At 31.6% G+C, this 72,089-nt stretch overlaps 4 protein-coding genes, 3 non-coding genes and 1 pseudogene across 10 annotated transcripts; 2 read left to right on the top strand and 6 right to left on the bottom strand.

Annotated features, from left to right (window-relative positions):
• Positions 1-19,850: 19,850 nt before the first annotated feature.
• On the bottom strand, positions 19,851-22,714 carry LOC107926820 (trihelix transcription factor GTL2). Of its 2 annotated transcripts, none has more exons than XM_016857748.2 (2): positions 22,024-22,714; positions 19,851-21,645 (listed from the first exon to the last, which is right to left on the bottom strand). In XM_016857748.2, exons 1-2 carry the CDS (start codon positions 22,470-22,472, stop codon positions 20,070-20,072), a joined length of 2,025 nt encoding a protein of 674 aa, XP_016713237.2. In that variant the 5' UTR covers positions 22,473-22,714; the 3' UTR covers positions 19,851-20,069. The 2 variants fall into 2 exon arrangements, with proteins under 2 accessions (XP_016713237.2, XP_016713236.2); XM_016857747.2 differs by having other exon boundaries at positions 19,851-21,660; positions 22,024-22,626.
• Positions 22,715-28,703: 5,989 nt separating this feature from the next.
• On the bottom strand, positions 28,704-29,723 carry LOC107926830 (probable ribose-5-phosphate isomerase 3, chloroplastic). Its single transcript, XM_016857765.2, has one exon. It carries the CDS (start codon positions 29,721-29,723, stop codon positions 28,878-28,880), a length of 846 nt encoding a protein of 281 aa, XP_016713254.1. The 3' UTR covers positions 28,704-28,877.
• A 278-nt stretch (positions 29,724-30,001) lies between these two features.
• LOC107926831 (PITH domain-containing protein At3g04780-like) lies at positions 30,002-32,760 on the top strand (annotated as a pseudogene).
• A 3,611-nt stretch (positions 32,761-36,371) lies between these two features.
• On the bottom strand, positions 36,372-42,757 carry LOC107926836 (peptide-N(4)-(N-acetyl-beta-glucosaminyl)asparagine amidase). Its single transcript, XM_016857777.2, has 17 exons — positions 42,612-42,757; positions 42,465-42,518; positions 42,183-42,389; positions 41,963-42,061; positions 41,513-41,599; positions 41,123-41,205; positions 40,848-40,961; positions 40,194-40,248; positions 40,004-40,090; positions 39,283-39,338; positions 39,106-39,165; positions 38,917-39,004; positions 38,027-38,779; positions 37,864-37,924; positions 37,523-37,622; positions 36,973-37,107; positions 36,372-36,882 (listed from the first exon to the last, which is right to left on the bottom strand). Exons 1-17 carry the CDS (start codon positions 42,687-42,689, stop codon positions 36,777-36,779), a joined length of 2,223 nt encoding a protein of 740 aa, XP_016713266.1. The 5' UTR covers positions 42,690-42,757; the 3' UTR covers positions 36,372-36,776.
• A 2,155-nt stretch (positions 42,758-44,912) lies between these two features.
• On the bottom strand, positions 44,913-44,997 carry LOC121224022 (small nucleolar RNA snoR114). The gene has a single exon (XR_005921485.1). It is a non-coding gene; the product is annotated as a small nucleolar RNA snoR114 (small nucleolar RNA).
• A 1,557-nt stretch (positions 44,998-46,554) lies between these two features.
• LOC121224020 (small nucleolar RNA snoR114) lies at positions 46,555-46,639 on the bottom strand. Its single transcript, XR_005921483.1, has one exon. It is a non-coding gene; the product is annotated as a small nucleolar RNA snoR114 (small nucleolar RNA).
• Positions 46,640-46,647: 8 nt separating this feature from the next.
• Positions 46,648-46,718, bottom strand: TRNAG-GCC (transfer RNA glycine (anticodon GCC)). Its single transcript has one exon. It is a non-coding gene; the product is annotated as a tRNA-Gly (tRNA).
• Positions 46,719-61,346: 14,628 nt separating this feature from the next.
• On the top strand, positions 61,347-67,060 carry LOC107926835 (putative lysine-specific demethylase JMJ16). Of its 3 annotated transcripts, none has more exons than XM_041104593.1 (10): positions 61,347-61,657; positions 62,031-62,087; positions 62,328-62,650; positions 62,913-63,056; positions 63,198-63,946; positions 64,094-64,172; positions 64,336-64,487; positions 64,571-64,677; positions 65,101-65,796; positions 65,917-65,996. In XM_041104593.1, the coding sequence occupies exons 1-5, from the start codon at positions 61,612-61,614 to the stop codon at positions 63,360-63,362; spliced, it is 735 nt and encodes a 244-aa protein (XP_040960527.1). In that variant the 5' UTR covers positions 61,347-61,611; the 3' UTR covers positions 63,363-63,946; positions 64,094-64,172; positions 64,336-64,487; positions 64,571-64,677; positions 65,101-65,796; positions 65,917-65,996. The 3 variants fall into 3 exon arrangements, with proteins under 3 accessions (XP_040960527.1, XP_040960528.1, XP_016713257.1); XM_041104594.1 differs by having other exon boundaries at positions 65,101-65,801; XM_016857768.2 differs by lacking the exons at positions 65,101-65,796; positions 65,917-65,996 and adding an exon at positions 66,815-67,060.
• The last annotated feature ends 5,029 nt before the right edge of the window (positions 67,061-72,089 follow it).

Below are 72,089 nucleotides of genomic sequence, written 5' to 3'. Positions count from 1 at the left end.
AGGAAAACAATAGAATTCCAATTTTCCTATGCCCATTAATGGGTTAAATATAATTTCTTTTTTTATTTTTTATTTAAAAAAATGTAATTTTTTCATTTTATAGATAATTTAAATAGTAATTTTTTCATTCGAAAGGAAGGTCAAGATTTTTTTGCTTGTCCTTTTCAGATTTATCTAAATATTTTATACTTCTTGCAAATAATGTTGTTTTTAAGTTTCGAACATATATATATATATATATTCTTGTAATTATCAGTGTCAGAGCTAAGAGAGGCTGTAAGGGGCCCCGACCCCTCCTAAAATAAAATATTTTTCATTCAGGCCTTTCATAATTTATAAAATTTTAAATTAATAATGGTAAAATTACATTTTGACTCTCCCAAAAATGATAAAAAATTGATTTAATCCTTTAAAAATTATAAATATATAGACAATTAAAATGATGAATTTACATTTTTACAATCGTAAAAAATATACAATTTAATTTCTGGCTCCGCTACTAGTAAGTATAATGTGTTTTATCATTGCATTCAAGGTTGAGTGAGTTATATTAGTTGAATATATCAATATTACAACCTCTTGTGTTAATAACAAAAATATGTATATTATGACGTGAGTGTGAGTTTAATCGATAGCATTGCCCCAATTATATTAAAAAAAAATTGTAATTTGCAAATAAGCAGAGGTGAGTTGGAGAATAGTTATTTATTTATAATCCCCATTAATTTTTAAAAAAAAAAATGAGTTTTACACCCACTCTCGCATCTTCCAAACTCTTTCATTTGCCCAATTAGATGTTTTCACTTCTTTCAAATCCATACATGCTAAAGAAGAAAAATAACCTAAGCACTGACTATCATTTATGGTGGGCTTTTTCCAAAGGGTAATATTGTATATTTATAAATAATACTTAACATTTTAAAATTTTAAAACTCATGTGGTATTTAACATTACATTCATCTTTTATATCAAAAGTGCCATAAATGTTTTCTCCAATGCATTCATTGTTAGAATTTTTATTTACTTCATCCTTAATTTATTACACAAAATTAAGTAGTTTTATATATTTAGGATCATCTTTTGGGTAGTTACCATATTTCTAGTGGGGGATTAAATAGGGCAGAGATCTCATAATTTTTTAACCATTTTCATGATTAAATAATTTTGTAATTAATAGATAATAGTCAAATTTTAAGTGTAAATTTTTTAAACTCCAATTATATATGTCCAATTCATCCTTCCGCTAACTCAATAAAGCTCTGGCTGGATTGCATAATGTTAGAGTTTGTGTGACTTGAATCTTGTCACTTGTTGAAGAAATAAATACAGTGGCAAAATAAGGGGATCTGTGGTGGGCTTCGACCTCAGGCCCATTAAGCATAAAACTGGACTGGGGTTGCGACCGGGGGTGTGGGGGCCTCCAAGGTACGGACAATGCCACACAAGTAGAATCTGTATAGAACTACACTTCTTCTATTTGACACTGGTTAGAATAGGGTTTTTTCAACCTTTAAATAGATGTAGTCGAAACTCCTCTTATATCATTCGTTTTTCTACATTAGTGAATTTCTTTTTCTCTACCTGTGATTTGTTCCCGAAAGGGTTTCCACGTAAAATCCATGCTCTTATTTTTCTTATTTTTGTGGTCATTCTATTACTATTATCGACGTCTATTATAACACATAATAAAAAAGTGATGGATAAGAAATAGATTGCATGAGTAACTATCCGCAATACATGCATTTTCTTGAGAAGGTAAGAGATGACTTAAAAATAATTTAATTTCTTTGGATTAAATAATTGAGTCCAAAGTGAAACTTAAATCATGTAGTCATCATAGTTTAGTTCTAATAGGATAGTTAAATAAGTTTTGCACATAAATTTTAAAATGATAAAATCGTCGTGATTTTAATAGAATTAGAATTGAGTTGTGTAAATTATGCAATTAGAAATAAATATTTTTAATTAATAATTAAATTGGAATACCGTTTAATTAATTATTGAGTTAATTAAATATATGGACTTGGTCTTTGATTTAAATGAAGAGAGATAAACTCGTAAAATTAAACCAGCCTAACTAGCCCACTAGGGCATGTTTGCCGCTAAATGTAGGGATATCCCCTCGTTAGAGTTGTCGACCATGTAGCATGGAAAGTCCTAATTAGACTTGAACTCTTCCTTTCTTCGAATGAGAATTAAACTCTTGCAAACATCCCTATATAAATACTCAATAGTAGTCAAAAATTATATACAACAATATACTAAGGAAAACTTTGTCAAAATTTAGTAAAAGTTCATTTAAGTAAATTTTTTTATATTCAATAAGATCTATTTTTCTTGAGTTTGAATTTTAAATTCAGAGTAATTATTATTGCAATAATCTAGCTATTATATTTCAAATCTAGAATTTTCTGAAGTTTGAATTCTAGATTTGGAGTAACTATAATTGCAATAATCTAGTGATTATAATTCAAATTTAAAAGTTGAATTTTTATTTTGGGATACATAATGGATTTTGACTTCCAACTCTGAGAGTCTTGGGTTTTTGTCTTGTGTTTTGTTCTTTGAGTTAGAGTCCACTCTTTAAGCATCTAAGAATTTGAGAATAGTGGAGAAGATCAATTGGTTGAAAGCTTGAAGCTATCATACTTTAGTTCAAGTTTGTAACAACTCGTTTTTCAGTGGTGTCAGAAACAGTGGTTTCGAGACCACAAATTCGACGAGTGAGTCAGATATAATATAATATAATATTAAATTTTGATTTGTCAATTTTGTTATTTGGGTGAATAGTTAAGTTCAAGTGGTTGATCTCTAAAGTCAAGTGGTTTTGAAAAATGAGGTATCAGGATCTTGATTCTGTAAACCGTTCCGTAAATATTTTTATTAAATATTTATGGAGTTATTATATAAGTATATTGGAAGTTGGTTCATAAATTTTAATGTTTAGATAGTTGATTTAATAAAAAGTACTAAATCATAAAAGCTACAAAAATTTAATTGCTATTGGTTTATTTGTGCTAAATAGTTATAAAAGCATGAATGGAGGGCTTTAAAGGATAATTAGACTTTATTTATATTATGGTGGACGGTTTGTGTAATGGATTAAGTAAATATATGTTAAATTTTTTAATTAAATAAAATGTTAATTAATAAAGTAATAATAAGTAAAACAAAAAGAAATTTAGTCATCATCTTTATCATTTTCTTTCTTCAACCGAAATAAAAACTCCATAGCCAACCTTGGAAGCTTCGGCCAAAGCTTGTAGCAACTGCATGGTGTGTATTTTTCACCCGTTTTGAATAATTTTTATGTTTTTGAGATCGTTATAGCTTAATCTAGCTAGTCTGGGGGCTAATTTGTAAAATTATTAAAAGTATAGGGAATTTACATGAATGAGTTTGAAGTGTTTTTATTTTATTTTAATTGATAGTTTATTAAAGTTGATGGTGAACAATAAGTATTTTGTTAAGTGATTTTTAGTGATTTTAATGTTTAGGGATTAAATTGTTGAAATAGTAAAATTTAATGTAAATTATGTGAAATGAGAAAATATGAGTTGTTATAAGACGAAGGGAAAATAGGATAGCATGAATTTTAATTTAAAGTGGTTAAATTGTAACTTTCGGGTTTAGGGATTAAATTGCATAAAAGGTAAAATTTTAGGGGTAATTTTATAATTTCCTATTGATAAGAGTTATAAGTTGAATTAATTATTTTAAGTTATTTTAATGGTTTAATTGAATGAAAAATTTGTTATTTAGATTAAGAAACGAACCAAACGAATCTAAATCGAGGAAAAGCAAAAGTGTCGGATTAATCGTCGGCTTCATTTTTACAACAGTTTTTGTCAAGGTAAGTTCGTATAAGGATTAAATTCATTAATTTATGTTATGAAGGTAATTGTAATAAATATTATGTTATGTATAGTTTAGATTGATATATATTCGATATTTTAGTATTATGGATTAAATCATAATGTTAATTAAATTGAATGTTAAATTTGAAAAATGTACAATTCATAGCAGTATGTTTGAAAAGGTATAATGCAATGAAATTAAAGGATTTGATTATGTACAATGGTCCCGTTTGAACCTTGTGAATACTTAGGATACAAATGACATGTCATTAGGGGTTATACAGCTTCGGGTGTTGGTCTTGGATGTCCTACCGATGGCTGAGGTCTTGCATTTGTTGCAGATTCTCCACAGCTCGTGTGAGCAGCAATATTTGCTCAGAAATTTATCCGAAAAGGTTATGATATGTTTTTAACTTATATCCTAGATTTTCGAGTATTTGAAATGAAAGTTTATCAGTTACCAACAGTTTATGAGTTTATAGATGTTTTCCTTAAGGAACTGCCGAGTTTACTACCAGAGCAAGAAGTTGAGTTTGCTATAGAATTAGTCTCAAGAACTACTCCGATCTCGATTGCTCCACACGGAATGACTTCAACCGAATTAAAAGAATTAAAAGGTTAGTTGCAAGAATTAATTGACAGAGGTTTTATTCGACTGAACGCATCACCTTAGGGCGCACCTTTTCTGTTTGTGAAAAAGAAAGATGGGTCGATGAGATGGTGTACAGTTTATCGACATTTGAATAAAGTTACGATAAAGAATAAATATATGTTGCCTCGTATTGAAGATCTATCTGATCAATTGAAAAGTGCTACAGTGTTCTCGAAGATAGATCTTCGATCTAGCTATTATTAGTTGCGAGATTAAGATATGGATGTGTTGAAAACAGTGTTCAGAACCAATTAAGGACACTGCAAGTTTTTAGTGGTGCTTTTCGGCTTAACTAATGCCCTTGCAGCGTTTATGAGTTTGATGAATCGGGTTTTTAGTCACATTCCGACAGATTCGTTGTTGTTTTTGTGGATTATATATTGATCTGTAAAACTGATATAGAGCATGCTCAGCATTTAAAAATTTGTAATATAGATGGTTTATTAAGAATTTCTTGATAATTGTATTGTCGATGATGAAGTTATTACAGGGATGCATTGAATTTGTTTAGTCAGTTAAGTGTTAGTAGAGTTTTGACTAGTTAAAAACTTTATTGACAAAAGCTCTAGTACTGAGTCAACCTAAATCCAAAAAGGAATTTATTGTTTACAGTAATACTTCAATCAGATGACCTTAAATCATACTAGTTCAATTATTACAGAGCTGAGAGTTTAATCGTTATTTCTTCAGTGTTATAATAGATATAGGCTAGGCCATCAAGCGCTAGTTAGAAACAAGGATTAATGAGATGTGGTGAATGATTGTTGTCGATGTACTAAAGTTCGGAGTTGTGTTATCTTTGGAAGTGTGTATTGCATGACATTGTGTATATAATGTTGTTGCATTGAGATTGAAAACGCATCAATGTTTAGATTTTGAAGTTTTGGAATTTTATTTTGGACAATTTGTTACTTCTTTTCTAAGTTTAATTGTTGTTGTAGAAGAAGAAATGCTACAATAGTGTTTGCAGATTAAATTGATAGATTGAGGAAAGAAAAAAAATAAGTTGCTAGGATTTGTGCCCTTAGTGCAATAATTTTGCCATAGTCTACTTGTAATTTTTTAAATGGATTGAATAAATAAAAAATTTCACATTATTTAATATTCTTTGTATGATATCTTAAATGGTTTTTGCAAGGAAGGTAAAATGTATAACCAAATATTGGTTCATTGATCATCGAAGGTTTAATTGATATTAACTTGTATTATATGATCGAATTAAAATGTGAGAAGATAACTTATGTTAAGACTTTATTATGGCCTTTATAAGTCTTACTGGGGAGGTGATTTGTCATGACTATCAAACTCGAATCAACTCCTATAAATAAAGACATAGGAGTGATTGTCTAGACTGACAAAACATCAGATTGGACTCAAGATAAATTTGTCCTAGATTTATTTTTTTGTGACATTCCTAATGTGGTTTACTTAAATCCTAAGTAAGTGAATGACAATTTATGTGCTTTTTGATATATTGGAAACTTGTGCTCTAAAGGTAATGGGCTGAAAATTGGTATGTTAGGCACATGACTTATGCATATAATGGCTTTACTCACAATAGTGGAATTATTGCTCACTAAAACGAGTAGGTGGTATTCTCTCACTAGCATTGTATGGATTATGAAAATGGAATGTGGTCACAAATGACCTGAAGTCACTTGTAGTAGTCATTTTAGGTAATTTTTGCACTTAATGAGTTTAATTTTTAGTACTTTTATAATTAAATATTACATTTTCGGTATTAGTTACTTTGGATTAACATATCAACAAAACAAGAGTTTTTACACATTTTCTACTATTTCGATGATCGTAAGGCTGATTTGGGCCTCGGGAGTGACTAATGAGTGTGTATGATAGATTTGAGGTCCAAGAGTATAAGGAAAAATGATCCGATCGTGAGACAAGGAGCCCAATATGCTAACAACGTTGTCAAAGGCTTGGAATGCAGCTGACGTTGTGACAAGGAACTACATCTTGTCACGACGACGTGATGAGGAAATGGAAAGACTTTGCACGACGTCAACGTTGGGACAAAAAACATTCCCACATCACGACGATGCGACTTAGCGTGGAAGAAAATGGTTGATTTCTTTGGATGACATAATTAGGAAATTTCCATATTTGGACCCTACCTTTAGTAGAATATATTGTTCATTGGTATCTAAGTGTATCTCGTGATGCTTGGTCACCAAGTAGGCCGTTGCCTATATAAGCAACTTTAGGGTCATTGGGATTGTAAGTAGTTTTAGACCTAGACAATTTTCTATCCAATTTTAGTTTTCTTTTCTTTTTATTTTCGTGTACTCGGAACTTTTCTATTCCGATGTGAAGACAATCGCGAGCGGAGATTACTCCCGCACCGCACTTCAATATAATTATCAATGAGCATTCTCCTGTCTCTTTCGTTATTGTTTTATTTATGCTTCGTTAACTTGATCAATTAACTATTGTATGAATAATAGAATAATTTCTTGTGTTTATTTCATATCTTGCATGACTCGTTTATTAAACTAATTAATTAATCAAATCGATTAATTAACAAAAGAATAAGGGTTCATAATTCGATTAGTTGGTATAAATTATGTGTTCTTAAACTGTTAGGCTTGATACCCTAATAAGTAATTATAGGGGAGAAGAGATCGGGAGATAAGTCAAACCGAGTAAACCATAGTTATCCAGGCAGAGAAAGTGATGCTGGAAGATAAGCGAGTATCCGCCAATTAATTAATTAGTAAAGGCCGAGAGGTATTACTAGTTAATTAATAGCTAATTCATATTAAAACCCGAATTCTAAAATTAGTTAATTGTCAATTTATTAATTAGGGATTTAATCGATCATAGGCTAGAGGCTCACATTGTCAGCACTAGGAATAGGAAATTCCATTAGGTTAGTTACTTTAATTAGTTTAAATAATGTTCAAAACATTTTTATTTTGATTTCTAATAGTTATTATGTCAGTTGTAACTTCATGTTTGATTTGAGCATAAACCGATTCAAAAATTTTCTCACCACTACATGTTTTTGGTTATATCTCCTGGTTTTTCTTGGCTAAGTTACAACTGTGTTGTAACATGTCCCCATCTCTATTAATTCAACATATTATAACAATGCAATATGATATGACCAAAAATACCATAATATTGTCTTATAAGCCTTTTATTCTTATTGAATTCCATTTCATGGTATGGTCTCTCATTCCTGTTCCATACTTATTCGTGCCTAAATTTCTTGGTAGTTACAGGTCGAGTTGCAACTGGAGAAACAATTTGATTTATTTTCTTAAGATTAGTCAAGAGTTTGTTGTATCTAGGCTTGATATTCCCTAGAACTCCATAATAATGGCACATAAATCTACCTTTGGGTCTCTGAATCTTCTCACTAGAATGAATTGATGCTCTTTCCTTGGAGCTTTGTAGCTTTTTCAAACCATTCTTTTTCTTTAACAAGCACAAAATGAGTGATACTTATAGTACTAGTTTCAACATAACCAAGGCTTTCATCTCTTAGTTCATGTCTACCAACAACAAGGATCTCATCCAATTTCCCACTTCTCGATCGTATTTTTTCAAGATAGATTAGGCTATTAGAAGCTCATTTAGAACCTCACTAAGATTAGCTTCTTTTTTTTTTTGCATTCGTAACATTGAACTTCTATTATAACATCTTTGCTTTTACCCATGGTTGCAGATCGACCAACATCATTGTACTTTCGGATGAATTTTTTTACATTTCTGTTAAGAAGATCCAGTTGTTTTACCAAGTCTTCAATATAAATTTCTCCTTCAGTTGCAATTAGAGAAACAACTTGCAGAGCAATGTTATTTTTTGCCTTAACTCTACTCTTATTTGACTCAACAAGATTCATCTAAAAAGTTTATAGAGATCCAATAAGCTCAGCAATCATTATTGTATCAATATTTTTTTGCCTCTTTTATTGCAGTCATCTTGATTGTAAAAAATTCTGGAGATCATAAAACCTTTTGGACCAACTTGGAATTCAAGTACTTTTCACCAAGAGTAAAAGCTTGGTTAGAGATGTCACGTAATTTAACATAAAAATTAGAAAATTTTTCTTCATTTGATATTTTAAAAATTCCAAACATGGATGTTAACAACTAGAGTTTGGATTATTTTGTAGAAGTGGTGTAACACCCTATACCCGACTCGACCGACGAATCTGTATACAAAAGTGTCATATCGCACTAACCGAACTAAGACAACCAACTAAGCATTTTAAAATCATACTTAACTTATTTTCAAAAATTACTTGAAACACTTTTATCAATTTTTAACTAACTGATCTGCCAAAATAAAACACTACAGTTACAAATTCCTAGTTTAAGTTATTGATATGCGAATTTATGAAAAGTTTAACAAAAATGACTTTACAACATTTAAACAATTATTCATCATAAAATATATTATACCCAGTTCATACGTAGTTACAAAAATTTAGACCCTAAGGCTCAGCCTCTAGGTCACCTCGTTATATGCATGTTACAAATAAGAACACAGGTTCACCTGAACTTGAGCGAATTCTGGCTTGATCCCTCATCAACTCCTCATATAAATCGTTATACCTGGAAAGCATAACAAAACTAAGTAAGCTCAAAGGAACTTAGTGAGTTTCTAATATTTCATATCATTTATGAAACCATAAGTTAGAATTTCATGGGTTTGATCTCTTTTCAGACATCATTTACACAATTATAGTTTACACATCTTCTTAGCATACTATTATTTTCCCTTTGCATTGGCTCCACTTAAGAATTTGTACACTTTCGGCATTGCTACAATCCTTCATTTCAATCACTCATGCTATAAGCTACAATATGGAATAACTTCGCTTACCCATTCACTCTGGTTACTTACAAATGAATCATTACCTCTCTTTCCAGCAAAACATATGCAATTTGCTTTGGTAGTTATTACCATTGCAAACTAACGTATGATGGATTAACCTCAAAGAACTTATGTATGTGGATTCACATGTGGCGAGCTTTTACATAAAGATATACACATAAAATTTTATATACGTGGACTTGAGCTTGGAAAATACATACTGGCGGACCTTTATGTGCAGAATTATCACCACAAATTCATATATGCGGGTTCCTACTTGTGAACTCAATATTAAATTATAGCTGCTACAAAACTTTTATTTGAAGGAGTCAGTACTAAATTCTTGTTTAGCAGATAGTCATTGCAGATTCTTGACTTAACACTAATCCTTGGTGGACTTCTGGATAATAGATATATTGAATCTCGTGAAAGATAGTCTTCTTGAATTCTTAAAATTGAAACATGAATATAAGATCAGCAAAATGTTAACTTGAATCATCCAGATAAGTCTATCGTGAAAGAACTCATAACACAGGTATGCTTCACATCATAGGCTCGTTCAAGCTAATATGTACAGAGGTGTCAGGTTAGCTGTTCGAACTAAACCTTTATCGACACAATAATAGTCCAGCCATGGTTGTATATACATGTAAGGTTACCAGTACAAGCTAAATCCGTGTCACATGTATCTTCGAGTCTGCAAAAAATGTTGGATCTTGGAATCATCAGGAAATAACACGTGACCATGTGTATGAGTCTTTTACTACGTTCATTGAGACACTTTCATTTATATCCTCGATCTCATTCCTTTGTATCGGTTTGTCATACATATATATATGTAGATTTATATTCGCGAACTGTTCTGTGAACTTCTGTATGGAGAATTTCCACGAGTAACCTTGTCATGAAGCTTAGAGAACAATTCCAACAGATTGTCTTATTTTGTGTATACCCATGGTTGTGGAACTTGCTTACATACATAAGGCTTAAAGCCTTAGACTCTGCATACCAATCATTTTCACTACTGACATATATCATGCATCCAACTAAACATACTATAAATAACACAACATAAATCATAACAAACCTATCACCATTAAGAAATCATTAAAATAACAACTTATAAATTTGACCAGACATGCATCTAAAATCAACACTTTGCATGCTTCATCAGTACGACAACATTCCACTATGAATCCACTATTGATCAACAATTGAACATGAAGTCGAACATACCATAACAACATAATACTAATATACATAAACAACCACTGAGGATTTAAGTTTAGAAACTCACCAAGAATATACTTGAAAGTTGGTTCCGCCTATATCTACTTAAATTTTTCTTTATTGCTTGAGCCTTCTATTTATCGATTAACTAAGCCTAACAATCATATCAAAAACAAAAAAAAAGAAGGCATACTTATGTAAGAAAACTATGATTCATTTGCATGTAGAGGAACTTTAAAGATTACTATAACTTCAACCGTCACAATACATATTCAATGAATTAAACTAAAATCCTCATTTCTTTTCTTCCCTTATCTTTGGTCAAAAGATACAGAAGAGTTAGAAAGATTACCAATTTACTGAATTTCTCAATTTCATAAGCTAATTCGCTAGTTTCTCCCCACATGCAGACCGCTCCATAATTTGTCTCTTACCAAAACAAACCATAGAAGAATATAGAAGAAAGAAAATGAATGCAAAAATGAGAGAGTGTTCCTAATAAAATGACATCGAATTCTTATATAACCCTCCCGCAGTCGTACACCAAAACCAATTTATCAGTAGCATCATTAATGTCCCCCATCGTAACGTTTCCTACTAAAAAAATACTTGGTCCTAAAGTAACGAGACTAATAATGGAAAACTAACATTTGCTAAATTAGTTAGCAAGATCCAAGTAATTACACTAGAACCTTAAAAAATATGAGGTTTTATACTTTGATACTCGAAATTACTTTTGTACTTATCCTTTAATATTTCCAAGCGTGACAAGTGGTGCTTTTATGTGCTATTTAAGTCTCGTGAGCAAAAATGCACTTGGAGATGTGCGTAAATTCTTGAAGATCTACAACACTATAGATAGCGTTCAAAGCCTTTAAGTTGTAATTGGCTGCTTTGTCTTCATTTTTAGTTTAGGTGGTTTCATGTTTGATGGTTTGACCTATTAGTTTCTTCAGTAAGTGGCTCCCAACCAGACAAAAGAACTTGCCAAGCATTCTCATCAATCAACTTTGTAAAGGTTTTCATATGTGTCTTCCAATAGGCATAATTCGATCTATAAAGCATAAGGGGTATCGATATTAATATACCCTCCACCTCAATAGAAAATCAACGATATGATCTCAACTTAGTACATCAGATGTCTAGCTCTGATACCAATTTAAATTTCATTTATTTTTCCTGTTAGATATTTGTTTAGTTGTAATTGGATGAAATTACTACTAGTTATAAAAACAAAAATAGACGCAACCGATTTGTTTATGCAATTCATCAACTTCCTATGTATGTGAGCCTTTACCGAAAGAATAATCCATTATAAACAATGAATACAAGACATGATTTAAGTCCAACTCACTCACCAAGTTACAACTTCATTCCTATACACAATTTAGATAACTCTTCAACTAATACTTTCCCTTTTGAAATTATTTTAGTTGCAAACTGAAAAACAAAAATAGTTTGCTTACAACAAATTTGCACAAAAATAAATTCTTCACACGAATATGATAAGTGCTCTCTCAATCTCATAAAAAAATGACAAGCCTTTACTTAAATAGACATTTACGCTATGTTTGGTTCACATGAATGACATAACCATTCATACCTTATTCAATATAACAAAGCCATTCAATTGTTTGGTTGGTTGTAAAGTCTATTCTATTGAATAGCCATTATAGGCTAATTTCGTAAAAATACTAAATAGCAATTCAGTGCCACCCCCAATGGATGGCTATTCAATGGTTCCAAGAATATACCAAATTATTTTTCTTCCCTTTCTACCCATCTCACATCCTCTAACTTTTTCTCTACCCATCTCATCATCTAAATTCTTTTTTCTCCTTGTCCTACTCTAATAGTGATTGAAACCATTGCATGCCTCCATGCTTTGAAGATTGGAGTAGATTTGGGTCATCAAATGTCATATTAGAAGAAGATGATTTCTTTATAATCAGTAAAATGTGCAAGAAAGAGTACAATTTTACAGGGGTTGAAACGATTTTGAATGATTGCCAAGCTTTGGGATTTTTTAAAAATCTTGTTTATTCTCTCATGGATTTCAAAGTCAAGACTACAAAGATAAAATTAGGTTTCAAAGAGAGAAAAAATTTTGGGTTTCAACACATCTTTTGGCTTTTGATAACTAAAATAACTCTAAAAATAAATTTTTGATCATGAAATTTTTTAGATCTAAAGATGAGTTTTAGAAAAAACAAAATGGAAAATATGGAAGATGACATCATGACAAAGTTCTAGTAAATTTTAGGTTGGTAGTCAATAAAAAGTGATGGCAAAAAGAAGTAGAAACAACTTTGAAAATAATGAAGAAGATGAAATTCGTTGGAGGGAGATTGTGATGTAAATAATGAAGAATATGGGAAAGTATGAATATTAATTTTTTAAAAATAAATATTATGTATACTTTTCAAAAATAAATAAATATTATGTATAAAATATTGTAAGTATTATTTTGTTAATTAATTATTTAAAATATTATTTTAAATAAAATTTTAGATTTTATTTTTAATTATAATTTTTAATTGTTTTTCATATTAAAATATTTATTATTTTATTTTAAATTTTTACTATATATAATTGATTTATTTTTTTAATATATAAGAAAGTTTAAATTGTTATAAAATAAAGAGAGATGGAGAGAATAAAGAACAAAAAATATGAAAGCAATAGAGGATGTACTTTATTAATCAAAAGGGATAATTATAATGCTTAATCAGAGTCTTTATTTATAGGCATAAGAAGTATAAAAGAAGTAGATATCTAATTCTAATAACTATTAGAATTTAAAGTACATTAAAACTTTATCTTAATCATAATGGACATCCACTTAATAAGATATTCATAACACCCTCCCCCTTGGATGTCCATTAGTAGATATTGTACATTGTTAAAACCTTATTAGGAAAAACCTTATGAGATAAAAACCTAATGAAGGAAAAAGAGTACACAATCTATAATGCGCATAATATGCTACCTCATTAAAAACCTTACCAAGAAAACCCAATGGGACAAAACCTTAATTAAGGGAAAAAGAGTGCAACGAGTATTTACTTCTCCTCATGAAAACATCATATATTTTCTCATATTCTACGTATTCAATCTTGAATACTAGTTTTTCAAATGACTATTTGAATGTATTTGTTAAGCATTTATATTATCATTCTTTTAAAAGTCACGAGTAAGAGAAATTTGGGGAAATATATTTTGATCTCTTCAGGAGATTCAACAATAATCATAACAAACTTTAATCATGATTCATTTATAAAAACACAAATAGGTATTTTGGATCATTTTATAATCCTCCTTCAACTACTATTCACTAAGTCCAATTTACCACATATGTTCAAATTATTTCAATTCATATAAATGAACAATTTCTCGAGGATTTCAATATGCTTCTAGCATCTTAAATCTTTCAAGGATTTTAATAAAAACTTTAGTATATAGTGATTCATAAAAGGTTGTAACAATAACCATTAGACGCAAGTTAAATCTTTTATGAATTGTCAATTTAATAATATATCTAAATGTTATTGCATCCACCACAAAAGAATATTATATCTTTTCATAATCAATGTTAGGACTTAGCGAAAAACTTCATATTTTTATTTCATTGCACCCTCACTGGCTTTATACCTTTAGATATTTGGACTACTAGTCCAAAAACTCCACGAATTTAATTATACTTGAGTTGCGTCTTTCTAATTTGATCAATTTATTCCATATCTATATTTCTTAATAGATTTATTCAAGATCCTCCTTTTATTTCATTATTTCAATAATAATATTGCATGCAAAATCATTGCCGACCACTTTTATTATTCGATTCCACATTTTCTCGAATTGACATAACTTATCGAGATCTCTTATTTTCATTATTTTAAAATTCAATTTCAGGTACCTGAATTTCTTTTGAAGTTTTACTTATTAGTTATGTATTGGGCCTCTTCTGGAGCACCCACCTCCATTATATAACTATCTAGAAGAATTTTCATCTTTGGAACCGATCAATCTATTATTTATTCTAACTGATTGTCCTATTAGGACTTTGATTCAAATTAAATATAACACTTGGTTATTCTGATTAAGTTTGTAAATACATCTAACAATTAACTTGTAATGAGTTATCCTTATTGAACTTCTGGTTCAAATTACTCTCCCCCTAACTCATTACAAGTTATTATTTCTCTTCCCCTAATGTTGGAAAAACTATTGAATCAAAATTGTAATTACAATCATGTCATAATTGAATCTCGAATACATTCAAAACATCTAATAATATAAAGAAACTTGTAATTAATATGTATTCCCAACTTTCTTTGAGGATTCACTCGTCTTTGTGCGTTGTGGTGGAGCAATTGGAACATATACTCACATACAAAAATTCAAAGATGAGAAATATTTAGCTCTTGATCAAAAACCAATTGTAATGAGGAGTATTTATAACTTATTGGCTTGATGCGTACAACACGTAAATCAACATAATCTCATGTTGAAATAGGAAGTATAGTTATCATAAGTAATGGTTTAGACATTAATTAGAGGTGTTTAATCAATAATTTCTCTAAACCATTATGCGCAAACTTTTACAAAAGTTTTTCAAATTCAATCAATAAAAGATTGATATATAAACTCATTAGTATTAGCAAGATGAATTGTCTTAATTGTATGATCTAAAATTAAATATTTAAACAAGTAATCTTGCAAACGATATGTTGCAAATTGATAACACATATGTGATTATTTTGTAGATGTATCTACCAAAATCATATAATATCAAAACAATCCACATGGTGGATGAATTGGCCCATATTCGTTTAAAAAATGCAAGACATTAAATCTCAACTTTAGCTAGTGAATTTCTAATAATCAATTTTCATTGAGAACAAGCAACATATGAGGATTCTTTTAAAGTAAAGAATCTTCTAGTTATTTAATGAATGTCCATATGAATTCTTAATTAATTTTCGCATCATATATGATCCAGGATGATTTAACTGATCATGCCAAGTAGTAAATGCATTTGTATTAATAAACTTCTGGTTTACTTTAACATGTGTTTCAATTGTACTAAATTGAAACAAATTAATAATTTAACTATCATTCCTTTTACTTTGTATCCACATATAAGTGCTATTGTGACATTTACTAATGGAAATGTTTAAATCAATATGAATATTATAATGTCACTAAGTCAACAAAATAAATATAATTTTCAAATAATTATATGCAATATTCGCTTCAAGGAATATGTCAAAATCTTCAAATATCTAAAAAAAATTTGCAACTTCAAATGCATCCAACCATAACGAGCTTTAGATAGAATTATCATATTTTATTCCTCATAAATAGATCTTTCATAGTCAAATATTTTGCTTCCAACCCCTTAATGGGGATGATAACAAAAGAAGATCACAAAAATTATAAAATAAATATAAATTAATAACCCAATCCTCTCTTTTTCATCCTTTTAAAATAGATATTTATAGCAATAGTGATTCATATGAAATATAACATTTTCCTCATTCACAATCTCAATATAGGATCCATTATAAATATCTTTTAAAACCAATGGATCAACCATCACAAGATATTAATATATTAGCTCTTCTAGAGCTTTCGACTAATTTTGTACTATCAAATATTGGAATAATATTTGTTTTTTTAGTACCAAATAAGATAAATACTTTCTATCTATAATGATAGAATTTATTACTACATTCTCATATCATTCCTCAAAGAATATTAACAGAAACAAAATATTTAGGCATAAGCCACATATGTAGCCAATAATCTTTCATATCACATTAATAACATAAGTTACCTTTACCCTTTGAAGAGTTATCTTGAGAACTCTCATTGTTCTCTTATTTATTACTATGTTCCCACTTTTAGTGGTCCATGATTATATTTTTTATTTTCTTTATATTTGCATTCACTTCAAGGAATGCAATAAATCTAGTAGGATAGACTTCTAAACGTCTCCATTGATTCTTTATTTCATAATCACTATCGCAAAACATGCGTGGATTTCAAATTAAAATCTATCTATTCATGTTGTCATGATTAGTCTCCAATCACATCTTCAATTACAACAACAATCATAATCTCTATATTTTCATATTTTATAATTGTTATGTACTGCTACATTCACTTTAGGGAATGAAGCAAGACTAGTGGGAAGAATTTCATTAGTTTTTCATTAGTAACCTATTATTTTGCCTAGCCAATAGAAGGTATGAGATCGTTCAAAAATACTGTTAAATTCATTTTCACAATATTGTTATTGCAGGAGAATATTAGATGTTTCAATCATATAGTGTAATGTATTCCTTCGGGGAATATATATAATACAAATACATGAGTATCTCATGTTATTTATATATATGGTTTTAATGTAAAACACATGAAGGTTTTATTCAACATATATCTTCTTGATCTGAAAAATAATATTATATTTTACTAAATTTTGCATCACAATGAACTAAGAGATAAGCTCTTAAAGAGCTTTTTACAGTTTGATGCAATATTAGCTCTTCAGGAGCATAGAATCATTTTATTTTATAACCTTAACGAATGCTTAATTTATTTTAAATAAAATTTTATTTATTCATATAAAAATAAAATGAATAGTTATAAATAAAACATATTTAAACAAAACAAATAATAAATTCATATCACTAATAAATCATTGTGGTTAGATAATATATATTTTATATATCATACCACAACAAAACAAAAAAAAATATTACAATGTCAAATTAAAATAACTTTATAGCTGTAAAAGTTTAAACATAAACATTTTCTAACCTCCACCTTTTATGACATAATTTCATCTCAAAATTTATAATGATATGAAATTATCATAGATAGGGTGAATATCCCAAAGTTCATGACAAGTAAGTATTTTTACTCACATTCCGCAATAATCATATATCTTAATTAAAATCAAAATTAAACCAATCAATTTTATTAAAAATGAAAAAAATATTTATCTCCACATAAAAATCCCAATAACTAATGCGTGAAGGATTTTATAAATTCATAGAGATACGGATAGTGAATTATATAAATTTAACTTTTTAATAGAAGTCAAATCAAATTTCAAAAGAAGTTGATTAGATTGACTTACGTTGCCATGGATGAGAAGTAGTGATTATAAACATCCTTTGTAATGAAGAAAAAGAGATCATCCTGAAGCAAATGTCAAAAAGCAAACTTTGAGAGTGAATCTTACTTCTCGATTTCATATAGATAACAGTATCAAATCTTTCACCATCCTTAAGAACAAAAAGTAAAATAAGTTAATCAAAACAATGATAGCGTATAATGAAAGAAGAATAAAAAATGATAATTAGATATGAAACATTAAATAAAAGAAACTTCCTGTAAAAGCTTTACATATTGCGTCAAAGATATTGAAAATCATGAAGGACAAATTTGATCGTCGATAAAAGAAACTACCACTTTGAGCAAAATCATGTTGATAACATGTTATAAAATAAAGAGAGATGGAGAGAATAAAGAACAAAGAAAATATGAAAGTAATAGATGATGTACTATATTGATTAAAAGGAATGATTACAATGCTTCATCAGAGTCTCTATTTATAGACATAAGAAGTATAAAAGAAGTAGAGATCTAATTCAAATAACTATTAGAATTTAAAGTAAATTAAAACTTTATCTTGATCATGATGGACATCCACCTAATAAGATATTCATAACATAAACAAAAATATTATTGATTTCACTTAAGGGTAAATGGGTCACTTTATATATATATAAATATATATATATTCTTTATCTATTCTTTAATGACGTTTTAATCAACCAAACAATGTAATACTATTATTCATATATATTCTATTCAATCATTAAAACAACGTGATCCCTATTACCTCTTTATTCTATTTTCATTGAATAGTCATTATATTCATACTCTATTCCATTCCAACGGACCAAACGTACTGTTAGTGGCTTGCGAAAGTACAATCAATATGAATCTTTAATTTCCTTAAATTTAGCTTGATCAGATCTTTAATATGGAGTAGAATAAACTAAGATCTTCTTGACCTAGTCTTTGAAGAAAAGCGGATCTCTTCACTTAAGAAAACTTGATAAATATTAAATCTTTTCAAAAGAGTCTTTTCTTGACTTTAACTTCTTCAAAAGCAACATCTCTTTAAATAAGGTACATAGATTAGATTAGTACTCTTAAAAACTTACATTGCTTGATTCAATCTCATCTCTAATTACAGTATCGTGATTTGCTAGTCAAAATCCTAAAAAATATGTAAGTAAATTATCAAGATATGCCAATCAAACATGCTAACAAATAATACAAGTTATAATATCTAGTTAGTGTTTATTTAAGTAGCAACAGATGTAGATAACAAAATTTATATTAGAAAATTATTTAGTAAAATTAATAAAAAAATAAGTATTGACATAAGTATGTTTTTTTTGGGTAAAAATTTATACTTAAGTATGTTTTTTTAGTAAAATTAATAAAAATAGTTTTAAGGAAAAGTTGAATTTATTTTTTAAAAAGGTAATTTATTTGAAATAAATATTTTTTTAAAAATAAAATCAATTTACTATTTTCAATATAAAGTGATAAGTTTTAATATTGTTATTTAAAAAATTGTATCAAATAAAAAAAATAAATAATTATGAAACTCTTTTAAAATATCATTGATTTATCAAAGATAACATTTTCTTTGTGTATTTATTGGTTGAAAATTTCGTATAAAAAAAATAAATGGTTATTATAATAGATAAAACATTTGGCATAAAATTAATTTAGAGTGTGAAAAGCATTTATGAATATATCCAGATTATATGTAGAAATATCTGTTATGTTTCTGAAATGTTCCAGCAACTAGTGTACAAAACCTCATTTTCTTGGCTGAAAAGATTCCCAACTTCTTTCAGCATTGTTTTTATTTTATTTGGCATGGAACAGTGAACTGCGCCTGAACACTGTCCTTCCTGCATTTAGTAAATAACAATCTCCATTGAAATTGTCATCGACAAAATTAGGATTTTTTATTTGGAGGGTCGAATGTAAGTGGTTGAGGTTGAAGTTAAATAAAAGGATTGAATCGAACAATTAATGGTTAAGAGGATCCAAAAGCAAAATATACCCTACCTATCCCTTTGAATTCGCCGGGCCCTTAAAAAGTAGAACTAAACTCGTAAAATGAAAGAATTAGGAGCATAAATCAATAGTTATAAAATGAAAGTAGGCCTGACCCGAAATTAAATTTTCATTTCCCAAATTGTCGGTGCTCACTACAGTACAAGTTTAAACATATATCCTCCATGAGAGTTTAATTCTCTAAGAAAATTAAAAATTAATTTTCAACCCAAAAAAAGTACTATTATTTCTAATATTGTAGTATTGATAATGTCATTAGCGATTGTAATACCAAAAGTAATTTAACGTACACACAAAAATGTAATGTGATTCAGAATTCAAATTCAAAACCTGGTACTTGAACCATGTTTGTCTCATTACCTCCCGAAACATGCACAGTCGAATCCTTGTCTCCCCTTTGAGATGAATCCTTACCGGTTTCTGGCAATTTTGGGTGGTTTTCCGCCAACGGCGAGCGATTTTCCGGCCCATCAGAAGGTGCTATAAGTGTTCCTTGACTGTACAAAGTGCTTAATTGATGAAAGTAAGGGCATGTCCTTGAGTCAAGGGACCTCTTCTTGTTGATATCTTTGGTTTTTCTGAAGTACTTGTTTATGTTTTCCCATTTCTCTTTGCACCTCTTTGCACTTCTCTTGTAACCCAATTCTAACATCCCTTGTGAGATTCTTTCCCATAGAGGAGCTTTTATGGCTGTTCCTTCCTTCTCATGGTCACCGTTGTTATAAAGACTGCACCTCAGGTTTATCAATGCCAACACTTCATCTCTTGGCCATCTCTTTCCAAGGTCTTCTTTCTCATTGGACGTAGGGTTTTGGGGAGCTTTATTTACCGTCAATGGTGAAGTGGGCGGTAATGGGTTGCTTTCAGCACTGACAGAATTAGGGTTTTGGGGAGCTAATGATGAAGTATCAGGTGTTTCCGGATTAGGGTTTTGAGGGGCTTGACTTTCTGTCATGGATATGGGCATGCTTTGTTTGTTTTGATGGGCGAGGATCATGGAAGATGGAGAAGTGGTAGACACTTGATCAACTTTGTTTTGGTCAGTGACAATGGGATTAGGGTTTTCTGCTACTGCCACTAAAGGAGATGAAGAAGCAATAGGAGGATTTGAACATTCACTTGGTACCTTGACAACATCTTCATTAACCCTTCCAAAACATTGCTTCTTAGAGGATCCAGTTTGTGAAAATTTGCTCAAGAATTTGATTATGGTGGCCTGTCTATCACCAGCAATAGCTTGTTCCTTGGCTCTAAGTTCAAGCTCCTGGTTAATCCTATCCAGCTCTTGCTTCTTCCAAGCTTCTTCTCTTGCAACTTTTTCTTCATCTCTCTTCACCATATCTTCAATCAGCTTATTATGCATCTCTTCCTGTTGGATCATCAACTTGTTCACAATATCTTCACAAAACCCTTTGAACAACTCAAGTTTCTTCACCCTTTTCCTCTTCTTCTTGTTGGCAGCAGCGGCAGCGTTGTTATCATCATAGTTTGCTTTGTTCTCAACCACTTTTTTGTTATCCTGATCTGATGATATTGCAGTGTTGTTTGCTGGTGAAGTTTGATATAATTCATCGATATTTCTTGAATCAGCTTCCAAATTCTGACCCATATTGTCCTCATCTTCCCTTGACTTTTCCACATTTTTGTTGTTTTCATCTGCAACAACAGCCACCTGCTGTTGCTGGCTATGATGATGATGAGGAGGAGGAGGAGGAGGTGGAGGTGGAGGTGGAGGTGGAGGATTCTCAGCTTGATAAAGTTCTTCAAGTTCACTAAAGATCCTGTAGTTTTTGCTGCAACTGATGCCGTTGAAATATCTGCTTTCTTCTTCAAATTTTTCTTTGCATTTGTCTGCACTCCTCTTGAACCCAAGATCTGCCAACTTCCTGCACCCACCATAATTGTGTGCACATATATATAATTGAACCATTACAAAGCTGCATGCCTATATTTATATATCAAACACTTATTCTTTCTATTTTACTATCAATTATTCACTTATAAAATACTATACCAAGGTGTTTTTTTTTGTTTATTTAATTATCAGTATCCCTTTTCTCTCTCTCTCTCTCTCTCTCTCTCTCTCTCTTATTAACAACGGCTCATAAATAATAATATCCCCACAAGGGTTAATGTAGATGATTTAATACTATCCAATTTGATTGTTTCATTGATCAAAATTTGAAGGGACTCTATGTATTAGAAAATCGAAGAAAAGAAAAGAAAACATGAAATGGATATATGTATGGTTTGTATGTATATACCTTGAGACATGTTCCCAAGTGAATTCTGGGAACCAATTTTCTATGCTAGATCTGACCCTCAACAGTGCAAGGACTTCATCATTAGACCAAGGATGATGATGATGATGATGATGATGAAGATTATCAATCGGTTCAGCAATGGATCTCTGATCTCTTCCATTAATCTCCATGTTCATACCTACCAAACTGGTGGTACTCTCTTCATTATTCTTCTGCTGGTGCAATGACTGCAAAAACTGACGCTGCTGCTGCTGCTGATGATGATGATGCAGCTGAGGGGGCACTTGCTGATGATGGGAGTTTGATGAAGAAGTGAACAAAGGGTCAAAGGAAGTGAAACCATTTGAAGAAGTGAAAGAGAGAGGGAGAAGGAGGGTTGTGGTGGTTCTAGCTGATGCTGATGACGCTCCTATGAATTGATGAAGCTGGTCTGGCACTCCATCAAACATTTTTCTTTTTCCTTTTACACTATCTTTCCTTTTGGGTTTTGGGGGGTTCAGTAAAATGGGAGAGGACTAGAAGGGCTGCAAAAACAAAACAAACACTCAAAAAACACCATAGCTGCCCTTTCTCTATCTCTATCTCTATCTCTATCTGATGCCTTCTTTGTTTCTCTCTCTCATTTATCAAGAATTTTGTCCTGTCATGGAAGAGAAAAGATAGCCCACCACACCCCTTTTGGTGGCAAGTGAAGTCACTGTCCAATGAGACCCCAACTCATAAATGTACCATTAAGGTTAGGTTCTTGCTGCTTTTTTGGATTAACATTTAATTGCTCCCATTCCACCAAATATACTTGCATTTCCACTTGGTATATTATTTAAATTTAATGAACTAATTATAAAAAAAATTATTATTTCATTATTTATTTTTAATTTTTTAATAAAAAAACTTATGTACTCAATGATTTAAACTTAGGAATAATAAAAGGCTTTGTTTTTTTTTTGTTTTAATTCTCTTAGCAAAAGGCAAAGCTTGAATATAAAGTTGAAGAAATTTTCTTGGTTTATTTGCTTCTTCTTTTTCTCCTAATGTTTTAATTCAAAAGTTTCATTTCTTTTTTGTTGTTTTTTTGAGGTTGTCGTCACTTTTCAACCGACTTCATTTGTCTCCTACAGCCGTTGATCTGTTTGACTTTCTTATCAAGTCAAACTTTCATCAATCACCTTTTTATATGTATTTCTATAAAACTCCTTTGGCAGATAAATTTTTAGGAAAACAAAAAATGAGTACATAATACCATAGTTTAAGTAAGTCCTTTTGTGTGTGTGTGTCTTAAACTAAATATATACATATGATTTGAGTGGAAACCAAATATTATTTTAAGTAAAATGAGAAGAAGGAAAACATATAAATATTTGTATAGTTTGGACCAATTTAACCAAATGTACACATTTAAAATGGAATTTTGGAAATGAATTATTTGAGGAATGGAAGAAGATTTAAAACAGGGGCATGATAATTGATATTAAGGAAAGTGAAATGTGAGAAGAAAGTGGGATCCAGTGAACAGGCATGAGAGTGAGGGAAACAACCAACAAAGAGGGGATTGGAAAAGGATACTTTTAATTTTATAAAATTATGTAATTTAATTATTTATTATATTTGGGTCCTTAGAATCCTATGCACTAGCTGATGCTGTAATTAACAGCAATGGTGATGGCAGGACACGTGAAAACATGCAGACATTGGGACCAAATTATTTAAGGAAGAAAGAGGCTACTATATCGCCCACCAATTTACCCAATCCTGTAAATTATATTTATATTCCAATCTTGATTCCACATAATATGGGTACTCATCCATTATATTTATATTTACAGTCTGATTTTTTAATCATTCCTTTGTTAAAATTTCATCTATTTTACTGTTAAAAATTAACATGACTAATGTAATAATTAGTCATCTACACGTTGATGTATAAAGATTATTTTTTAACAGTAACAAAAAGAATTTAATCTAACATATAATAACCAATTTTTCAATTTTTTAAATAAAAAAAAATATAATCCAATTTCGTTCTCGAACGTTACATTTACTTTGCCTACAGCTACTATACTGTCTTTGATTTGTGAGGGACAAAAATTATTTCAAATAATTGATTGTACGCGAATTAGATCTAAGTTGAAATGCTTAGATGTTGATAATCAAATTGGGCATTTAAAGATTGATGAAATAAACACATAGGAGTTAAGAGTACAGTAAGAATAGATTTCTATTATTATACGAATGTATTTCAAAATATATAAATAAATAAAGAGAAAATGTTTTCTCAAAGATAATAAAGTGTATGTATGAGTTTTCACAAGCTCACTGACCCAACAAAACTTGAAAACACAATGGCTTCAAGCTGTTTAAGTTTTAATTTGAATAACATTATTGTTAATATTGAAGGATGTGGGTTCGAGTGTACTGAAACTCATTATCCTTCTATTTATGGGTTAAAGAGGAACTACGAATAGTTTTAAGTATTGTGTCAAAAAAGATCAAATATGATAAAAAATCTATAATGAAATTGTTTAAAAAAAAAAGAAGAATGAACTCCTTAAATAATTTTAGGGTACAATGAGTATGAAGTCTCACAAAAGATAATTGAAACTTCATTGTCATATAATTATTTGCACCCCACCCCCTCAAACACCGTCACTCAAATAAAGGAATAATCACTCTAACAATAAAGTGAAAGTACAAAGGAATTACCTTAACAAAATGTTCTCCAATATAGAACAAGTTTAGCTCTCAAAATCAACAACCAACAAAGGATGTTCTCAACCCTTTATAGCCAACAAAAGTGAGCTTTAATCTTCTAAGTTTATCCAATTATCTTGTTATATTTTCATTGATACATGGTTACCGTGTAATGACGTAATTTTTAATGGTATTGAAAAATATAATTTCAAAATCTTTTTCCCGTAAATTGAGTTCATAAATATTAAATATGAATATTTATGGAGCTAATATAAAAATCATTTAAAGACTGATCTAGTAATTTTACCAAATTAATAGTTCATTAAGGTTTAGGGATTAAATCGTAAAAGTCCAATCACTATAAAATTTTAATTGACAAAAGACTTGGGGATTTATATGGCAATTAGTCAAAGGTCCAAAATAGTAAATAAATCATTTTCAAATAGGGATTAGTGGATGATAATGTTAAATTCATTAAGCATGATTTGTGATTTGTTAAGTTAATTAAATATAATTAGTTAAACTAATTAACCTATATATATATAACATCGTGGAAAGAAAGAGAAAATTTCTCTTCTATCTTCAATCTCTTCGCCGTCCACCACAAAGAAAGAAAATTAGAAACCTTCAGGGGTTTCTAACATTCCACCATATAAATTAGTCATTTTCTTGTAATTTTTATAGATTTGAGGTCATGAGAGCTTGATTTAGCTAATTTATGAATCTGTTAAAGTTTTAGAAAATTACCATTGTTGATTTCTTAAAGAATTAGACTTGAAATTGATAAATTTTAAGCTTAGATTATGAAAAGGACTAGATTGTAAAGTTAATTTAGTTAGTTTGTTAATTTTGTTACATTAGGAACCAAATTGAAAAAATGTAAAACTTGCCATGAAATTATATTAGAATTAGAAAGTATAAGGTCCCTAATGAGAATATATTAAATCCGATTTTAATTTGAAACTAGGAATTGAAAGTTATACTTATCCCTAATGAGAATTAGTGATTTAACAAGTTAGACCATCGATTTTCGGTCCAATCGATTCAATCATCGGTCTGATCGATTTATTATTAAAAAAATTAGGTAAAGAATTTTAAAAAATCTAAGAAAAATTGCATTAAAATATGTTGTTAGTTCCCATACTTTGTCAAAATTTGAGATTTAGTCATTGTACTTAAAAAGTTAGAAATTAAGTCCTCCAACTACTTTAATTTAAAAATGTCAATTCAATCATTGAAAATTGAAATCGACACGACTGTGTGCTACTGGTAATTTAGATGCATGATTATTGACACAACCACAATTTGTTACACGCTTTCGTGACTCTACACCACACAGCCTCAGTCTATCACACAGCCTAACCACATGGTTGTGTGACTCTTGTTTACTGAAATTTTAATATATTTTGTTAATTTTACAATTAAGTCCCTATTTATTCCCAAGATGTTTTAAGAGTTTTCGTAAGCTCGTTTGAGATTCGGATTGATGTGTAAATCATTGCATACTTGAGTTATGAATGTTTTAATGATTGTTTTGATTGCTAAATGTCGAATTTACATGTATTTGTTTTGTTATCTTCTGTAACATCCTGTAGCTCGAGTCCAGCGACCGGATCGGATATAGGGTGTTACATTTATTACTCTATTTTCTGTAAAAAATTGACAATATAACATGTTGATTAAGTGTGACATGTCATATGATTGATGAAAAATAAATATGTTAAGTTGAAAATTTTTAATAGAAACTACCAATGACTATATCGATTGAACTAGGAATTCTAAATTGAAAAACTATAAAAGAGAATTGAATTTTTAACTTTTAAAGTACAAGGACTGAATCTCAAATTCTGTAGAAATATAGGGACTATAACAGATTTTAACCAAAAATTTATAAACACATGGTAACATTAACAAATACTACTAACAATCCATAAGTAAAACCCCAAGCATTGAGCAAAACAAAAAGGAGATCAACAAGATCTCGCGTCCACAGTGGTCGACGAACGACGAGGGCGAGGGCAAGGGCAGCTTGAGGGGGAGGGGGTTTGGACCTTTTGGTGGGTTTTGGCAGGTAGGGTACTGGGGGTCTTTAATCTTTTACTTATTATTATTTTATTTCTTTCCTTTCATTTTGGGCTGGGAATTAGGTTTTTTAAGTATTGGGCTTAGCCCAGGCTGATATAGCCCAAAATTTTGGAAAACGGCCTGATCCATTTTTATCAGTTTTAATTTTTTTTCCTCTACTGGATTGCCTATAGACTGATTTTTAGTTTAATCAATTTGATTAATTAATTCAATTCGATTCAAACATAATTTGATTTAAGATTTAAGATTTTTCTACAATCGATTTAAATTAAATTAAATTAAATTAAATTAATACTATTTAATTTTAAAATTTCTGCTACCAACTCAGATATCAAGATATTATAATCAGAACAAAATAATTGACATTCATTATAATGGTGCACAGAAAATGTGGAGGCAAATAATTTTTACCAACCACTTACAATAATTAATATTAAATTTCATAATATGAAAGTGAAAAAATCCATGTATTTATTTGAATAAAATTTATTTGAATTATAAAACATAATGAATCCTGAGTCCGTTAAAACTATAGTATATTGGTAATGAACCTCTAGATGAAACTTTTCACGTGTGTGACCTAGTGACGTCTAAAGGAGAATGGAGTACAGAATGGTTATCTACGTGCTCCCCAAAGATATTATTGTCTGAATATGTGCTTGCAACACATGTTGAGGGAGTCGGATTCTGATCAAATCTCTTCGCAGTGGTTGTCGGTAGGGAAGTTCTCTCTTGCAAAAACGTATAAGCATCTTTTAAACACTAGTGGACCAAGGCAATTTGGGTATGACAGATTAATTTGGAGAGTTGTGACACCTCAAAAGGTGCGAGTTTTTCTATGGTTGCTTATCCAAAATAAACTTTTGACTAATTAGGATTTTACAATGAGACGTATGACATCGACTCCTTTTTGCAAACAATGTGGTTGGTCCTTGGAAATGCCAATTCACGTGGTGAGGGATTGCGGTTTTGCTCAGTCTATTTGGAAAACATTAGTTCCTAGGCAAATTTGGAGTTTTTTTTTCTTTAACTCAACACTTAAGAGATGAATTCACTATAATATCACGAATAAAGAGGAATTAAAATTCGGTGGAGGAGAATGGTCGATGTTTTTTGCAACAGTCACTTGGTTCCTTTGGAAGAACTGTAATGACTTTATCTTCAACAATGCTAGTGAGAGTAGTCAAAATTTAATAGCTTCGGTTATGGCATGGGCAAGATCATTTGGAACCAATGGCAACATAAAGCAAATGACATGCAAGTCGAGGACAAAAAATAGTTGGCAAAGGCCTGAACCAGGATGAGTCAAGAATAATATTGATGGCTCGATGTTGACAAGCAGACAAAGGGCAGCAATAGGAAGAGTGCTGAAAGGACCAAGTAGAGGGCGGTTGGTGGGTTTTGAAATGGTAACAGGTATGGTTGATATCTTCCAAATTGAAGCTCGGGATATCCTTAAAGGCTTGAAGCTAGCATGGATGAGAGGTTTCAGATAGGTTAAGTTGGAAAGCGACAATGCCATTTTGATTGATATTATTAGGAATGACTTTGCAACAAAGAGTAATACAGTGAAAGTCTAACTGATTCATGAGTGGTGTAATAGAGAATGACAATTTAAACTTCAACATGTCTTGAAGGAAAGTAACAAGGTTGCTGATTGCATAGCAAATGTAACAGGAAGTGAAATGAATAAATTGGTTGTATTCGTTGATCCAACTTCACATTTACCAAAGTTTCTGGAGGAGGATATTGACAACTCGATGCAAATAATGTCGTCTGGGCTCTAACTTTATTAGCATTTTATTCATGTTCTAAATCTTCTTTTTCACCAAAAAAAAATGAATCCCTTAACCAAAACATAACCCAAGAAAATACAAAAAATTGGAATCTTAAATATGATAAAGCAATAACCATAAAACCACATATTCATTAACCAATAAAATTCATTTCTAAAATCCCCTCAATCATTCAACATTCTGCAATCACTCTACACAGAATCAAAATTTTTTTTTCTTTTTTTCTTTTTTTCTTTTTTAACAAATTACCCCCTCACACAAAGTAAATTCCACTCAACACTTAATTCACTTAGTCATAACCTCTATACCAGTTTTCCCTGCAATGATGACAGAGGTAGCCATTCCTAAAAACAGCCCATGTTCCACTACACCTTCCAAGGCAGAAATCTCTTTCCCAGCTCCAAACCCATCTTTAATTGGATTCTTGAAATACAAATCCACAATGTAATTCCCATTATCAGTGACATAAGGCTTTTCACTACCATCCCCTACTAACCTCAACTTTGCTTCACAACCCAACTCTTTAAACAGCCCTTGCAGTCTAACTAGATTGTATTTCCAGCAAAACTGCACAACTTCAACAGGCATAGCTAGACCACTCCCTCCAAGCCCTGAAACTAGCTTACTATCATCGGCTACTACAATGAAGGAAGATGAAGCTGCTTCAACCATTTTCTCACGCAAAAGTGCACCGCCTCGGCCTTTAACCAAGTCAAGGTTAGGATCAACTTCATCAGCACCATCAATAGCAAGGTCAATACGGGGATGCAAGTCAAGGGTAGATAAGGGAATGTTAAGTGATGCAGCTTGTTCTTGTGTTCTTTTCGAAGTTGGGATACCTACGATGTTAGAAAGTTGGCCCGTGGAAAGGAGTTGGCCTATTTTGTCGACCACAAAAGCTGCTGTTGATCCTGTTCCTAGGCCTAGGATCATGCCTGATTTGACTGACTCAACTGCTTTGTCAGCTGCAAGCTTTTTAAGATCATCTTGGGAAAGCACTGGGGCGGCTTGGGACCTAATGGAGAATGGTTTCTGGGATGGGGTGCGTAGGTTCAGAGGGGTGCAGCGTAGGATAAGAGGGTTGGTGGAGGTGTGGTGGAGGGAGGAGAGGTTGAGGGATAAGGAAGCCATTGGTTTTTGGTGAATGGAATGAAAGCCTGAAAATGGGGTTGTAGATATGATGAAAGGTTGTGGTCAGTGGCTGTTGGATTGCATTTGCTTTGATATATGATCTGTGTTTGTTGGTTTTTGGAGAACTTGAGGTCAAAGATTGAAGGATAGGGAGAAGGGGCTGCTGAGATTTGGTTGGTTAATTGGTTAGATGATTACATTATTGGTTGGTGGGGACTCAATTTGTTTGTTTGAGAACTTGAGAGGGGTGTTGGGCCTCGGGAGGTTTGAGAATTTGGATTGGATATCTATACTGAAGATTGTCTCAAAAAGGAGGCTTCTTTCTTCTCTCAAAAGATTATCTCTTGACCATTTGAAAAAAATTACTGTCATTTTGGTTTGATCAGCAAGGCAAAGCTCTCAAAAACATGGCTTTGAACTTAAACGGCAGCGCCTGACATCCTTCTAGTTTCGTCTTTTTCCAAGAATTGATTAACCATTAAAAGTGGGCACTATAAAAGTTTGTCTTTTAACTTTCTCTCAAATTATTCTCGCTCCTTGTGGTTCTTTTTCCTTCACAAGACAATTTTTATATCAGCAATCTCATTAACCTCTTAAACCATGGCGGCTGCTGAATCAGCTACTGCAATTCAAAGAAACCAAGTGAGTATTCCAATAAAGTCTCTGTACCCTTTGTTTGGTTTCTGAAACAACTTGAGAAATTTAGTGGGAAAAACAAGGAATCTGGCAACTGATTATCTTTCGGATTTTTTTTTCTGGTTGATTGAAAAAGATTCGTTTGTTACTATGTTGTATATAAAATTTTCATCACATATTTCTTGGTGTAATTGCAAGAAAGATTCTTAAAACCTTTAACTTGATTGGGAATTTTTTTGTTTATTAGGTTGATCTCTTGGACTTTATTGATTGGTCTGGAGTTGAATGCCTTAACCAAAGCTCTGGTCACTCCCTGTCCAATGCTCTCAAGCAGGTGACTCTCTTCAAGCTATTCTTGTTTCTCTGTTCTTCATTTTTACTCCCTTAATACTAGCTAATTGTCAATTGTCATTGAATTATTTAGGCAGACATTTGTACTTTTTTTATGTTGGAAAAATCATGGTTTAGTTTATTACTTTAGGGTTGACTTCATTGTCCAATGCATTTATCTTGTCTTAAGTTGCTTTTGTGGGAATTGCATATTATGAAATAATTAAAAGTTTTATGGTCATGGATTATTTAGGGTTATAGAGAAGATGAAGGTTTTAATCTAGAGAGTGATGCAGATGAACAACTCTTCATATATATATCCCTTTCACTCAAGTCGTCAAACTACATTCCATTGACGTCAAGGGATCCGAAGAGGAAGGTGAAGTTTTGTATATGATTATCTTCCCATAAATCTTTATTAATTATGTTTATATGTATCTTTTAATTTGTACATTTATGCATCTGAATATCTGATCACGAAATCAAACTCATTGAATACCGGTTCCGAATCCCACCCTTACTAATTTTACCTTTGATGTTGTTGATTGTTGTAGTATTTTACCATGAAGATTGTCTTCTGCAGGTCCAAAGACGGTGAAACTTTTTAGGAACAGGGAACATATGGGGTTTAGGTAATTTGAATTATAACATTCTCGGGATTGGCTTAACATTTCACTGATGATATTTCATTGTACTTGAATGTAGTAATGTCAATGACTTCCCTCCAAGTGACACTGCTGTTTTATCTCCAGACAATCTTTAGGTAGCTCTTCTTTGTCAGTCTTTCATTGTCGGAAAACTGCTATTTTGTAAGGATATTTTAAGAAATCATTCTCTCTTCTTTTGCAGGGAAAATCAGTAGCCTTAAAGTGTGTCAAGTTTCAGAATGTTCGTAGGTACGTTTATAGTTTGCCCACTAATGTACCGGGTTTAGTCTTGATCATCACGTTAACCATACTAATGTTAATGGTACTTTATTATGTTTACCAGCTTGACAATATTTATTGAAGACAACCACTCGGGTTCTGAAATCACAAAAGTTCAGAAGACTGCTTTATATGGATCAACGTAAGTTCTTAATAATTCCTTGTTCTCTGCATCATTTTATGCCATTTTCTATACTGCCAGACTCCATTGACAAATTTTAGTATTTACATATTGTTCAAAGGATGAACTCATGCTTTAGTCACATGTCAACTCGATTTGAACATACAGTGATGGTTATTAGTGAGGGATAATAGTGATTATTTTATATTGAATTATCTTTCTCACACCTGAGCTTTCAAAATTCTGAAACTACATGAACCCAGAGCTTGTTTGCATTGCCTATAACTAGCAAAGCAACTGACGTAGCATAAGATATGGCATATCCTGTTTTTCCTTCTTATTAGCAACTAGCGAGTTTCTAGATCACTACCAAGCAACGATATCAACCCCTCCATAGGGATTTGTTGGCTATTATGTTAGTGAATTGCGTATATACAAGTTTGACTATCACCTGTTCCATAATTCCAATTCCTGCATGTTCCCTGATATTTTTACTTCTGGTTAATGTCGTCATAAATTTTATCACCCTTGCACAAACTAATGATCGTCTTAGCGTATACATATGGCATATGCAACTCAAGATATATCTGATAATTGCATTTCCTCTTGTTGTTGCAGTAACGAGATGCGACATCCATTATATATGCAGATATATATATATATTAACTGTTAAATCTGGTGATATTTTGTTTGTAATGCAGGGTGGAAACGACAGACATGAAGGGGTTGAAGAAGATTGAGGAACATTGACCTTGAAAGGAGCTAAGAGAAAATCAAGAACATGAATGAACCCTTATGGCTTGGGACACTTACTTTGTTTTCTTCTTCTTTTAGTTTTGATTACTGAATTACTTTGACGAAAAAAAATATAGAACATCTGAATTCTGGAAAAAATGGTACATTTGTGAGGGCATAAACTGTTGCACCCAATTGTTGTTTCAGTCGTTTTGGAATTGTACATGTTTGAACGTGGAATTCAACTCTCCTTTGATTAATAACTAGACTAGACCAGACTGTTCTCTTCCGAAGATTCTTTCATCTGTCTTGGAAAATATTTGTTCATATTCTTGTGAAAGAAATATGGATGGCAAGTAGAGGGAGCTACTCCAGTTTGAGTTTGGTTACAAATCAAGTTTGATTCTATCATTGTGGAGGGAAGTTCAAACTTCTAGTTATTGAATGAACTGAACTGAAAGATATCCGACTCAATGATTACCATCATGACCAACTATGATGCTTGCTCCTCCGACCTGCTTCCCTTCCTCATTTAAAAATTGTGAATGACTAGGTATGCATGCCATCATATTAGTCCATAAGCTTGTGCAGAGATGTGCTCCACTCGATCATTCAGCTTCTAAGCTAAAGTACATTCTAACTCATCTTTTTGAAATGCATCCAAAATCATCCCCAATTCGCTTCAATCAATTTTGAGTGTTTCTATGGTGTATGTTAGCTACAGTGTTTTAGTCCTAATTTTATTTTCCTGAGAGGCCATATTTCTTCTGCCTCCTTGACAATGTCTTTTTTTCCATGATGTAATGGTGACATCCTCGTCAATATGTCTTAATACATTGACATCCCCTATTGATATAGATTTCTTGTCATCCTCTAATGTATTATTCCTTATTGAGCCATTTACCTTCGACTTTCATTCTTTTCCCTTTTCTAATTTTTCTTTCTTTTTTTTTCTAATAAAATCTTTAAGACTTGTAAATTAATCTTCATTATTATTATCCAACTTTTTTCTTCGATCTCACCTACAACCGCGTTGTGATATTATCAACTAAAAGGGTCTCATCTTAATTCATTGAATCAAGGTCCTCCACTTTAGACTCCAAATTGCTTTTGTTACTAATTCTTGGAAATATTGTTCTTTGCATGAGTAGCTTTGGGAATGACATCCTTTGGGTTGTTTCATTGTTGAGATGTTTAAAGAGCATATATGAATACTATTAAGAAGTTCAATTCTTTAACATTTCTTTGAAATACAAATGTTTCCTTCTTATTTCTTCATTGAACAAACAATGCATTTGTATTTAAAACCCTTCTTACTAAAATATTTTAAGCGAGTATAACTTGCATGTAATTGTCATTTTACCCATTTATCTATATAATTTGCCTTCTATTTTTCCATACTCAAGTAACCTCTCTTAATCCTACTACCACCATTTTAACACATTCATACCTACTATCTTTTTATAATTGTTTTCCTTTTAACTTTTCTTTTCAATATCTATAAATAGAGGTTTAAAAGTCTCATTTGAACTTTTGTATCATTTGACAAACTTGGGTACTCTAAAAAAAATTCTTTACAATTTTCTTTCTACAATCATGGTAATCACTGTAGCTATCTTTCTCAGTCTCTTATTGCTTCCATCACCATTGCCTGCCTTTATACTTTTTTTTAGAGTCTGCTTCAACCTTCCTCTCCTAACAACATTTCGTTCTACTAATTTTTAACGTTTCCTTACTTGATAAAAAAATCCTTTACAAAATTGACTTGAAAACTTCTTATAATGACAAAACTTTCAAAAAAAACTTATCCTCCCCCCCCCCCAACCAAATTAATGAAATAGGCATGAGTAACAAGTTCTTTCCACCAATTATCTCCTAAGTTATCATTTAGTATTGGAATTTCACTCCATATTACCTCGATGCGTTAAGGATGTTACTTGGTTGTTGCGACCTTTTATTCGGTACTTGTGATCCATGGATTACAGAGGAAATCCCCAGTATGGTTGTACCCTTCCCATTTCATATATGTACATCAATACCATGTTTACATGCATCCCTACCCTTTAATAAACTTTTCCAAATCCAAGAATTCGATGCCCTGTGGATAACATCCAACAGGTGAATTGTTGATAGTATTTTGCAAGCCAGGGATGAATCCAAATGGAGCAAGCAGGATAAAAGGGTTTTATTTCAATTCTAAACCTCCTTAGAAACTATCAATTCAATTTAACCCTTTTTACCATAAATATTTAGGTTTGGTCCCCCAACAATTTAATTTTTTATCCTCCCCCCCCCCACACTAAAACTTTCTGGGTTCGCCCCTATTGCCAGCATTGTGCCTTGTAATAACTGCCATGGTTTTGTGATTAGTCTTAATGCATGTTTACTGAGTAATACATTATTCACTAACCTAGCATGTGAAAATCACGGTCTGCTCTCTTTAATTGGTTTACAGAGTTGATCCCACCTACACATATGAAATTTCTTTTGTTGTTCATCATGCCTCCACCAAGAATTCCGAGTAATTTGATCAATCTTATATGTAATATACCAAGGAGCTTTAACACAAGAAAAAATATATAAGAGAATAAAATTCAACGCAGACCTTAAAAGAGTATGCATTTCTCCACGAGTGAGGCATTTAGATTTCCACATAGCTAACTTCTGGCGCAATTTTGTCAATAACAGGATGAAAAAAAAAACTATTCTAAATTGCAAACCTACGTACTTACCCAATTGTGCTGCTCTTTTCACCCCTAGTATTTCAGTAAACCATCTGTTGTATGCCTCCCTAGAAGGATTAAAGAAAATGCTTGATTTTCCTTAATTTATCAAGAGACCAAAAGAGTCGACAGTATATGATTTATTCTCTGACGAGATTGAGTTGTGGCACCGAAGAAGATGTAGCAAATAGGAGCTAAAAGATTACCAATTTTACTTCTTTGAATCACATTCAATCTCAACCTGTATTAGCATCAAAGAGAGAAGATTTTGATAGAGAATAAATAAAATGCGACAATAAGTCTCTCTGTTATCGGATTTTCGTTTATTAACATCTTATATTATACAATATTAATACATTGATGTATGAATTAGTGCCAATTGTGGCTGAATCCCAGAACATCCAACACTTCCATTATAAACTCCCAACTAACCTTATCACCAGCTTTAAACATATCAATTTTAAGCGCTTCTGAAATACCTTTTCCTTTGCCCTTCCTCTTAATACCAGTAAGAATTTTACTTCCCACAATAATACATTGTCTCCGAACAAAAGCATTATGAGTAGTTGTAATCAGATCCGACATTACCCCTTTCAACCTATTTACTAGAACTTTAAAACATTGTTGTAAGTAGCTTTTCAAAGCTCATAGTATTGACTTTCATCAACGCTATTAACTTTAAAAAGCTGCTTCTTTAATTTCATCTGCACTAAATGGAGACGTTAATAGATCTTTTCGACCTTGGACGAGTGTCGAAATCTTCATATTCAATTGCCTTAAATATTCCATCACCGAATCTCCACCCTCCCACTAGTTTATCATCCCTCCGTTGAAAATGTTCTGCCTCAATCCATGCTCCTGATTCGTTTTGCAATCTCACTATTTCTGTTCTCAGCTCTACTCCGCAAATTCATGAATCCAAAAAGTTCTCAATATATATAATTTATTATTTTTAATGATACCCAATTTTAAAACTCATGGCCTAACCGTTGAATTCACTCAAATAAATACCTTAGGAAACCAAAAGAAACTTAATCCAATTTTCTGTTAAAAAATTGCAAATACATATTTTACTCTCTTTTTTTAATTAATATCAATGAAAATAAAAGTTCGAATTCAAACGTAATAAATAAATTTCAAATTAAAAAAAATAGATAACTCATATATACGAGTCTAATAAAGTGAACATTGGAGTTTAATTTTTATTCAAATTGAAATCAAACTTTAAAAAGAATAACTTGAACCAAGTTTTTAGTTGAGCTTTTAATTCTCACAACTCAAAACTGAGCTCCTCCTGCTTATACCCTAATTGGAGGCGATTTCGATAGATAAACGATGACCCTAACTTACGTTGATTTTCTTTTAAATATTTTATGCAACAATGACATTGAATGTATGTATGTGTATATATACATAAATCATCTGCTAGTTCAGTGTTTCTTTTCCTTTTTTGGCTCCAGTACATAACTTGGGGAAAATATTTAGCACATCAATAAATTACTCCACTGAAGCCAGATTCTTAACCAACACAATGCGGCTTGGAGGCAGGAAAGCCACGAATACAAGTTGGAACTGTTTGTCTTCAATTAAGTAATGAGAATTGTAAATTTTGCTTAGCATAGAGGTCAATACTACCTACTTGCAGCCGTGACGTTGATTTAACATCTCTTACCGCCAAGAACCGAAATCTGTCATCCATGATATCGTTAAAAAGGTTTCAAGATCGAGCAACTTAAAACTTGCATATATACTACCTACGAAGCAAAAAAATAGCTCACCTGAACATATTTGATAAGAAACCTGCAGATTTGACATTATACGTTTTGCGTTGAAAACGTTTATCAAACATCTCGGACCTTCGTTCATCCAAAACATGCCAGCTCGATCCTCCATCATTACTTCCCTCAACCACCCTGTTAAATAAAGATTAAAATGTTAGTAAGATCAAAGGCCAACATGATCTGCAGAAATATTTTTACCCATTAAAGGTTAAACAACACTTCAGAGAATCAGAACTTTGAAACTAAGAAAGATATTTCACTAAACATGGATAACTCTTTAAATTTCCATTCCAGGCAGAAGCTTTTCAGCTTCAAAAGTAATCTCATTTTCCGAAGAAAGTACAAGTTATGTTCATCGCTTTAGGAAAGAGACATTTATTGCAGCTGATTACACTGAATATAATGATTTTAAGTGTAGTAATAATAAATGCTTCCTAAAAGAATCATCTAAACTAGTGAGCTAACATAGGCATAAAGTAGGACCATCATAAATGGCACGTGGTATTTAAAAGCAAAGAGCACGCTTAGAGACATAAGCAGATCATACCAATCCATTGGATCTCGTTCAGGTGCATCATTGGCAGACATTAACTCATATGCAACAAGTTCCTGCATATTCGCTGATAGTTTGTACATAATCCAACAACCTACAAGATGGGATTCAACTACTAAGAGGATGTTTCAATGAAAAACATTTTATAAATTAAAATCTACGGTGAGCCAAGTCTTCTACTTAGTATGGTTGAAGGATTGATAGTCTTGTACTTAGCGCTAAGCGTTCAAACACCGGGTCATAAATTAAATTTCTGCAGTAATTTTTCTCCCTTGGGTTTTGATATCAATGAGTAATACCCAGACAAAAGCTACTATGCTCCTTGTTCATAGTACCTTTAGCACCATTATGTTCCTCCCATTTAGACATGCGAGTTCCATCAAATGCTGCTGTGGCCTGAAAATATTCAGTGTGGAATTTTAAGATTAATTTCTGTAGCACTTGCAGACACTTCATATTCAAATGTAAGATATGGAACATAAGGCTATTATTACTTACAATCCCAAAAGGAAGCTCCTCACCGCTCGCAAGGACTGCTCCAGAACATATTCTATTCAATCTTAGAAGAGGAAAGGATAGTGAGCCTTTACTAAAGTTGTCACATTTGCTAAGATCACTGATCAGTTCATCCAAAGCATGCAAGGCAACAGGCAACGCCAAGGCAGTTTGAACAGGATTACCAGCTAAGCATACACTGAGAATGCCATTGCTATCCAGTTCACTCTTCAGTGTAAGAGCATTAAGCAACTCTTTAAAAGAGGGCAGCAACTGATGCACCAAAGATGTTCCAACAATAGAGTTGGGCTTTAAAGAAGCTCTCCTTTTTTTATACGATAATTTCTTGAGATCTACAACAGTTGCTCTAAGAATCTTGAGAACTTCAACACCTTTTGATGCAGTTAAGGAATCCTCAACAAACTTATGAAGGATAGAAGAAAATGCATTGTATATTTTCGTAACATGCTCATCACAGCATATGCGAACTGTACAAGAAGATGAACTCAGAGAGTCAGTCCCAAATTCTGATCTTGCAATGCGCCATTGTTTATCCCCACTTTGCCTCCCAGGTAAGGAGATTGGAGCATCATCAGTAGAACGTAAATCTCTCTCTAGAGCTTCCCTTTCAATGTTGTCATGTTCTTCAAGAATCGAAAGAACTTGAGATGTACAGTTCCTTCTGCATTCTTTGGTAATTGAAGTGAGAACAGACACCACAGAGGACTCTGTGGTAATGGTTCGTCGGGACAAAACCTGAAAAAATGGTAATGAACAACAAGGTGAGTTCGGGAGAGTATCATGTTCTTCATAACAATGCATAAATAAGCATTCTAAGAATAAGAAGCGAAGCATTAGAAGCAATTGAGTGTTAAATTTTTTATTGTAATTACCTCATTCCACTTCCGTGTATAACGTTTAGTGACGTCATAAACTCCATCTTTTGCAATAGCAATTACATAATTTAATTTCTTTCCCCACCTGTATAAAGAAAGTATTTACTAAAAACACAGTCTAGTATCAAAACCAAAATAAAAGTAATTGTTCAAAAAAAAAGGATAATAAAACACTTAAAAGAGTACCCTTTTTCATATAATAGTGGTCTGTCATATATTGCTTCACAAGGATCAAGATGCATCCACCTGTAAAAATTGTATGTAAGACTGATTGATAGAATGACCATATAGTTTAGTCTATTCATTACAGGGTTAGCATCTTCCCAGTAGAAGATATAAAGCATCAAATTTGAGTGTTTTTACCTTCCTAGAGCTTCTGAATAGCACTCTGTCCAAACATGGTCTGTAAAATCCAGGACCTGGAAATTAACAGTTTTACAAATAAGCATCATCATCTCAAGTAAGCAATTTATCAGGAATCCAGTGGAATCTCATCTTTAAACAGTTTGAGCTAATAAAGATGCATACAACCATGCATGAATTTGCTGTTCATAAAGCATACAATTCTAGATACACGCCAACAGAAATGTTGACTTTATATATTGCAGAACCAATAGCTTCAACTACCACAATTGTCAGCACAGGAACCACTCGTAAGTCATAATTTATAAAGCTAAAAATGGGTTTCATTTACATAAACAAACAAGACATCCCAAGCTTGAACATGTTCTTTGTTTGAACTTAATTCAGACGGAACCAAAATCATCCAGGTCAAGCATTCTCCTAATTTCAAATTAATGGTTCTTCACTGGATTTCAAAATCTTTTTATTCCACTTTAACTGATTCCTTTTGTTTAGAAGACTAGATATTACACATATCCTATCATCCCAAGCTTCAGATAAAAACAATTAACAAATCCAGGTCCATATATGCTGAATATGGGTCAAAATAGATGGCCCGCACACCAGTTAGAAGAAATTTTCTTTCTTATTCTGAATTAGCTTAACCTCTCTTTGTAACAAGAGAAGATTTGTGTTTTAGACAGTTGAATTTTGGGACTGAATTGGTATATAAATGACTAACCAGACGAGATTTATAACCAAAAGCACGACAATACAATGTGAAGCAATTAGCCCACTCTCCACAACGCCCCTTCCTTGTTTCTACAAGCTGCAAAAAGAAAAGGATAAAATTCATGAAACAAGGAGTACTTGAACCCCTCTCCAGAGAAAAAAAGAGGATAATGATAGAACAAACTAATACAGATTCATACCTTCAGTGGATCATTGTAGCGTGGGAACCGAGTAACTCTTGAACAAGAATTGCAACTGCAGTTTTTAACCAAAGAATTAACTTTGCTTTCTAACAGACAATTATCAGAAACCAAGTTATGACTGTGAATATAGCAATGGAAACAACAGTGCCTCAACCAAACTTATCAACCTCAATTTCATCCGTATGACAAATCACAACCTTCATTTAACAGAAAACTCACAAAATAAATGATAGGAACTTGAGCTGGTAAAATAACTCAAAGAAGCACAATTTGGCAAAATAACTTAAAACATTTGTGCAGGATGCGTTATAAACAAGCTGACAAAGCAAAAATCAAATCTTTCAGAAATTATATTTTATAGTAATTAGTAATAGACAGTGGAGAAAATGAAATGGAGAGATTGGATGGTAAGTGGTAACTATTCTTTGTGCTACAAAACAGAAAAGTAAAAAAAAAAAGAATGTAACAAATCCTAGGTATAAATTACTAATATTTGAAATTATAAGTAAAAGGGCCCTGGCCATATATGTATCAGGCTTCAAGGAAGGACCAAATGGAAATATGGATTAAACTAAACAAGAGATTACAAATTGACCGTTATGAATTAAATAAAATAAAAAATGGTAAGAAAAATGTTTTCTGTGCACTGACCGATAAAGTTCAACTCTAGTTGCCCCATATTGAATTTCTGAAGGGAGTGCATTGCCCATCCCTTGAGCCGTGGTTTCATTGCCACATCCATCACAAGGAGGTGCATTAACCCAGCTGCAAGACCAGAACTTAAGATCAGCAATGTCTATGCAATAGAGAACACAATTTCGACCAATTTAGAGTTACAAGCTTCATTCTGCCACCTTTGCATGAAAGCCAAATGAGAACTTTATAAAGTCTGAGCAAAATGATAAATATAAAGTAGAAAAAAGAACCTGAAAGATCTTTTGAACCAAAAAAGCAGCTGGAGCAGGAAAGCATGATCTTCTTCAACTTTTGATGGTTTAAAGTTCCCCTCCTAAAGCATATTTAGAAAAATCACTCATTATCATGAGTCATTGCAAAATAAAGTCTAAAAATAGGATGGTTCTTAATCTCATATATAGAAAAATGCAATGTCAATTTTAACAGAAACAAAGCCCTTATTCTTTGATCCTTGCCTGTAAGTGGTCATAATATATTAGCTTTGATAGACAGCAATGATTATGCACAATATAGAGCTCTCAATTATTTCCAGATTGGAAAAAGATATAGGACCATTGATACTAATATTTTGTAGCACTTCCTAAAATCTTCTAAATTGCTCAAGTCCAGAGAGCCCTCACCTTGGCCAAAGAAACCAATGCTTTCTCCTCAAGATTATCTAAAGGAACTGTCTTCCGAGCTACTTCCTGGCGCACAGGATCCTCATACTATATCAATAGACAAAGTAAACAGTAAGGAAAGATACCCATCTTCTGATTCCCATAGTATTCATTAAAATCAGTTATCCTCTTTTCCTTGCAGCTAAAGTATAACATTAAGAAATTCAATATCTTTCTTCTCCTGTTATCCAAGAAGTTCAAAAAGATAAAAGCTCATAATCACTATAGCATCGACAGATACTACAGTTTCCTCCATTCCTAACAACTTTCCCCCAAAGAAAGTCAATGAACTAATTATCCAGCAGTAAAAGCAATACATTTTTTCTACATTTTCTCATAAACCAAATTAACTAATAAACATATCAATAAACCAAACTTGCACGCATAGAAAGAAGAAATAAATGATATTACCAAGAGAACTTTGCTAATATAGGGCCGAACTTTTTCTTCAAATTGCGCATCATTGTCACCTGCTACATATTGTTGAAGCAAAAGTGCTTCTTCCTCTGCCTAAAATTGACCAAAATAAAAACAAACTAAAGAGTTTCAGGGGGAAAAAAATACTAACATTTTAAGCTAGTTCATAGCTAAAAGCAAACTCATTTAATTGACTCAATATCTAGAAGTAAACCTGCAACATTCGCGCTAATTCCTCATCGGACATAACGCTGGTCCCAGCATCAAAGTTCCCGGCGCCAGCAGTGCTACTCGTCGTTTCTTCTTGTTTCTCCGGTTTTCTCGCCTCATCAGAAGTGATCGATATCAATTGAAGCTTCTCCGAAAGGGCGGCCAGATCGGAATCATCTGATACGATTCGGTCATTATCTTCCCCGACGATCTGCACCATCCAAAATCAATCATAAAGAAAGGGCCTAATTAGAGAGATAGAGAGTGTGAGAGAGAAGCATTCGACCTTCTGCTCATCGGGAGGAATTGAAGTGAGAGAGAAGAGCTGAAATTGAAATACCTGAAATTATCAAAGTAGAGAAAAAAGTTTGTAGAGAGAGAAAATAAATAATAGGAAATGACAAAATAATTTCATTTGTAGAGAGAGAGAGACTTCAAAACCGTCGTCGGTGTCGTAATCGACTGTAAACGTCGAGTCGTCGTGGCGAACCAGGAACGTGCGAACTACCATTTTCTTTCTTTTCTTGTTTTCTTATTATAATTTGTAAGTTTCACAATTCTCTTTTTGTATGTTTATCTTACTTGTTTCATCCCTATTCCTTAATTAAAAGGTAAATTACCAAAACAGTCAGTTTTGTTTACCTAAGTTATATTTTAGTTGCTTATATTTAAAATATTACATTTTAGTCACTTAAGTTAACGTATTATAACATTTTAGTCACTTATAACGGTAAACTGGGTTGACATGTTAAATAATCATTTCAAACAAAAATTTTAAGTTAAATTATACAATTAGTCCCATATTTTTTCATTTTCAGTAATTTAATTTTTTTCTTTTATGTTCTTTTAACTTTTCTTTTCTTTTTCTTTTTCTTCCCTTTCTCTTTTGCTTCTATTATATTTTCCTCCCTTCTCCATCTCTTTTAACGAAACTTTAATACGACTCTAATATAATCCAATATACTTTAAATAAATATTAAAAATATTTATTCTCTCATTGAAATTGTGGTTCTGAAACCATAATTTTTTACACTACTGAAAACAGGCAGTTACACTTATGGTAGTCCACCCTCAATAAAGTTTCCCAAACCCACTCCCTTAACCTCCTAATCAACCCCCATGACCACCTTATCTATCTTACCTACAACATTCTCACCCTCTTGAAATTATGTTGTTTCACGAATTCTTCAAACGAGCTCTACATTCTCAATGACTAAAATGACCATCATACGAAACTTATCTTCAACTTTACCTGAACCAGTTTGGTTCCATGCTCCTTTTCTCTCTTCAGTTCATCCATGCTCGGCTTCCAATCAAGCTTGCTTAGGAATATCCAAGAAGGTCGTCAAAAAATAAAAGAAAATGAAAGGAATAATCTACACGATTCTATAAATGTTTGAAAATGGAAAAAAAATATTTTGAATATAAAGAATTCAATTTATGTTTAGATTTGATTAAGGATATGGTTTTTTATATTAATTAGTTAGATCCAATTTTGATTTCAAAATTAGGTTATATTCAAATCGAGATTTGATTAAGAATATGAGAAGAGAGAAAAATAAATGGAAGAATAAAAGGAAAAATAAATGGAAGAATAAAAGGAAAATAAAGAAATAAAAAGATTAAATATTAAATTGTTCAAAAAAAAGTATAAGGACTAGTTTTAACAAATGAAAAACATAGAAAAACTATGTTAAAAGAAATGGAGAATGGAGGAAAATAGAGGGAGAAGGAGAAGAGAATGAAAAAAGAAGAAGAAAAGTTTAAAAAAACATAAAAGAAGATAAATTAAATTGCTCAAAACGAAAAAAATATGGAGACCAATTGTATAATTTAACCTAAAATTTTCATTTGAAATGATGATTTAACGTGTCACTCAGCTTACTATTACACCGTTAATGACAATTAATGCTCGGTGATTAAAATGTTACAATAGGATAACGTAAGTGACTAAAACGTAACATTTCAAACATAAGTGACTAAAAAGCAACCTAAGACAAACAAAAGTGACTATTTTGGTAGTTTACCCTAAAATGAATTAATTGTTTCTCAAATACCTTAAAAAAAGTAAACTACCATTAGTCACTAAATTATGGATAAGCTTTCGTTTTGGTCATTTAACTAAAAAAAATTACAATTTGATAATTGAACTATTTAAAAGTTTTTTTTTAAGCCATTGGACCATTAAAGTTGATCTTGTATTACTTTTTCTATTTGTAATGTCTGAATTAATCAAAAGCTCTCTTTCTCATTCTTTTTATATTTCAATTTTTTTTCATGAAACAACTTTGGACATCATGAATTTGCGAACCAAAATTCAAATAATTTTTTATCTTCGACAATGTCTGTCAAATCAACTTGTATCTAAGCTACGTTCTTTTACTCGTTGATAAGTACTAATCCACTGCACTGATCGTCAAATCATCGCTTAGAGCTCGTTGATAGAACTTTAAATAAACTTAACAGCCCAGTGACTTAAATGAAAACTTTCAAATAGTTTAGTGATTAAATTGTAACTTTTTCTAGTTAAACAAACAAAATGGAAAGCTAGAAATAGTTTAGTGACTAATGGTGCAGTTTACCCAAAAATGAATATTCTTTGCTTTTCTTCCAATTTTCTGCCTTTCCACGTGTAGGCAACTCGTACTTTCCCGCACAAATACGTTTTATTTAAAATATTTTAAAAGTAAAAGAGAATAAAAAAATTAAAAAGAAATAAATAATAGAAAAGAAGAAGCTTAGATGCGCAGTTTCTAATCGATAAATCGGTGAGAGCGATGGACCCAACCATCACAAGAGTGCGGTTCTCTTCATTGCTCCAACAGCATGCTCCAGCCGGGAGTCGAACGCGGGTCTGTAACGTGACAGGGTACTATTCTACCACTAGACCACTGGTGCTTCGATGGCAGGATTTGCTACCCATTTTTATATTAAACGGGTTAGACAATTGTAATAGATTTAGAGCAATGGAAACATTTCAAATAATATATTAACTTTGTGTCAAATTTTATGGAAAAAAGTTATTTTTATTTCTCAAAGTAAAAGCAGGTGGTAGAAGCCTCTGCTACAATACTGCTGTTAGTAGCAGAAACAAAGAATAAATTTTTGTTTTGGTTATTTAACTAAAAAACATTATAATTTAATAATTGAGTTATCAAAAGTTTTCATTTAAGTCATTGGACCGTTAAAGTTGATGTTATATAGCTTTTTCTATTTGCAAGGTCCGAATCAATCGAAAACCCTCTTTCTCCTTCTCTTCATATTTCAGTTTTTTTTCATAAAACAACTTTAAACATCATGAATTGGTGAGCCAAAATTCAAATAGCTTATTTTATCTTCGACATTGTCCGTCAAATTAACTTGGATCTAAACTATGTTCTTCAAGTCATTAATGAGTACTAATCGACCACACCAATCGTCAAATCATCGCTTAGAGCTCATTGATAGAACTTAAAAAAAAAACTTAACAGCCCAATGACTTAAATAAAAACATTTGAATAGTCCAGTGACTTAAATGAAAACTTTCAAATAGTTTAGTAATCAAATTGCAACTTTTTTTAGTTAAGTGACCAAAATGGAAAGTTACAAATAGTTTAGTGACTACTGTTGCTGTTTACCCAAAAATAATATTATTTGCTTTTCTTTCAATTTTCTTCGGGCTAATTTGACAATGCTTTTGAAAAGTACTTTTGAGAAGTGCTTTTGAAACGTTTGGTTTAAAATTTGAGTGTTTAGCATTATTGTCAAAAAGTACTTTTGAGAAATAAAATTTCCATTTTAGACATGTTATTATCAAGTAATAAATATGTATTTAAATAATATTTAAATTAGTTAATATTATTATATTGTAGTAAAAATATAAAAAAATTATTATAATTTGTTGTTAATATTTTAATATATGAAATATAAATTTAAATATTTTTAAGCAATAAATATTAATTATTTATAAAATTTAATTAGAATATATAAATTATATTTTAAATATTTAAATATAACTATTAAATATTTGTAACTAGTATTTTAAAAAATATTTTTTAACACATTTGTAATTAAGCACCAAGAATAAAAAAAAATACTATATTATTAGAAGAGTGAAAAAGTAATTAAATACTAAAAATATTTGTGGGAGAGGAAAATCACTTTAAAAAAGTTAAAAATTTCAGCCAAAAATAATTTATTTAGCACAACTTTTTTTCTAAAAATATTTTAGAACTAAAAATACTTTTTTAAGCAATGCAGAATAGGCCCTCCGTCTTGCCACGGGTAGGGCAAGGCCCATCCAACTCGTACTTTTCCCACAAATACGTTTTATTTAAAATACTAGAAAAGTAAAAGAGAATAAAAAAATTAAAAAGAAATAAATAATAGAAAAGAAAAAGCTTAGTTGAGCAGTTTCTCATCGTTAAATCGGTGAGAGCGATGGACCCTACCATCACAAGAGCGCGGTTCTCTTCATTGCTCCAACAGCATGCACCAGCCGGGAATCGAACCCGGGTCTGTACCGTGGCAGGGTACTATTCTACCACTAGACCACTGGTGCTTCGCTGGCTACACGTTTTAAAAATTTATATATATTTTTCACTTAAAGGCGTTAGACAATTGTAATAGATTTAGACCAACGGGAACATTTCAAATGATATATTAACTTTGTGTCAAATTTTCAGGAAAAAAGTTTTAAGATTTTTATTTCTCAAAGTAAAGCAGGTGGTAGAAACCTCTGCTGCAATACTGCTGTTAGTAGCAGAAACAAACAGTATTCAGGTGATAAACAACAACCTGTTTCATTTTCAAACTTGTAGCTATAAATTTCAGACAGCAAAACAACACAACCCTGCTTATTTGTTTTATTTTGGTAATGCAGGCTTCTTCTCTCACCGAACTCCTCATTTATGCAACCAAAACCCTACTAATTGATACAAACTTCTAGGTTTTCAGTTGTTGCAGGGTCCATTCACCCCACCCCAAACCTCATATTGTGCTCCTATAAGACGTGAACTAAAGTAAATACTTATGGAATCATATCAAATATGTTATTGCAATCCACCGGTCTTCTTAACTGCACTTCGATACTCGATGGATGAGCAGTTCCCAATGCGGATACTATATCGAAGATAAAAACCAAGTATTGTGGCCAATCATTGCACACCCACCTGCCATCTCATCTTAAATAATAATGTCACCTAACTTTTACTTAATGGGAGTGATAGTTTTTATTTATTATTAAGGCAATTATGTGAGCAATGGTTCGGGTAGTGTCACAATTAGTGGTCACTACAATTAGAGACTATGACAAACAACATAATTTGATATTTTTGGAGTTGGTAATTTTTTGAAATAAAATTTTGGATGATAAATCTTGTTAATATTGCAGAAGTATGGTAGCCTATCTACAAAAAACGACCCATTTAAATTAACATATCTTGAAAATTAAGTCAAGTTAAGCAACATATCTTTAAGCTTAATATTATTTGACACATTCGTTTCAAGATTGTATGTATAAAAAGAATCTAATTAGTAACTGGACATCTTTTATATATATATATATTATATTGGAAGATCTAAGACCGCAACTAGCTAATGTGAATACTTAGCATATATATATTATTGATACGTGATTGATTTCATTTTTTAAACTCTTACTTTTATAAAAAAATATATAATAAATTATCTCAATAATTTTCTCATTTTAATTACCTAATATGTTATTAATAATTTTAATTTAAGTTATCTCAATAATTAACCATTAAAACTCATCACATAAAAATTGATGATTTTGAAATAATTTCACGTCTCATAATTTATTTTATTTTTTATCACATAGAAGCTAATCATTTTAAAAATAAATTTGAGTCTTTTTAAAAATAAATTAGAATATTTAAAAATAAATAAATATGCAACTAAAAAAACAAACATGAATTCAAATAAAGAAATAGAATATATTTACCTTATAAAAGAACATGCGGTTACATGTGGATAAAAAAACAAAGGCACAATTTTTATTAAATTTAATATTTAGTTTAAAGTTGAAATTTCATAGAAAATTTAATTTGAATAATATATTTTTATTTAACCTTAAAAATATATTTTAAAGTATAAAATTCAAAAACAAAACATAATATGATATTTATCATAAAGATTAATAATATTTTATTAAAATAAAAGTTAAACAATATTTATCTTAATATTAAATTCAAAATTTATTATAATAGTTTTATTTTTCAAATTACATTCCTAATAATTAAAACATAAATTATATTCATAATATTATAAATATATCATCTTTCAAAAACTCAAATATATATTTTTAATTTGTTTATATTTTTTAAATATTGTTTGATTAATAATTTTTTTAATATTTTATTATTTAAATAATAACAATTTTATAAAACACATAAATATTCCATACATTGCACACAGGATTAAAAAAAACTAGTTATATATAAAACAAAGTTTTTACAAATGGAAATTAAACTTTGTTTACTTAGCTCATTGTTTAACGGATAGTTGAAAAAAAAATTAAAGGAAATAAGACAATAAAACTGTTTTAATCAACAAATTCTTACATGAGGGGTACCTATTTTATCTTCTAATAGTAGTTTCTTAACATGAAAATTAGAGAAATCAATAATCCTAAATTCAACTTCCTCACTAGTATAAGTTTTAACTAGTCACTCCGCCATCATATTCCCTTCTCTTGGAACATATTGTAATTTTACCATTTCAATATGTCTTGTTACTTTGTTAATCTTCCTATAATACGAGTAGTGGATGGATAATTCGCGTTGCTCTCCTTTTTCATTTCAATAGCCATCAAACAATCACTTTCTATGAATACCTTGGTGTAGTTTCTAATCTGAGCTATTTCTAACCCATGCAAGATAGCTCATAGTTCTGAATTAACCACATTTTCTCGACCAATAAACCTTCTAAACCCTGCCACCCAGCTGCTGTAAAGATCTCGTATCACTCCTGTAGTTGTCGATCTATTTCCATCACTATTAGAAGCTCCATCTGTGTTTATTTTAACCCAACCCGAATTAGGCAGACACCATTTGATCCGCACAGCCAGACTTGCTCTCAATCTATCCTTGTTTGTAGCAGCATCCAGATCCTACCGAAAAAAGACTTTGACCTGCGAATTATCTCCTCAAGAGTGCTGCTACATTGCTGGAAAATAACATATTCCTATTATTCCACAGTAACCAACACAAAACAGCAAAGCTTATGCTAGAGTCAACAATCCCATCCCGAAATTCAATCTCGCATTTAAAATTAGATTTAATCCAACCTAACAAGTCCAAGGTAAGAAATACGATAGATAATTTTAAGAAATCACCTGACTCCACACAGCAACCGCACCATGGCAATCCCTTAAGGCATGGAGTATGGTCTCTTGTGTCGCCTCACACAGTGCACATCCGGCATCATTTTTAAATTCCTCCTAGCTCTTTCTTCGTTCGTTTGACATTTCCGATGCATTACCAATCACATGAAATGTTTAAGTCTCGGTGGTAAATCATTCTCCCAAACTACTCTCCAGTCTTCATTAACAGTGACGCCACTCACAGTGCACATCCGGCATCATTTTTTAAATTCCTCCTAGCTCTTTCTTCGTTCGTTTGACATTTCCGATGCATTACCAATCACATGAAATGTTTAATTCTCGGTGGTAAATCATTCTCCCAAACTACTCTCCAGTCTTCATTAACAGTGACGCCATCCATAGGAACTAAACTATTATACGCCGTCTTAACTGAGAATTTGCCAGTTCCATTCGATTTCCACAGGCAGCCATCAACACCCAACTCGACATGTGGTGGTGGGCACCTTGCAATGTACTCCAAAACTTCACTGGTAAAATAGCTTTGCAAAACAGTCCAGTTCCAGCAACCATCTGAATCGACCAAATCAGCTACCTTAAGATGAGCGGGAAGAACTGATCCATCTAGCACATGATTGCTAAGTGGCCCTACCTCAGGAATCCAACAATCATACAAGAAATTAGCCGTCTGCCCATCACCAATACTCCAATAAGTGTTATTCATAAAACGTTCCCAAATTCTAGATAGAGAACGCCAAACATATGAGGAATTGGATTTATATATTGATTGAGGAAAAATACCATCAACCTTATACTTACTGCGCAAGATTCTGACCCAAAGTGAATCCAAGTCGGTGACTAATTGATAAGCAAGTTTCATGAGAAAGGATATGTTCTGGGGAACTAATCTTCCCAACCCAAGTCCCCCAACCTTCATCGGTTGGCAACAAGTATCCCATTTACAAGATGCATCTTTCTTTCACTCCTCGTTGATCCCCAAACAAAATTCCTTACAATCAGCTCAATCTTCTCGCACACTCCAACAAGAACCATTACCGGTTACATAAACTACCCAGGAATGGCCAGCAAAATCGATTTAGGCAGCATGACTCTACCTGCCAATGAAAGTAACTTGGCATCAAACTCATTCATCCTAATTAAAATTTTTGGTGAATGTCCACCTGCTAATTAAAACTTTTTCTCCATAAGAATGCTGAATTAATGAATGAAAATCTTCGAAACTTTTGTTCTTACTAGGGTCACAAAACGAATTCTGGGAAATCTAAGATCTTTTTCTCGGCTAATATGGAGGAATCAACTAGAAGTTCTCTTACTTTTAAACCCATGGAGATGATCCAGTTAAAAAAAATTCTTGAATCATGTTTCAATTACAAATAGCATTGTGAACAGAATTACCAAATTTCAATAGGAAAGCCAATCACACGCGTAATTATGTTCCATTGTAAACATAATTCCCCTTTTATAGGGTACATTAATTTACAATAAAAAAAATCAAATTTGTTGTTAATTTATGAAAGCATTAAATTGCAGACTTTAAAAATAAAACAACCAAATAAAAGAAGAGAAAAGAAAAGAAAAGAAAGAAATAATTACAAATATATTCTGTTTTTATTCTATAAATGGGGTAACGTTTAAAATGGGATCTTTATTTAGTAAGATATTCTGAAATTAAATACCAGAAAAATAAACTTCACTAAACCTTTGATCTTCTCACATCGGATATATGAGAAAAATGTAGTAAAATTAGGAAAATGTGTGGTAACCTTTTAATTAGATAACAAGTAAGAGTAAAAAGAAAAGTATTAAATACGGCGAATATTTAAATGTTTTTTCATTTAAAAATAATTTCTTTTTTAAATTTTAATTATTTTAAAAAATTATGATTAAATCTTTCCCTACTTATATATATATATATATATATTATTTTTTAAAATTTATCCATACATTTCATTTCATTTCATTTATATAAAAATAAGTGTTATTTAAGCATATAACGCGGTTTGACTTTTAAAAATTTTTAATTCAAATTTACTTTAATATTTTTAATATATTTGATTAAGTTGAATTATTATTACTGATAATTATTTCATGCTATCATTTTTTGTTTGTATATGACTGTATAATCATTATTATATTCACTACACCAGAACAGGTTTTTAGCGGCGTTTTTTAGGCCTTTAGCGGCGCTTTTTAATACCACTAAAGGCATTTGCGGCGCTTGAAGAAGCGCCACAAAAAATGCCACTAACGACAACGTCGCTAACTTTTGCGGCGCTTACAGAAAAAACGCCGCTAAAGATCATGTTCTTTAGCGGCGCTAAGGAAATAAACGCCGCTAAAGATCATGTTCTTTAGCGGCGCTTAGGAAAAAACGCCGCTAAAGATCCTATTCTTTAGCGGCGCTTAGAAATAGAACGCCGCTAAAAGTAATGTTCTGTAGCGGCGCTTGGTCAAAAACGCCGCTAAAAGTAGTGTTCTTTAGCGGCGCTTATTTCACAAACGCCACTATTTGATATGACTTTTAGCGGCGCTTTTTTAAAAAATGCCACTAATTTTGGGATTTTTTTAAAATAAAATTTTCTGTTTTTTCAGCCCTCCTGCAACAACAAATCAAAAGCAACCAGATCTAAACTAACCAAAAACAATAAATTTATATAATATTTCAAATTAAATGACTAAAATAATATTAATTGATATAAATAAAAGTGAATTCATACTTTTCTTTACAAAAACGTTAAAAGTTAAAATGATAAAAATGTAAGTGCAATATACACTCTGACGGTGGAAGTTGCGAATGCTGAAACATCTTCATCATAATCTGAAGCTGCTGTTGAAGTTCGTCGTACTTTTTACTCTGCTCTACTTCTCTCGATGCCGCATCTTTTTGAAGTCGTAGCTGTAGTTCTTCACATTTCTTTTGAACCTCTGCTTCTATCGCTGCTTCTCTCGCTGCTTCCCTCACTGCCGCATCTGCTTTAAGTTGTTGCTGAAGTTCTTCATATTTCCTTTGAACTTCAAATGTGGTCGCTTGCATCTAAGCCATCTGGTCTTTTAACCTCTGAACTTCAGCTTGAGATTGACTCCCCGAAGCCATGTATTGGTGCGAGCTAGATCCAAAATATTGGGTTGGGCTGATAAAAGATCCTTGAAATCGAACCCGACCATACTTTTCAGGACCCAAAACTTCAGTAATAATCCGGTTATCAATGTCTTCAAGATTAACAGAATTATCACTAGAAGCAATCGCTTCGTACTCCGTCTTTTTTCCTTTAGTTTTTCCTAATAAATAAATCACATAGTTAGGAACGCAATACATATTAAAAAAACAAATGCAATATAACAATAGTCACATTACAAGCAATGAATTAAACCATTAGAAAATAAACACTATAAATAACTAAAACAAGTCAAATGAACATTAAGTAAACGTACCATAATTTCACCAGCTTCAGGAGTCATAGCATATCCATCTTTCTTCTTATGTGTAATTTCAAAAAGTTGAAGGCGTCCAACTTTTTGACCGGACGACCGTTCCTACAATATAGTAGTAAAAATATTATTTAATAGAAAGTTATACATATTTGAGAATATTAAAAAATTAAAAATACCTCCGCCTCAGCTATACATGCAAAACTTCTCGACCCGATTGTGTGAGTGAATTTTTGTTGCTGCCGGCTGCTTTTTCCAACTCGTTCACGATCCTACGTTATAAAATTTTTAGTACGTAAATAGTAAATACTATAGACCAAAATAATTACAATAGTTTGAAAGTACGTCGTACCTCGCCTTTCTGAGAATGCCAAAATCTAACCGCATCTTCCCATTGATACCTCAACATACCCGGCGAGACATTTTGCAATTTCTCATCGAGGGTTGTTTTTGTCTTATAATAATTTTTCTTCAAAGTACTTTTATTGTCTCTCCATCTTTTTCCCAATACCTTCTTTACATAAGCATCCGAGACCTCTAAAGAAAACCTCGCCTACAAAACACACAAGTTAATAAAGTAAATATAAATGAAACTATTTCCCAAGCATTACAGATGACATTAACATTTTGTTACCTTAATATTATCGAGGTCTTGGTTTTTGTTGCTATCAGGCATTTGACGCCATGACTCGTAGTTGATAGGCAACATATTCGCATTTCGTGCTAAAATGCCCATGTATCATGCTAAAAGTCGAGCTTCTGATCCAACAGGCTGACCTAAACTATTTCTGCATACCTTGACACGCTCGACTGGATCTAACTTGTATAACTCTCTAAGTAGCGTACGTCCTCGACCTTTGCGCGTCACACCAATTTCAGCTACAAATGGTATATTATAATATAACAATTTGAAAAATAAATCAATTACAAGTCAACACGCATGTAAATTAAATGTAAAATTACTTTGAACTTCCGTAGGATCCTCAGGTGTAATCGGAACATTCGAAGATCCAATTGCTGTCTGTTGTTCAGTACTATTTGTTTCTGTCGAGTTTGGATCATTTTGAACAATGCTTTCCCTTAGAATTTTTCTTCTAGGCAGTTTATCTGCAATACATATAAAATGTAATTAAACTTAATAACTAGTTACAACAATAACAGCACATATAAAATAGTTGAAATATATAATAAGACCAAGATTTAAATTATGATATTACATATAATTAAACAATCGTAAAATCTTACTACATCATTATTCGTAAATATCTTCATCCGCATCCTGACGAACCCATTGAAATTGTGCACTAGTACTAGGGATATTATCGTTTAAGTTTTGTTCTGGAAATGGCAAAGTTTCTGATCTGTCGTCGATGTTATCTCTACTTCCACTGCCCATGTCAAACAAGTCTCTAGGGATGTTACGGAGTACAACATACCAACCCTCATCAGTTGGATCTTTTGAGTAAAAAACTTGTTTGACTTGAGATGAGAATACATACGGCTCATCCATTAGTGGTTTTGCTGTGTGAATCAATCGGTCAAAGTTCACCATTGTAAAACCAAATTGATCTTGCTTGATTCCACGAGCTGTATTAACATCGGCCCAATCACCTCGAAATAAGACAACTTTCCATTTGCCGTAGTAATCCAACTCAATTATGTCAGTAAGATGTCCGAAATATTCCACATTTCCCTCGACAGGATTATTGTCCCTAGCACTAGCATAACTTGTAATTGCAGAATTAACAACTATTCCACAATTTTGCGTTCTCCTCAACCTCTCGCGATATTTTGTATGAAATCTGAATCCGTTGATGAGGAACACACTATATCTTTTAACCACTCGATTTGGACCTTGGGAGAGCTATTTAACTTCGTCGTCTACGTTCTTCCCACTCCAAACCTTTTGAATGGAAAGTAAACTGAGTAATTAAAAATGTTATGAAAAAACATTATTATTTGTAAGCGGAAGCTCCAACTGCATACTGTTTGGCTTAACCATTCATAAAAAGATTCTGTAAACAATTATCGATATCTCGATGTTGTGTTCTTCGGGAGCGTGAACGAGATCTCAATATTTGTTTGTACTCACTGTGTTAAAAAAATGTTCACTTTGTTAGAAGATAAACAATTATTAGTTTGATAAATATTTATCAAATTTGTAGAACTTACTTCCGTAAAGGTTCCAATGATTCGTGGTGAAACAGAACATATCGATGTGCTTGTACCCACGATAAATGATCTAATTCTGCAATTTCAACTTTGCCGATTGGTTCTCCAAAACCTTGGAACAAATAAGTGTCGGCTAAGTTATAGTCCGCGAGTCCAGCATTCCTATTTGGTCTGTTCAACCTTGTTTCAACATCTTCCAAATATCTTGAGGAGAAGGTCATACATTCCTCTGCCAAGTAGCCTTCAGCAATCAATCTTTCTGGATATCGCTTGTTGTGGCAGTAAGACTTTAATTTGGATAGGAACCTAAACACAATAAACAACATTATCAAAAGTTGTAACTAAAGGCATAGAGGTGAATGAAGGAAAATTTTAAAAATTTTAATTAACACATTTCTATGGGATACATCCATCGATAGAAAACAGATCCGCCAAGAATTGCTTCATGTGGGAGATGGATTATCAAGTGAACCATAATGGTGAAGAAGGAAGGTGGGAAGATTTTCTCCATGTTGCATAAAGTCAAAACGGCTCTATCCTGTACCTTCTGAAGTTCTTGAACATCCAAAACTTTGCCACAAATGACTTTCATTATATTGGATAGTTCAATTATACAAGACGTCACCTTCTTAGACATACAACATCGTAGAGCAACTGGCAGTAAATCTTGCATTAAGATGTGATAGTCATGTGATTTCAGCGAATATAATCTTCGATCTTTAACACTAACACATCGAGATATATTTGATGCATACACATCTGGAACCTTTATATCCTTCAGCACCATGCAAAACAGTTTTTTCTCCGTCTTGGACATTGAGAAAATAGAAGGCGGCAACCGATATTTCCCATTCGGAAGTGGATTGGGATGAAGATTAGGCCGAATTCCCATTTGGACTAAATCAAGCCGACTCTGAAAATTGTCTTTTGATTTTCCGTCAACATTCAAAATTGTACCCACAATGTTCTCGCAGACATTTTTCTCAATGTGCATAGCATTAAGATTGTGTCGTACAAGGTGATACTCCTAATAAGGCAACTCAAAAAAATATTTTTTTCCATAAGTCCGCCTCATTAGGATCGTCCTCTTCATCAGAGTCCTCATCAGCTTTATCATTTGATCTTTTATTTCTTTGCGTGTTTGGTGGTTGGTTCATCTTTCCATAAATGAAATTCATATCTTCTACCATGAACAAGATTTCAGAGCCACTGGTCTGCGAAGGAGCTTCTCTGAACTCTTTAGTACCGTCAAATGCAGAACTCTGAAATCTAAATCTATGATTTTTCGGTAACCACCGACGATGGCCCATGTAAGAGAACTTCTTCCCATTGTACAACCATTGCGAACATGTTTGTGCAGCACAACAAGGACACGCATAACGACCTTTGGTACTCCAACCGGATAAATTGACATAAGCGGGAAAGTCATTAATGGTCTACATCAAAGTTGCACGTAAATTAAAGTTCTCCTTTCTCAGCACATCATATGTCTCGACACCAGCCCATAATTTTTTTAACTCTTCAATAAGTGGCTGTAAATAAATGTCGATATCATTCCCGGACCCTTTCTCTCCAGGGATAATAATCATAGATAAGATAAGGGAAGATTACTTCATGTAAATCCACGGAGGCAGATTGTAAGGAACAAGCACTACTGGCCAAGTACTGTAGGCAGTGCTCATGATCTTGAAAGGATTAAATCCATCAGATGCTAGCCCAAGCCTCACACTCCTATGATCGCTTGCAAAGCTTGGAAATTTATTGTCAAATGATTTCCAAGCTAAAGAATCTGCCGGATGCCTTAGTAATCCATCATCGGTTCGTCCATCATGGTGCCACGTCATTGACTCAGCTGTCTTCGACGACATGAAAAGCCTTTGAAGCCTTGGTATCAACGGAAAATACCGCAAAATCTTAACCGGCTTCTTTCTTGACTGTGCATCATTTTCATCTTTGTTCCCATCTTCTGTGTTTTTATTTATCCAACGGGAGTGGCCGCATACATGACAGCACTGTTGGTTTCTTTGATCGCCCCAATACAACATGCAGTCATTCGGGCAACTATGGATTTTGGTGTACCCAAGACCTAAATCTTTTATCATTTTCTTCATATCTTTGTAGGATTGAGGAATTTTTGCAAATGAAAACATCTCTCTCAAAAACTCTAACAGCATTGTCAAAGAGTTCCCCGTCCACCATTCCAAACATTTTAACTGAAAAAGACAAATACAGAAAGATAATTTTGAGAATTTCGATCCCTCATACAGTTCTTCGTTCATGTCATTAAGTAGCGCGTAGAACTTCGTCGCTTCTCCATTCGGCTCTTCATGATGTACACTTCTTCCGGGTTCGGTAAAAGTATTTCCACCGAGATTACAATCATCAGATGCCACAAAGTCAGCTGGGAACGACTGTAAACCATGATTGTGAATATTAAATACATCCCGCAACATCCCTTCCATGCCATCCCCTCTAACAGACTGATGGTAAGCAGTACTATCATAAGATACATCCATCTTTGAAGAGGAAGTACTAGGCGGACATTCTCCATGAAAAAGCCATTGTTTATAACCCTGAATAAACCCATCAACAATTAGATGCTCGTATACAACTTCACGATAATGCCAGTTTATGTTGACACACTTCTTACACGGGCAAAGAATCATGTTCTCTTGGCTTGCATATTGAAATGCAAAATTTAGAAAATTCTGTACTCCATTTCGATAACCGTCGCTTACCCTTGACAAATTCATCCAAGACCGGTCCATTTCTTATTTCTTGAAGTCTGATTTTCACCAGAAATTACAAGGGTAAGTTGTTCAGTGGTAAGTATAAATGAGTTATGTAGGTATATCATATGTTACATAATTTATGTATTAAGTAAATTATGTAAGTTATGTATTAAGTAAGCTATGTAAGTTGTGTATTATGTATTTTAATAGTTATCAAAGTAATGTATGTTATGTAAGTTGTCAGTTATATATTTTATGTAACTTATGTAAGTTATCAAAGTAATGTATGTTATGTAAGTTGTAAGTTGTAAGTTATTATGTATTATGTAAGTTAGGTAAGTTATGTAAGTTATGTATTATGTAGGTTATGTAAGTTGTGTAAGATATTTAAGTTATGTAAGTTTTGTATTATGTAAGTTATGTATGCTATGTATTATGTAAGTTGTTATGTTATTATGTAAGTTATGCAAGTTTAAATATAAGCTTGTAGATAACTTATGTAAGTTAATATGTAAGTAATGTATTATGTAAGTTTATATAAAAATTTTATATAAGTTATGTATTATGTATGTAAGTTATGTATGTATGTTATTATAAGTTTGATTTAAGTTTTGTATTGTGCATGTAAGTTATGTATGTATGTAAGTTTTATATAAAAATTTTGGTTTAAGTTATGTATGTAAGTTATATATAAGTTTATATATAACTTATGTAAGTTATTATGTAAGTTATGTGTTGTGTAAGTTTATATAAAAATTTATATATTTTATGTATGTAAATTATGATATTATTTCCAAGCTTTTCAAATATATATAAAATTTTAATAAATATATTAAAACTGTATATAAATATATATATATCAAAGATGTTTTAAAATATAACTTTGAATACATTTCATTTAAAAACAATTTTTTGTTATTAAAGAAAAATTACGATTTGAATTGCCATTACAAAATATATATTTCGAAAAAGTATATTTTTATTTTAATAGAAAATATAAATAAATAAACAAATTTATTTGTATGTAAAAGATTATTACTCATTAACATAAAACCAAGTTGCAAATATAAGATCGATAATTTTATAAATTTGAAGTAAAATTTATAATTGCAACACATAATATCGAAAATCGATGATTTATAAACGCTAAATCGATTAAACGATTCGCCCATAATTTATTCAATTACTCAAATATACCAAGTTGTTTAAGAGTTGTATTCCGAATTTTAATAGTTTAAAACAATTGCCTTTGCCGAATAGCAATTCTTAAATTTAAACATCAAATAATTTAATAAGCTGCAAAGTCAAATGCAAATTTAGCTAAAATGGTAATTAAAACTAAAATATACAACTAAAATATAACAAAAAAATTAAACAATTTGACTTTTTTTATAAGAAAACTAAATAGAGAAACATAGGGATAAATACCTTAAATTTCCTTAATTTCGAAGCAAATCCGGGAAAAAAAAGACAGAAATACATTAGTACCGAAAAACAGAAGTAATTAAAGCCAAAAAACTAAAAAAAACAGAAGTTTATACTCACAAAGTTAGTTAAACTAAAAAAACTAAAAAAAAACCTAAATGCATAAATGATTTAAAGCCATATCATATACATTGTTTCTTTTAAACCAGCACATATAAAAACTATTACATTATTTAACTATCACTACACCAAAACAGGCTTTTAGCGGCATTTTAAGTGGCGTTTAGGTAAAAAACGCCGCTAAAAATCGAGCATTAGTGGCACTTTACATAAAACGCCGCTAAAGATTGACCATTCGGGGCTTTAGCAGCGTTTTTTAGAAAAGCGCCGCTAATGCTCAGGGTTTTAGCGGCGTTTTTGGGGAAGCGCCGCTAATGCTCTGGTCTTTAGCGGCGTTTTTGGAAAAGCGCCGTTAATGCTCTGGTCTTTAGCGGCGTTTTTGGGGAAGCGCCGCTAATACTTTGGTCTTTAACGGCGTTTTTGGGGAAGCGCCGCTAATGCTCTGGTCTTTAGCGGCGTTTTTGGGAAAGCGCCGCTAATGCTCTGGTCTTTAGCGGCGTTTTTGAAGAAGCGCCGCTAATGCTCTGATCTTTAGCGGCGTTTTTGGGGAAGCGCCACAAAAATATTTTATCTGTCTAATTACTATTTAATTTGTTTATTTATATTAATTAAAATTCAATTTATTTTTAATTGAATATTTGTTAAAAATGGATAAATTTGAAATAATGACACGTAGAAGTAATTTGAAATAAAAAATAGAAAAATATTTGTTAAAATGAAAAAATTAAAATACTATTATTTAAAATAATTTTAAAGTTTTTTGGGTACATTACTGAGTGTTTTTTAATTTACATATTAAATAATTTCTTATATAATCGTAAAAGAGATAGTATTAATTTTAAAATATTGAATTAATTGTCTCTATAGTTTAAGTTTTTTTTGTTTAGGGTATATGATTTAGAGTTTAAGGTTTAGAAGTTACTATTTTAAGGTTTATGGATTATGAGTTTAGGGGTTATGGGTTACACTTTATGGTTTAAGATTTAGGGTTTAAGGGTTACGGTTTATGGTTTAAAGGTATAGATTAAGGGCTGGGGTTTAAGGTTTAGGGGTTGAGGGTTAAGAGTTAGGGGTTTAAGATTTAGGGTTTAGATTAATTAGTTTTTTAATTTATATATGAAATAATTTCTTATATAATTGTAAAAGAGATAATATTAAATTGATATATTAAAATTATGATTATAGTTTAAATTATTTATAAATAATTTATATATTAAAATAATGATTATAGTGTTCTTGGTACATGACTGATTGTTTTTTAATTTATATAATCGTAAGATAGATAGTATTAATTTTAAAATATTGAATTAATTATGATTATAGTTTAGGGTATATGGTTTAGGGTTTAAAGTTTAAGAGTTACTATTTTAAGGTTTATGGATTATGGGTTTAGGAATTATAGTTTATGGGTTATTGTTTAAGGGTTGGGATTTAAAGTTTAGGGGTTAGGGGTTTAGGATTTCAGAGTTATATTTTATGATTTATGGTTTAGGGGATAAAGGTTTAGGGTTTAGATTAATTAGTATTTTTTAATTTATATATGAAATAATTTCTTATATAATTGTGAAAGATATAATATTAATTTTAATATATTAAAATTGTGATTATAGTTTAAATTATTTAAGAGATAATCGATAAACTTTATATATATTAAATGGTTTAGGATTTAAGGTTTATTTGAGATTTGTTAAATGAAAAAATTTTATACAATCAATTAATGCTTTTATATTTAAAAATTTTTAATCTAAACCATTTGATATATTTAAATATTAGATTTAAAATAAATAAATAAATAAATAAAATCACTTAATTAATAATTTTTAACAAATAAAATAAAAATTTTTAACAAAGCAAAACGACATCGTTTACTTGAAAGAATTCATTTTTAACAAAGCAGTAACGGCGTTTTTTTATAAAAACGCCACAAAATTCATTTTACTTGAAAGAATTCGCGCTGATTTTTTCCCAAAATTCCCCCCTAAAACCCCTAACTTTATCATTCTTCTTCTTTCCTCTAGTACACGGGGCTTTGCACACGACGAACACCGTGAAACATCGACGGAGACGCTCCGCCATTAAATCCATGTTTGGCAAACATCGAGCTTCGATAATTTTCAAATAAAGGTCGCCATGCAAAAATACAACAGGATCCGAAGCATCTTCCCCCATTGAATCAAATCGAGAAATAAAGAAAAATTATTCAAAGACGGTCAATGAGAAAAATGAAGATGATAAATAGCAATGTAAAAGGTTGGCAAGGTAGGTTACAACAGCTTGAAAATAAAATTGTTTTTGTTTTTAGTAATTAATTAGTGTTCATATTGGTGTTGGCAATAACCGGAGAACAACAAAGTCACTGCCGTGTAGGGACGTTGTTTTCGAAACATTAGAATCCCAGTTTGTTTTCTCCGACTAAAGCCAACGTCCATAACCGAAGGCTGAAACAGGGAGCGAAATTCCAGAATTTTACGGTTTTGTTTCTTTTTGGCTAATGTGGTTCTGTTTATCATTCTTTGCCTTTGCCGGCTACTCTCTCAATTCTTCTTTATCATTCTTGTTTTGGGTTTTCATTTTTTTTTCTAAATAACTGACAGCTTCGATGCGCCATTTTTTTGAACTATTCTTTTTGCAGCGATTGGGTTTAATGTAGAGGCTCTACAATACAACAACATCAAGTTTCAAGTTTCAAGTACGGGAGCCATGAGTAGCTAGTTCTCTATTTCCTTACTTGAGATTGTAGTTCTTAGAGGAAAGAAAGATTGAAAAAACTGTTTGATATTTGTTCAATTTTGACAATTTTGATAAACTGGTTTTCTTATGTTGTTAGATTAGGCTCTGGCTTTTAAGGTGGGTCTCTTTTGTATTAATTTGTTATCTATTCCTCGTACAAAATTTAGTTTTTTGAATTGTCATCCATTGTCTTGTGTAGTAATACGGATAGGGATGGAACTTGTGAGAGTTTGTCTTGAAGAAAAGAATGATGATATTTCATCAGTTCCACCAGGTTTCGAGCCTCGTGCATTGTTTTCCTTAAAGAGTGAGGCACATGATACTAAAAGATATGAGCGTGATAATTTGATCTGTTGTTCAGCCTCTACTAGAGCCATTCTAGTTGAAAAGGGAACTGGGTTGGCCAATGATGAAAGTTCAAAGATTACAAGGTCAATGTCTATGAGGCGTCGACCTTGGATAAACTATGGTCAATATGGTAACAGTTCAGAAGATGAACCCGATCATGGAAAGCTCAATCAAGTTAGTTTCTTCTTTCCTTGTTAAGTTGTTTGTTTTATCATTGTATAGCTGCAGCATCTTAAATGCATGAAATGACTTAGAAGTCCCTTATAGTTAAGGTTTTTTTGGTAGGATAACTTCATGTTTATTTTGTATTGTAGAGTTGCGTAATTCAGTGACTATAAAGCAGATGGACTATGCTTTCTAGAATGTATAATTGATATGATGTTTTACTTTATTAACCATTGTCTTCAAATGTTACTTCTGAAAAATTTACATGAAGTTGAACAAGAGAATAGGACAAGCAAGCAAAGTTTCCGATAATGAAGTGGAACAAGTGTTGAAACAGGTGACTGTAAGATGGCGTCCAGAAGAGGCATGTCGGCCAGATATTGAGGATGTACCTGTGTTCTACCCAACAGACGAGGTACTTAATGTTGCTTACAATATTTTAAGTTGTTTAATTTTCTTAATTTTTCATGCCATGCTTGTTACTTTTGCTTGTAAAATCTAGAGTTCTACTTTATAGAATTGAAGTATCTTAACTGGTTTCATTTTGTTTCTCCAGGAGTTTGAAGATACTTTGAAGTATATAGCCAGCATACGACCAAGAGCAGAACAATATGGAATCTGTCGCATTGTTCCTCCATCTTCTAAAATGAACAAAGAATGTGATACGATACTTGTTAATGAAGAATCCTACTTATGGCATCATAGTGCTTGTGAATTATAGTGTTTATAGTGATTAACACTTTTCTGCTCCACTATTTTATCAGCATGCTGATCGGTTCAGCATCTGCACATCTGCTTGTTTACTTTGCCTGGTACAATTGTCAGCAGTGTTGAGTGGTTTTTTGTTTCTTCATATAGAGAGTTGGCAATATTAGATGAAAAAATAACTTAATCACAACATAAAATATGACACGACATTGAACAATAACATGAATATGACTCAATTACAAAATTCATAGTAATATAAAATACCTTAAACAAGATTACGACACAGATACAAAAATTTCCGTGTCTATATGTATAGAAAATTTTGCTTCAATTTGGGTCCGCGAAGAAATGAAATATATGCTTGAAGTAGAGGTCGTGAAGTACATATATTCCTGTAACTTGCTTCAATTTAATGGAGAAGGAATTCAATATCTCTAGTATTATGTTTCCTTTGATTTTGTATTTATCTATGCATCATACTTATAATCTTTGACATTGCTTTTTATAGCTCAACTGCCGGGAACAACTCAAGATCACTTGCAAATATTTAACATAGAGATGAAAGCAAAAATGAAGTCACATCAGATGCCTGAACAGGTCAAATTCATTTGTTTTCTCAAATTTTCTTTGTAATGGTTCTATTACATTCTGCCATTAGATTTTGGGCTCTCGACCTTTATTGTTTTTCCTTGATGGTAAACTTGATTGCATGAGCTTATCAAACCATCCTGGGTTCTTGTCCAGGTTGTATTTTGGAAATGGATTTCCCCAAAAATGCTTGGCCTAGTCACACAAACTTCTATGTATCATTGGTCAATTGAAGGTAAGGTGTTATTTTACAAGTCCAGAAACTTTGTTTTATTCATTGTGGATTAATTCCTTTTGATGCTTGCATACATGTATGCACTCCTTTGTGTTTTATTCTATTTTTGTTCTTAGATCTATTAAATCTAACTTAATTTTCACGCATTCTGTTGTGCAAGTAGATCATTCTTCTCTTATGTAGAAGCCATTCATTAGTATATTTCAAGGCTGCCAGATTCATTCCAGATAAAGTTTTCATGAAGCAAAAGAAATGGGCAGTTCTGAGAAGAAATTTGATCGTAACCTCAGTGAGATCAACGTCGTTGATGAACAAGTATTTTGCCTCATTGAATCCCCATCTGGAAAAAAGCTTTTGTTTTTTTTATTCTTTTAAATTTTGTTGTTTTAAAATTGCAGGAACTTAGAGAAGCTTCAGCTAATATTGAACCAAAGCATCAAAACGACGTTGCAGATTTAATAAATAGTTACAAAAGTTTATACCCAAAATGGGTTTTTGATCTCAGGTAATTTAAAACTCTTATTTACTTAATAGTGTAATTTTGAATTTCATTGGCAACTTTAATTTGTTAGAATTTGATCCTCTTAATTTGCAAAAATTGGAAATTTGATCCTGTTTTTGGTGCATACATGCACTTGAACAGTTGGTTTTTGCTAATTTGTTTTGATCTCCGATAGTTTAAAACTCTTATTTACTTAATGGTGTAAGTCTGAATTTCATTGGAAACTTTAATTTGTTAGACTTCCATCCTCTTATTTTATAAAAATTGAAAATTTCATTGGTAAATACATGAACTTGAACCATTGATTTTTGTTAATTTGTTGTATATAAATCGTTATAGAAATTGAAGATTTAGCCCTATTGCCGGTAAATATATGAACTATAAATCGTTAATTTTAATTTGTTTACTAACCTTGTGTTCGATTAGGTGAGGAAACCAAGTAGTTCATTTACAAGGCGTGGTTCAATGATATACACCAAGACCCCTTCAAGGGAATCCTTATCTGGAAATGCGAGATTATAATATATATATACATTTGTTTCAATTTATTCTGTTGAGTTTACTTGTGGAATTATGTATTACTTGCTTTATTTTTTTAATAGCTTATACTGTTAGTGAATTAGATAGATTTACTCCCTATTATACCTATATCTAAGTTGAAATTATATATGCCTTTGCATTCCAAATATGAAAAATTGGAAATTAGGCATAGCCTATTGAAATTGGTGCTTTGATATGAATGTGTTATGCTTCTGTTTGTGCAAATCTGTATCGTACCATGGTAGGATATTCAACATTTGAGTTTGTGTTGAACAAATATGCAATGGAAGTGTTTTGCAGGATTATCAAAGGAATTCTCACCAATAAGGTTTGTTTTACATGATTCTTTTATGTGCAATTGTTTTTACTATTAAATTCATGCTCATATTTTAGTTTAATAGCTTTTCATTTTTGAGATGGTTATAATGGGGGTTTTATTCTACCAATCAGTTGGTGGGTCTTTTTTTTGTCCTTTTTCATTTTCTGCTTTTTTTTTTCTGGTTTTGTAATGGTGAATGCAGTATGGTTGATGGTTTTGCAGGGGAAGAAGTTCTATTAATGGGTATTTACAATTGAAGAGTGGTAAGGTTTGGAGCAAGTCATTTTACTAAGAGAGCAAGGGTTTTTATTATGAATTTATGATATATTTGTTTAGGTTTGTTGAAAAGAGTTTTAGATTCTGGAATCATGTTGTTATACCAGGATGGTAAGTCCCATGAAAGGAGTGGACAAGAGACAAATCAACAGATGTGAAATTATAAATACCAACTTGAGCAAGAAGTAAGAGGATTCTAATTCTATTTCATTATTTGTTTTGGCGTATTTGTTCGAAAATCAATTTCTCTAGAAAATTTTCCCTTTCTTATGTTTTTGTCCCCCCAAAAAGATGGAGATTGCAAGAAGTAAGGGTTTTGAACTTGTTTTTAGTCTACGAATCTACATCACTCTCACTCCTCGTCTTTATAAATCTTAAGCTTATCGAGGGTTGATTTGATGCATTCTACTAGGAAGCAAAGAAGCATCGGCATAACAATAGACTTTTAAGGGGAGACATATGAAAACATGAAACAATTGTTTACTCGTTCAGAATTAACGGTTTTGCTAATGAATGACATGCCGTTATCATGATATACATGTTTTGATTTTCTTTTTTTTCTTACCGATAACAGCCAGCTTTGTGCAGGATTTATATCTCATTCTCATGCAACATGCTACCACTTGGGTGATACAGGTTAAAAAGTTGCAGTAGCAGTTGCAGGAAGAGACCGATTTGCACTTAGCTCTAGCAAGTGCTGTTGAACATTGTGGTTCACCTTCTTCTAGTTATCCTGGCAAGCTTCCGGATAAGGTCAGTCTCCTTCCGTGGGATTTCTGTTCTTTTTTTATGTTCTTTTCTCAATTTCTGAAACTTGGATTTCAGGCCCAGGAGCTTTTAGATAGCATAGTTGTTCTCGAGATTACCGTAGCAAAGTTCGAGCAGGAATTTGTTTATAAATTTTCCCATCAAACATACCTTATTGAGGCACTTAAATTTTTTTATAGATTTCTGAAGAAATGTTCCTTATTTTTGGGTTTTTACTTGTTTTTTATTTGTTTACAGCAAGCATTACACCAGGGACTGTGTTGATTTTGTTGGCTGGAAGGTTTATGGGGAAGAGAGTTGTTTTCTTGAAGCAACTTACTTCTGGGCTCCTTTTGGTCACCGGTGGGCATTACATATTTTACTGCTATCCTTGTTTCGTCATTGATTTGCTTACTGCTTTAAAATATTGGATGTATGATATATGTTATTCAATTCAGAGCTGGATATATGAACATGTTTGTTAAAACCCTTGTTATTGACTTCCATAGTTTCTCACTTGGTTTATTTTCTAGAAGCATTATGCTGCTTTTATCTTATAGATAAGATTTGATGGTAGCAAACCAATTTAACATTTAATATGCCTGAGATTGAGTGATGCTATCTTGAAATTTAATGCTTCAGAAAAGGATAAACGTGGTGAAAAATATCGATTCACTATAAAATTGATTTGATTAAAAGTATATTAATTTAAATAATATTTTTTTATTTATCCTTAAAAGTATATTTAAAGTTTAAATTTAACAAATAAAACATAATATAATATTTATTATATAAAAAAATTATTTGATTAAAATAATTTTTTTTAAATGTTATGTTTTTAGTGGTGTTTTTGCAAGAAGCGTCGCTAAAGGTTTGTTCTATAGCGGTATTTGTGGTAAAAGTGTTGCTAAAGGTCTTTAGCTATAGCGGCGTTTGTGGGAAAAGCGCCGCTAAAGATCCTGATCTATAGCTGCGTTTGTTGGAGAAGCGCCGCTAAAGTTAGCGACGCTGTCATTAGCGGCATTTTTTGTGGCGCTTTTCAAAGCGCCGCTAAAGGCCTAAAAAAGCGCCGCTAAAAGCCTGTTTTGGTGTAGTGTATAAATAACCTATCATCAAAACTAATCAACTTGCTACTGTAAAAAAGGTACATGACAGATATTAGACGTTTAAAAATGAACATATGAATATATGTTGAAACCTAACCTAACCAAATCATGCGGGAGAAATCACATTTTCTTCTAAATTAAACATAAAAAAAAGTATGTTAACTGCCAATTTGTTTCAGTATTGGACCCATCAATAATATAGAATGCAAATGAATTCAAGAAATAATACATTTCCCCTTAAATGGATGCTGAAATAACTCCATCGCCAAGGATATTAAAGAAATCATGATTAAAACAAAACGAAAACCATAATTTTAATAATGATTTCTCAAAATAAATCATGATTAACTATATTTAATATTGTGTTTTGAATTTAAACGCAGCACATATAAAAAGCAATTGTACGATTCAATCAATTGCAGTGAATAAATCGGAGGTTGTTCCAAGGTTATTGTTTCAACTCTCCAGTAACAAAGAAACTCACAAAATCCACAATTTCCTATTAACACTGCTATACACCAGTTATTTATCAACCACCAATCGAAACAACTTAATGCAGATATAATAAATCTAAAACGGATTACAACATTCATACCACAAATCAATTTTGGTGTACCTCACTTTCTAATTTGTAAAAGAATTTGTCGATTGACACTAGAAATCCACAAATCGGGTCGGATAGGGGTTTAAGGAAGGAGATGAAGAAGAAGCAACAACGCATCAAGGCAACACGGAAAGAAACCTTAAATTTTTTTCCGCTTTTATCTAATGATTCACCACATTTTTGATGTTGTTTAATCGAAACCCTAAAACCCCAAATAACTTAGACTGGCCTAAAACACAAAAAAATTAATCGAAAAAGAACAGAAACGACTTACCTATTCAATCGACAAATCTCGCAGCTGTGCCCACCTTGTTTCAAGATCGACTCCGACCACCTTTCTTTCTTTCGGATTTTTCGTGAAAAGTTTTCTCCCCTTTCAACACTTAGAGAATTTCTTTCCTTTCTTTGCAATTTCCCTCTTTCTGAAACAGTTCCTACGACACAGATAAGTTAATTTGTCCTCTGAAGAAACGGCGCCGTTTAAGTAATTTTAAGTGAGTTTTGCGGCGTTTTGTGGAAAAACGCCGCTACTGATTCCCTAACACGAACGACGCCGTATATTGCAATATTTGCGGCGCTAGAGGAAAAAACGCCACTAAATTTTCAATTACACAAAGAAACGGTGCCGTTTTCACAAAATTGTAGACATAGTTGCGGCATTTTCCCGAAAAATGCCACTAATAGAGTACATCATTCAACTGAAACGACGCCGTTCTGACAAAGTTTCAAGAATATTTGCGGCGCTTCCCTATAAAACGCCACAATAGGAACTGATTCCCTAACACGTAACGACGTCGTATACTGCAATATTTGTGGCGTTTTTGACTAAAACGCAGCTAAATTTCTCATTTTTTTGTGTCTTACATTTAAATAATTAATTACCTATTTATTTAACAAATACATAATTGCCTACTTATTTATTTGTTTATTTATTTATATCAAGATTATTTTGGTCCTATATATACAAATTAAATAATTAATAACTATATATATATCCATATATATCAAAAAATATATCAAATGACCGTTAATTTGGGTTAAATGTTTTTAAATATATAACTATTATTAGTTATAATATTGTATCATTTAACAAGTCTCAAATTATAAATTAACCTTGTAATCTTCATATTAACCAATCAATTTATGTAGCTACGTACATGCATAAAGTGATCATCTACTGCTATTATACTCAAAACTTATCTTAATATTAAATTTATTCTGGATCTATATTTTACAAATATATAAGAACGTATATATTTACCTCCAAAATTAATCAATCTAATATTAACCTCTTAAGAAACCCTAAACCCCGGCCAAACCCCTAAAACCTCTCTAACCCTTAAATCCTACTAAACCCTAATTAACCTTGTCCCTAACCCCTAAATTCACGTGTGTAACCCCTGAAGCATAACCTAGCCCCTAACTCCTAAACCATAAATACCAAACCTTAAATCCATATATACCGGCCCGTACTCCTTAAAATACCATGCATCGACCAAAATATTCCCTAAATATTCTTTAATAATAAAAAATATAGTGAAAATCTATTAAACAACAAGTTATATATATAGTTAAAAATGTTGTATAAAGTTGAAATAAGGTAGCAATATTATATTTATGACAAATTTTCGTATGAAGCTTCAAATGTCCTCTTAACAAATGGATGAAATTTGTTATAATAAACTTGGTACAACAAATTTTGTCTCTTTATATAAAAAACAATTTTTTTTATAAAATTTGGTATAAAAAATGCATTTTTTTTTCCGATAACAAATTCGTAAAGGATGAGGACACGGGTTAAATGGCCTTTAAAGAAACGACGCCGTTTAAATTAATTTTAAGTCATACTTGTGGCGTTTTTGAGTAAAAACGCCGCTATTGCATGCCCTTTTGCGGCGCTAGAGGAAAAAATGCCACTAAATTTTCAATTACACAAAGAAACGGTGCCGTTTTCACAAAATTGTAGACATAGTTGCGGCGTTTTCCCGAAAAACGCCACTAATAGAGTACATCATTCAACTGAAACAACGCCGTTCTGACAAAGTTTCAAGAATATTTACGGCGCTTCCCTATAAAACGCCACAATAGAAACTGATTCCCTAACACGTAACGACGTCGTATACTGCAATATTTGTGGCGTTTTTGACTAAAACGCCGGTAAAGGATACCTTTTGCGGCGTTTTTATATAGAAACGCCGCTAAATTTCTCATTTTTTTTGTGTCTTACATTTAAATAATTAATTACCTATTTATTTAACAAATACATAATTACCTACTTATTTATTTGTTTATTTATTTATACCAAGATTATTTTGGTCCTATATATACAAATTAAATAATTAATAACTATATATATCCATATATATCCATATATATCAAAAAAATCAAATGGTTAGGGTTAAATGTTTTTAAATATACAAGTATTAATAATTAATTGTATCATTTAACAAGTCTCAAATTATAAATTAACCAATCAATCGACATGCATAAACTGATCATCATGATCTACCTATTATAATATTCAATATATTAAATTTATTCTGGATCTATTTTACAAATATATAAGAACATATATATTTACCATAAAAAATAATCAAAAACTATTATTAATCTAAATTAAACCCTAACATGACCGTTGAAACCCTAAATCTCAAACCCTTAAACCTCTAACCCTTAAATTAACCTTAAATTCCAAACCTTAAATCTATACCACGTACTCCTTAAAATACCGTCCATAAAAAAAATTCCCTAAATCTTTAATATATATAATCATAAAATATAGTCAAAATTGATTAAACAATAATTAATTGTTAAAATATATTTTGAATAAATTGGTGTTTTATATTAATTCCTTTTATTTATTTAGTCGAACACTACTACCAAAATTTATTACTCTTATAAAAGTTAATTCTATTTTTAATTTATTCTTTACAATACAACAATTTAAGTTTTATTATATTTCATTTTATTCATAATTTAATATATTTTCTCTCGTAAAGTAGTTTAAATCAACTGTGATTGAAAATTAGTAATAAATAGTTAGCTGTTATATATATACAACTTCTCTTTAATAAAAACTTTTTGTATTAATCAATATTATTTGTTAATTATAATTTAAATGTAAATTGTACCACTATATAATAAATAGAACAAAATATTAATTATTTCAACTTATATAAGATTTTTTTACTATTAGCGGCGCTTTGGCAAAAAAGCCACTAAAGGTAAATGCATTAGCGGCGCACAAACAAAAACGCCACTAAAGGCCAACCATTAGCGGCGCTTAGTTAAAAACGCCGCTAAAGGCCAGAGAATTAGCAGCGCCCAGATAGAAACGCCGCTAAAGATCCGAGCATTAGCGTCGCTTTTACAAAAACGCCGCTAAAGGCTCAAAAAATCGCAAAAACGACGTCGTTGGTCTTAGGTTTTTTGTGGCGCTTTATATAAAACGCCGCTAATTCCTACTTTTAGCGGCGCTTCTGTGAATACGCCGCTAATGCTCCATTTGTAGTGGCGCTTTTGTTCCAAACGCCGCGAAAAGTGACGCTAAAAGCCTATTCTGGTGTAGTGATTTCTTCACAATTTGACATATAAGTTAAAATTAGTGTAATGGTAAGAAGGTGAGAATATAATTCTTAGGTTTTGGTTTAAAAACCCATCAATTGAAAATGAATATTTTTTAAGAAGAAATAATTTGTTACTGGAAGTGAGAAAATTAAGTAATTTTTCTAAAGACTAAATTAAGTATTTCAATTTCAACACATTTGTTATACACTAAATATTAACTACATAATTTGTACTTATTTCATTTTTTGTAATAGTA

Source organism: Gossypium hirsutum, chromosome D11, assembly GCF_007990345.1.
Source record: "Gossypium hirsutum isolate 1008001.06 chromosome D11, Gossypium_hirsutum_v2.1, whole genome shotgun sequence".
Taxonomy (NCBI): domain Eukaryota; kingdom Viridiplantae; phylum Streptophyta; class Magnoliopsida; order Malvales; family Malvaceae; genus Gossypium; species Gossypium hirsutum.
The sequence above is the reverse complement of the archived record's forward strand: the minus strand, read 5'-3'. Positions and strand labels throughout refer to the sequence as shown.

What these genes read in the sequence shown, in the direction of transcription:
- LOC107926820 (XM_016857747.2), bottom strand. Translation starts at nt 22,472, where the DNA reads ATGTTTGATGGAGTGCCAGACCAGCTTCATCAATTCATAGGAGCGTCA. An exon ending in ACTTGGGAACATGTCTCAAG is followed by an intron (nt 21,661 to 22,023) that starts GTATATACATAC and finishes ATGTGCACACAA; the next exon opens with TTATGGTGGGTGCAGGAAGT.
- LOC107926830 (XM_016857765.2), bottom strand. Translation starts at nt 29,723, where the DNA reads ATGGCTTCCTTATCCCTCAACCTCTCCTCCCTCCACCACACCTCCACC.
- LOC107926836 (XM_016857777.2), bottom strand. Translation starts at nt 42,689, where the DNA reads ATGGTAGTTCGCACGTTCCTGGTTCGCCACGACGACTCGACGTTTACA. An exon ending in AATTAGCGCGAATGTTGCAG is followed by an intron (nt 42,062 to 42,182) that starts GTTTACTTCTAG and finishes GGTCAATTTTAG; the next exon opens with GCAGAGGAAGAAGCACTTTT. An exon ending in ATATTAGCAAAGTTCTCTTG is followed by an intron (nt 41,600 to 41,962) that starts GTAATATCATTT and finishes CTATTGATATAG; the next exon opens with TATGAGGATCCTGTGCGCCA.
- LOC107926835 (XM_016857768.2), top strand. Translation starts at nt 61,612, where the DNA reads ATGAGAAAAATGAAGATGATAAATAGCAATGTAAAAGGTTGGCAAG. An exon ending in CAATGTAAAAGGTTGGCAAG is followed by an intron (nt 61,658 to 62,030) that starts GTAGGTTACAAC and finishes TTCTTTTTGCAG; the next exon opens with CGATTGGGTTTAATGTAGAG. An exon ending in ATCATGGAAAGCTCAATCAA is followed by an intron (nt 62,651 to 62,912) that starts GTTAGTTTCTTC and finishes ATTTACATGAAG; the next exon opens with TTGAACAAGAGAATAGGACA.